The sequence below is a fragment of the Stomoxys calcitrans genome, chromosome 1, assembly GCF_963082655.1.
Source record: "Stomoxys calcitrans chromosome 1, idStoCalc2.1, whole genome shotgun sequence".
NCBI classification, from domain to species: domain Eukaryota; kingdom Metazoa; phylum Arthropoda; class Insecta; order Diptera; family Muscidae; genus Stomoxys; species Stomoxys calcitrans.
This window is the reverse complement of record NC_081552.1, coordinates 241,856,389-241,918,756: the sequence shown is the minus strand read 5'-3', so window position 1 is coordinate 241,918,756 and position 62,368 is coordinate 241,856,389. Positions and strand designations below refer to the sequence as shown.

Genomic DNA, 62,368 nt, shown 5'->3' with positions numbered 1-62,368 from the left:
ATATAGCTGCCATATATGTATATCGCCCGAATTTCCCTTCTGGAGCCACTATAACAAAATTTTGCATGACGCTTTCCTCGAGGACCACCACAATATCTAAGAAGTTTGCTAGAAATCGGTTCAGTTTTAGATAAAGCTCCCATGTATATGATCATCCTATTTTGAGAAATATTGCAATAAAGTGCTCATTTATTAACCGATTCTCTCGAAGTTCAGATTTTCTTATGACCCTTAGTACAACTGGTCCATTTTTTAAAAATCGGTTCAGATTTAGATATAGCTGGCATATATTTATAAATATCACCTGATTTTCAAATCAAATCATTTTCAATAAAAATCATAACAGAACACCGCATACAAAATTTCAGCCAAATCGGACAAAAATTGAGTCTTCTCGGGGGCTCAAGAAATCAAATCGGGAGATCGGTTTATATGGGAGCTATATCAGGTTATAAAACAATTTGAATTGTACCTGACGTAGTTGTTGAGAGTCATAACAGAACATCTTCTGCAAAAGTTTAGCCAATGGGACAAAAATGTAGGCTTCCAGGGGCTCAAGAAGACAAAGCGGGGGATCGGTTTATATGGGAGCTGTATCCAAAAATGAACCGATGTAGCCCATTTGGATTCTTCAGCGACCTACATAAATATAAAGTGTCTGTGCAAAATTCCGACAGACGGACGGACGGACATGGCTAGATCGACCCAGAGTGTCGAGACGATCAAGAATGTATATACTTCAATATGTCGAGATATTACAAACGGATTAGTATACCCCCATCCTATGGTGTTGGGTATAAAAAAGTTGGATATCATCTCACGATAGCGCTCACCATTTACAGTTACGTTACGATTCGCATCTTCTTTGCAGAAGTACGACCCAATGATGCCACCAGCCAATAAAACGCACCATACTGTGACTTTTTCTGGATGCATTTGTAGCTCCTGCAATGGTTCGGACTGATCTTCACTCTAAAATCGACAATTCTGCTTATTTACGTACCCATTGAGCAAACTATAAGCTTCGTCGTTAAAATGAAAGAAGCGCGCGATGAAATTACTTAACAGAGCACGCATCTTTAAAATAAAATTCAATAATTTGCAAGCGATGTTCGTTTGTAAGACAATTCATGGTCTAATTATTGATCAAACTGAAGATGTGTGGCTCAAGAAGTCAAGATCCCAGATCGATTTATATGGCAGCTATATCAGGTTACATACCGATTTACGCCATACTTAGCGTAGTTATTGGAAGTCATAACAAAACACCTCATGCAAAATTTCAGCCAAATCGGATGAGAATTGCGCGCTCTATTGGCTCAAGAAGTCAAGACCCAAGATGGGATTATATGGCAGCTACATCAAAACATGGACCGATTTGAGCCATACTTAGCGCAGTTGTTGAAAGTGATACCAAAACACTACAAACAAACCTCTAGAGACCCAAGAAGTCAAGACCCAGCTATATGAAAAGTTGGCCATTTACAATCCCAACCGACCTACACTCCTTCGAAAGTTTTCGTGCTTTCGACAGGCAGACGGACGGACGAACATGGCTAAATCGACTTAAAATGACATGACGATCAAGAATATATATAATTTATGGGGTCCTAGTCGAATATTTCGAGGAGTTACAAACAGAATGACCCCCATCCTATGGTGGAGGGTATAAAAATAAACATACCAAAAGTCGGGCGGTGCCGACTATATAATACCCTACACCATCTAGTGTATGTAGTATTTTTTATGTTGAACCTATCTCGAAAACTTGTCAGACTTTAACTTGGATACCAATTGAAATAGCAATTTAGAACCTTGTAAGATTTTCCTACCATAAGACAAAAGATTTGGATTTCCACATCTTTAAAGGGCCATATCGGATAAAAGATTATATGGGAGTTCTATCGAAACCTGTGCCAATTTTATTGACACATACTAGGACATGGAATAGATCATCTCACGCCCTATATTGTAGAGATGTGACCAAAATTGTGGATATTACTGCCTTTAAAGTCCATATCGGATGAAATATACACATTGGAACTATATCTAAATTAGGACCGATTTTAATGAAATTTTGCGCAAGTATTGGAACGTCACTTAAAACCTCTCATGCAAAATCGATGAAAATTGTGGATTCTACAGCCTTAAAAGGCATATGTTTATGAAATTTTGCACACATAAAAGAATGTTAAATAAAACACCCCATGCTTAATTTTGTAAAGATCGGACGAAAATTGTGGCTTCTACAGCCTCAAAAGGCCATATCGGATGAAAGATATGTAAGGGAGCTATATCTTAATCTGAACCGATTTTTATGAAATTTCGCACACATATGAGAACGTTAAATGAAACACCCCATGCTAAATTTTGTAAAGATCAGACGAAAATTGTGGCTTTTACAGCCTCAAAAGGCCATATCGGATGAAAGATATGTTAGGGAGCTATATCTTAATCTGAACCGTTTTTTATGAAATTTCGCACACATATGAGAACGTTAAATAAAACACCTCGCGCAAACTATATTAAAGATCAGACTAAAACTGTGGCTCTACAGCCTTTAAAGTCCATATCGGATGAAAGATATATATGGGAGCTATATCTAAATCTGAACCGATTTTTATGAACTTTCGCACACATACACATAGACCTTAATAACAATACCCAATGCCAAACTTTGTAAAGATCGGACCAAAATTGTGGCTTCTACAGCCTTAAAAAGACATATCGGATGAAAAATATATATGGGAGATATATCTAAATCTGAACCGATTTTTCAGCGTTTGTCCTTGGGCGAAAAAAGTGACATGTGCAAAATTTCGTGACAATCGGACAACCAAAAACGACCTGCACTTTGATTACAAGAATACATGGATTCACAGACGAACATGGCTAAATCGAATCAGGAAGTGATTCTGAGTTGATCGGTATACTTGCCAATGGGTCTAGCTCTTCTCCTTCTTAGCATTGCAAACAAATGCACAAATCTATAATACCCTGTACCACAGTGGGGGTGTAGGGTATAAAAAGGTTTCCTTTATTTTGTTTTGGCTTCAAACTTTTAGATGTCGCTCAATTTAGACACTAGACAAATTTGGAACAGGAGTGAGAGAGATGGTTATTGTTTTTGAGGTTATTGATGCAATGCTTTGTCTCGAATTTTTGTTTGATGAAAACCTGAAAACAGAAGTAATATTTTTTTAGTTTAGGACGCTCAAATATATTAAAATAGGATTGATTGGTGTTTGTTACCAGTATAGGAATACACTTACAGATTTTTGATAGCCACATACACTTCTCGCTTGAGAACGAATAGTGCGAAAATTATGACACCCTGCATAGCATTGCAAAAGTCAGCCAACATTAATATATTATTAGCCATTTTACTATTTCGAAGAGAAAAAGATATAATGTCTATAACCCAGGATATGCCCAACACAGTGAAAAGTCTTAAAATAACTAAGCCACTGCAAATGAAGAAAAATGCAAAAAAAAAAAATATTTTAAAGTTTTTAGTTGGTTAGAAGCACTTTCATGAAACTAGGTATATTATCCGGTTTTAAGTAAAACTAGACCGAATTTTCTTTTCGCTTCACCATGGATGTCAATTATTACTACAGAGCACAGAGAAGTTCTATGTGCTATGGGCCCTTATTTCGGACTGTATCTGTAACGTGTATGGTGCTAATGAGATCATGAAGAAAGAAATAATCCAGTACATTTGCCAAACACGACCCAAGTTGTTTAGTACAGAAAATTCGGCCCAGTCTTATGTATATTTTGACTTACTACTCGTTGAAAAATGTCACCTTTTGCCTCATTCCATCTGCAAGATTTCTATATGTTTGGTAGATACCTAAAGACACTTTTGCAAATGTTGCTATATTGAATATAATTATTATCAAATTTGGCCAAAAGAAATATATGCCCGCTGACCATCGTTCAGCTATAAATAAAAAAAGGAAACTGTTTTAGTATTTGCTTGCAAATATAGCTTTCGAGGTCTTACTATTAAGCCAACAATATTCACGACCAATGCCAGGTTTGAATTCTTCTGGAATCACATCCGACCATTGAGACCAAAATGCTGTCATAGTCATAAGCAAAGCGGTGCCCCAAGCATATAGCGAATTCCAAAGGAAACGGGATAGATTTTGAGATGGTCCCTCGGGAGCCTTGAAATCTTTGAAATTAAGCCACATATCAATGCATAGAACATTTAACCACAAAAAGGCCGCCATAAAGGAAAAATAACAAGTAAAACCTAGAAAGTTAAAAAAAAAAAACACCAAATAGATTATTAAAATTCCTGTATCAAATTTCAAGCAAAGTTAATGTGTTCAAAATGTAATAATAAAATGACCACAAATTATCCAAGATCTGACAAACATATACATGGGAGCTATATCTAAATTTGAGCCGATTTCGACCAAACTTCATGGACATTGCAGAAGTCGTCGAGAAAAGCGTTGTACAATTTTTGGGAAGATAGGTCAATAAATGCGCTTGCAGTGGGTCTAGAGTGAAAATCGGGCGATATATACATATGAGCGAAACCGATTTCTATGAAATTCAGCAGTAATATCGATAGTCATAAAAAAATCCTTCCTGTCAAATTTCGAGAGAATCGGATAACAAATGACCATTTTATTTCTATATTACTGTAAATCGGACGAACATATATATGGGAGTTATATCCAAATCTAAACCGATTTTTATGAAATTCATTAGTGATATCGAGAGTCATAAGAAAATCCTTCCTGCCAAATTTCGAGAATAATATTGAGAGTCAAGAGGAAATCATTGCTACCAAATTTCAAGAGAATCGGTCAACAAAAGTCCTTTTAATTGTTGCATTGCTGGAAATCGGACGAGCATATATATGGGAGCTATATCAACATCTAAACCGATTTCTGTGAAATTTAGCAGTAATATTGAGAGTCACAAGAAATTTTTTTTCTGCGCAATATCAAAAAAATCGGTTAACGAATGACCATTTTATTGCATTATTACTGCAAATCGGACGAATATATATATGGAAACTATATCCAAATCTGAACCGATTTTTTCCAATTTCAATAGGCTTCGTCTCTAGGCCGAAAAACATGTCCATAATAAATTTGAAGTCGATTGGATGAAAATTACGACCTGTAGTTTGTACACAAATTAACATGGACAGACGGACAGACAGACGGGCATAGCTAAATCGAATCAGAATGTAATTCTGAATCGCTCCGTATACTTATCAATGGGTCGATCTCTCTTCCTTTTGGATGTTTCAAACAAATGCACTAAGTTATAAGTTATAATGCCGGGTACGGTCCAAATTAGTCTATAACCTGACATAACTCCCTCATAATCCGTTCTCTCGATTATCCTTGTTCGGTTCCTAGAAGCTCTAAATTTTTGCTGGTTTGACAGAAGTTTGGAATGTAGAATAAAATTATGCCCTTCATCTTAACTTAGTTTGTGTACATTTTTAGCAAAAGTCATGGTGGTGGGTTGCACAGATTCGATATGGCCGAACTTAACACGCTTTTACTTGTTCAATTTGTCCCAGAGATCGGTCCAAATCTGAACCGATTTTTTCCAATTTCAATAGGCTTCGTCTCTAGGCCGAAAAACATGTCCATAATAAATTTGAAGTCGATTGGATGAAAATTACGACCTGTAGTTTGTACACAAATTAACATGGACAGACGGACAGACAGACGGGCATAGCTAAATCGAATCAGAATGTAATTCTGAATCGCTCCGTATACTTATCAATGGGTCGATCTCTCTTCCTTTTGGATGTTTCAAACAAATGCACTAAGTTATAAGTTATAATGCCGGGTACGGTCCAAATTAGTCTATAACCTGACATAACTCCCTCATAATCCGTTCTCTCGATTATCCTTGTTCGGTACCTAGAAGCTCTAAATTTTTGCTGGTTTGACAGAAGTTTGGAATGTAGAATAAAATTATGCCCTTCATCTTAACTTAGTTTGTGTACATTTTTAGCAAAAGTCATGGTGGTGGGTTGCACAGATTCGATATGGCCGAACTTAACACGCTTTTACTTGTTCAATTTGTCCCAGAGATCGGTCCAGATTTGAATATAGCTGCCATATAGACAAATCTCTCGATTTAAAGTCATGGCCCCATAAAAAAGGCGAGTTTTGACTATATGGCAGCTATATCCAAATTTGGACCGATCTGGCGAAATATGTGGATATATATCCAAATCTGAACCGATCTAGGCGAAATTAAAGCAGAGATGTCGAAGGGCTTAACACAATGCACTGTCCCAAATTTCAGCGAAATGGGATCTGGACCGATCTGGGCCTAAATCAATTTGGCCCAGATCGGTCCAGATTTGGGTATAGCAGCCATATAGGCCGATCCTCCGATTTAGGGTGTTAGGCCCATAAAAGCCACATTTATCATCCGATTGTGGAGAAATTTGGGACAGTGAGTTGTCTTAGGCCCTTCGACACCGTTCTTCAATTTGGCCCTGATCGGAATAGATTTGGATATAAATACCAGCCATATAGGCCGATCCTCCGATTTAGGGTCTTAGGCCCATAAAAGCCACATTTATCATCCGATTGTGGAGAAATTTGGGACAGTGAGTTAAGTTAAGCCCCTTGACATACTTCTGCAAAATGGCACAGATAGGTTCAGAGTTAGATATAGCTGCCATATATACTGATCTCTCGGTTTTAGGTTTTGGGGCCCTAAAAAGCGCATTTATTGTACGATATTGCCGATATTTGGGACAGAGAGTTACGTTAAGTCCCTTGACATACTTCTGCAATATGACATAGATCGGTCCAGATTTGGATATAGCTGCTATATAGACCGATCTGCGGATAAGGGGTCTGAAGCCCCTACAAGCTTTATTAATTACCCAATTTCTCTGAAATTTGAAACAGAGGGTAAGCTTAAGCCTCTTGATATCGGACCTAAATATGGATCAAATCGGACTATATATCGGTATAGCTGCCATATAGACCCATCTCCAGATAAAGGGTCTAAAGCCCATAAACGCTTTATTTTTTCCTCGGGTTTATTCGTAAACCACCTTTCGTCAAAATCCGGTGAAAATGCATTCCTTATGCCCAATGGCAGCTATATAGAAATATAATCCGATTTGGACCAAATATTGGGTTGCCCAAAAAGTAATTGCGGATTTTTTAAAAGAAAGTAAATGCATTTTTAATAAAACTTAGAATGAACTTTAATCAAACATACTTTTTTTACACTTTTGTCTAAAGCAAGCTAAAAGTCACAGCTGATAACTGACAGAAGAAAGAATGCAATTACAGAGTCACAAGCTGTGAAAAAATTTGTCAACGCCGACTATATGAAAAATCCGCAATTACTTTTTGGGCAACCCAATATATCTAAAAATAAAAATAAACCGATCTGAACCATATGCGACACGGATTTCGAAAAGCCTAACATAAGTCACTGTGTCAAATTTCAGTGAAATCGGACATTAAATGCGTCTTTTATGGGGCGAAGACTTTAAATCGATATATGGGTCTATATGGTAGCTATATCCAAATCTGGATCGATTTGTGCAAAGTTGCAGAAAAATGTCGAAGAGCCTTACACAACTCACTGTTCAAAATTTCGGTGAACTCGGACAATAAATGCGCCTTTTATGGAGCCAAAACCATAAATCGGAGGATCGGTCTATGTTGCAGCTATATCCAAATCTGGACCGATCTGAACCAAATTGAAGAAGAATGTTGAAGGGCCCAACACAACTCACTGTCCCAAATTTCGGCGACACCGGACAATAAATTCGCCTTTTATGGGTCCAAAACGCTGAATCGAAAGATGGGTCTATATGGCAGCTATATTCAAATCTGAACCGATCCGAAGGGCCAAACACAACTATCTGTCTCAAATTTCTGCAAAATCTGGTTATAGGTAATTCACCGAATACTTACCAATAATTGTACAATGGGTATCGTCAAATACCATATCGGAAAGATTGACGAAGCTCAATATTGAATAGCTTCCGGCCAAAGATATTAAGTAGCAAATTAAAAATTTAGCAGGCAAAGTTCGTCTCAGTTCCGCAACTAAACAATATGTAAGAACAGTGGGTACCAGGAACAAAACAGACATTGCCATGCCTAAATAGAAAAAAGATAAAATAAGACGATAAAAAAAAAAATTAAAAACAAGTAAAAGCTTGCTATGTTCGGTCGGGCCGAATCTTGGGAAACCACCACCATGGATTCTGCTAACAATTTTTTCAAAATCAATTTAGTTGAAGGGCATAATTTTATTCTACATGCCAAACTTCTGACAAACCAGCAAAAATTAAAATATCTAGGAACCGAACAAGGATGATCGAGAGACCGGTTTATATGGGAGCTATGTCAGGTTATGAACTGGTTTGGACCGTATTTGGCACAGTTGTTGAAAGTCGTAACACAACACCGCTTGGAAAATTTCAGCCAAATCGACTGGCTGAACAATTGGGGCATGTAAGGGTTCAAGAAGTCAAATCGGGAGATCCAATTCTGTTTATATGAAACCTATAACTATGTCTGAATCGATATGGCCCATTTTCAATTGCCAATGAGCTACATCAATACTAAGTATATGTGCAAAATTTCAATCGGCTAGCTTTACGCATTCGACCACTATCGGGACATGGCTAGATGGACTTGGCTGCAAAAATCGCTTTCTTATTCGGGGCAACTTTTAGTGGTTTAGGAGTCGTAGCTGATTTAAAATGTGTAAAATGTCATTGTGCCTGACAGTAAGGCAGAGGCACTAGGAGCACTTGATGAAGCAGCTGTGTTCGATGGAATCAATAGGCCAGAAGACGGCAGAGTATTAATTCTAGTGTAATCGGCGACTAAACTGGTTTATGGTTGCTGATCCATTGGAATTTCAATATTAGATGCGAACTGCGTTTATATTAGGATTCAATGGACTAAACTGGTTGATGGTTGCTGATCCATTGGAATTTCAATATCGGATGCGAACTGCGTTTATATTAGGATTCAATGGTTTTTTTCTTTTACGCATTGAATCAATGGGTGATTGCACAAAATTCTCCAGACATGATGCATTTTCAAAAACTGTTTGTATCTTGAACATTTTTTCATTAAGGCGACGAGTTCATTATTAATTGTTTCGAATTCACTGCGAGTACTCTTAAAAAATGCATAAAACTCAACATTGAATACTTTACACTTTGCACAACACCAACGAAGTCCTTTGTCTTCTCTTATGTTATCGGCAGTTCTTGCAGAAAGTTCGACGCACTTTGCGTGATGAGTCGTATAACATAACCAGCAAGATACCATAGGTTCTTGGTTTTTTTATTGGACATTTCGATTTCGCACAGATTATGTTGAGATAAATAGTGGACAAATAATCCTATTGGGATACACTTTTATTTCAATTAATGTTAAAAAGTGAAGTATAGTTTTAGGGATAGATGGTTAATTTAGTCGCAATTGTTTTGGGTCACAATAAGTGTTTACTGACAAGCTCTACTCATTAAAATTACAACAAGGAAACTCTCTATTTATTTGTGAGAGAATTACAGCAGTTTCACCAGACACTCTTTTATTAGTATTATTGTTTTGTTTGCAGTCTTCGTTTACAACTTTGCAAATACTTTATATCCACTTTTGGTTTCGATTTGTTATGTCCTCTAATGCACTTTTCAATATATTCAACGCAAGAAATGTCTCACCAGATCGATTCAAAATCGTGTTTTTATTTTTATTCATGAAACTATGAAAAAGTGCATTTTTAATGCGAGCTTTAAAAGAACACGTCCTATCTCAATGACAGCTTATAACTCGGGTTATTATAACCGGTCTCTCAGTTATCTTTGTCGGTCCCTACATGCTTTAATTTTTGCTGGTTTGACAGAAGTTTGGTATATAGAATAAAATTATGCCCTTCAGCTAAGTTTATTTTGTATACATTTTTAGCAGAATCCATGATGGTGGTTTACCAAGACTGGCCGGGTCAAATCTACCTTTCTACCTTTTGCTTGCATTCCTGTACACTCATAGGAACAAGTTCGCTGAAAATGGCAAACACTGTCTGCTGAGTACTAAGTTAAGATTGCTCTTTTATAGCACTAGTTCTGCTATTACAGCCGTAGTACTGCAATTTCAGAGTAGCAGGCTTACTGCTGAAAAGTCTGTTGTTTGCTGAATATGACTGCTGCTTACTTATGAAGGGGATGTTAGAAGAAACAAGTAAAAGCATGCTAAGTTCGGCCGGGACGAATCTTGGGAACCCAGATTGGTTTATGTGGGACCTATATCAGGTTGTAGACCGATTCGGACCGTACTTGGCACAGTTGTTGAAAGTCATAACGCAACACTACATGCAACTTTCCGGCCAAGTAGGACAAAAATTGCGGCTTGTAAGGGCTCATGAAGTCGAATCGGGAGATCGGTTTATATGGGATGGCTACATCAGGTTATAGACTGATTTGGACCGTGCTTGACAAAGTTTTTGGAAACCATAACGGTACACTATGTGCAAAATTTCAGCCAAATCGCCTGCGCCACTGCTTCCAGTGGCGCAGGAAGTCAAATCGGGAGATCGCTTTATATGGGAGCTTTAAACAAATCTGAAACGATATGGTCCATTTGCAATTCCCGACGACCTACGTCAATGTTATGTATTTGTGCTGAATTTCAAGCGACCTGCTTTACGCGTTGGACCGCTATCATGATTTCGACAGACGGACGGTCGGACCTACGGACGGACATGGGTATATCGACTTAGAACATCGAGAATATATATGCTTTAAGGGGTCCTAGACGAATATTTCGAGGTGTTACATACGGAATGACCAGATTAGTATTGGAAAATATTTTATTAATGCATTATAAAGCACAAAAATTATTATGAATGGATTTATTCAAAAGTGTACAAGTTTTAATTCAGTATCAGCAGACAATGTTTGCTCAAAGTCTTGGTGTTACATAAAAAATCACTTTTCATTTAATAAGGCTTGTGCAGACTTTAAGTGGGTTAAAAAAAAAATATTGCCATCATCTACTTACCATATGTATTAAAAAGAAGTGGCAAGTCTAGTCCATGTTGTATAGGGCAACTTAAAGTTGTCAGTTTAAACTTATTGACGTCTTCATACAAAAATGGCGATATGCAATAACTGACAGTTGGTAATAGGACACCTTCTGGTAGAATATACAATACCCCAACCTGCGGGAAATTACATATTGTTGATTAAGAAAATTAACCTAATTAAGGTGTATATAATAACATTAAGTTCTTCCATGGTTACTATAAAAACTGGATGGGATGGGAATGTGACTTGTGGCAATGTGGGCCTTATGTTTATATACAGCTGCCACATGAACGTATCTTCCAAATTGATTCATTGTGCTCTTGGATAGTGAAACTGAAATTCAGTCATTTATGTGAAGTTCTGTTTTGACTTTCAGCGGCCATGACAAATAATTTAAATACACGAATACTAATTTGCTGCAGGATTTGGGGTTAAATTCACCTCTATTAATACAAATTACCGGTCATACCATCAGTATTTAAGTCCATTGTGTGGCTGCTTTGACGTGTTTACACCCTACAGCACCACTATGGTACAGGGTATTAAAGATTTGTGCATTTGTTTGCAACGCTAAGAAGGAGAAGAGCTAGACCCATGATAAGTACACCGATCGACTTAGAATCACTTTCTGATTCGATTTAGCCATGTCCGTCTGTGAGTCCATGTATTCTTGTAATCAAAGTTCGTATTTGTTGTCCGATTGTCACGAAATGTTGTACTTGTCACTTTCTTGGCCCAAGGACAAACGCTATTGATTTGAAAAATCGGATCAGATTTAGATATAGCTCCCATATATATCTTTCATCCGATATGTCTTTTTAAGACTGTAGAAGCCACAATTTGTGTGCGATCTTTACAAAATTTGGCATTAGGTACTTTATTTAAGGTCTTTATATGTGGGCAAAATTTCACAAAATCGGTTCAGATTTAGATATAGCTTCCATATATATCTTTCTTCCGATATGGACTTTTAAGGCTGTATAAGCCACAGTTTTTGCCCTATCTTTAAAATTTTTTGCGCGTGGTGTTTTATTTGATGTCCTAATGTGTGTGGAAAATTTCATGAAAATCGGTCCAGATTTAGATATAGCTCCCATATATATCTTTCATCCGATATGGCCGTTTAAGGCTATAGAAGCCACAATTTTTTATCGATTTTTAAAAAATTTGGCATGGGGTGTTTTATTTGACGTCTCCATATGTGTGCAAAATTTCATAAAAATCGGTCCAGATTTAGATAAAGCTCCCATATATATGTATCGCCCGATTTGCACTTAAATGGCCGTAGTAGCTACAATTTTCAACCGACCTGCACAAAATGTGGCACGGACTGTTTTGTTACTGATCTTAACATATCTGGAAAATTTCATCAAAATCGGTTCAGATTTAGATATAGCTCCCATATATATCTTTCATCCGATTAGAACTATTAGGGCTGTAGAAGCCAGAATTTTGGTCCGATCTTCACCAAATTTGGCGTGGAGTAGTTTTTGTGAAGTCTCAATATATGTGCAAAATTTAATTAAAATCGAATTAGATTTAGATATAGTTGCCATATATATTTTGCCGCAATTTAGGTCCGATCATTACAAAATTTAGCATGGGTGTTTTATTTAATGTCCTCATATGTGTGCAAAATTTTATAAAAATCCATTCAGATTTAGATATAGCTCCCATATATATCTTTCATCCGATTTAGACTTCTAGGGCTGCTTTTGGTCCGATCTTTACAAAATTTGGCATGAGGTGCTTCACTTGACGTCTGATTTTTATGAAATTTTGCACACATATGACAAAATTTCATAGAAATCGGTTCAGATTAAAATTTAGCTCCCTTACATATCCTTTATCCGATATGACCTTCTAAGGCTGTAGAAGCCACAATTTTCGCCCAATCTTTACAAAATTTAGCATGGTGGTTTCATTTTACCTTAGCTGACCCGGGCCCGTTCCGCTGCGCCTTCTTTTACTTTATATGGAACAAAAGTTTCCTTGGAATAATTATTTTCAATAATTAAAGAGCTTTTAGTGAAATACCAAGCTACGAAAATAGTATTGGGTTGCCCAAAAAGTAATTGCGGATTTTTCATATAGGCGGCGTTGACAAATTTTTTCACAGCTTGTGACTCTGTAATTGCATTCTTTCTTCTGTCAGTTATCAGCTGTTACTTTTAGCTTGCTTTAGAAAAAAAGTGTAAAAAAAGTATATTTGATTAAAGTTCATTATAAGTTTTATTAAAAATGCATTTACTTTCTTTTAAAAAATCCGCAATTACTTTTTGGGCTACCCAATATATCGCTTGACTAACAATTTAACAATATAAGTGCCTTTGTCCGAATCCCATATGATCTTTATTGGTCTACGAATTTAAGTTTGGATCTAAGGTGTACTCCTTTCCTTAAATACTTTATTTCAGCCCGCTACTCTCATGATATCTGATTTAGGGGCGTTTTCGGGGGTGAAGTGGTCTCCCAGGCACTTGGCCCTGAAAAAATATCAGTATCGTGCTCTTCTTTTAAAAACCATTTATTTAAACCCCATATTGCCATTGGTTTAGGGGAGTTTACACGATGAGGCGTCCCCCAAACACATGGCCCAAAATAGGTTATCAAATTCGTTTTCTAATCTTAAATACCACATATTGGCATGGTCGAAAATTGTTTACCCTTTGCTGGGTGTTTTGGGGAAGGCGTGATTCCCTAAATACATGGTCCTAAGCGATTTTCACTAAAAAATTACTGCTTGTGGGGTATTTTGGGAAAGGGGAGGACCCCCAGAAACGTGGTCCCACATTTGGATATCAGATTTGTATTCTACTCGCAAATACCTTTCATTTGGGTCCCATTTTGCCATGGTCGGTAAATATGTCCGATTTATGGGTGTTTTGGGGCTTGGGGTGGTCCCCCTAGCAATTGGTTCGACAAGTGGATATCAGATACGTCTTCTTATCCTAAATACCTTTCATTTGAGTCTCATATTGTCGTGATTGGTCTTAATATATGTTTGGTAGGTTTTGGGGTGGGGCGACCCCATCCGAAATTTGGATACCAAATTTTTATTTTTAGGTTACTATATGAGAGCACACAAAATTTCGCTTAAATCGCACCACCCATCTCCGAGATCTCGCTAAGGGGGAGGGTCCGCCCCCCTTCAGATATCAAAAAATTTAGTACCCTATTTTCACCACGGGATCATTATGTGAAAACTTCAAGAAAATCGGTTCAGCCGTTTCTGAGTCTATAAGGAACACACAAACATACAAACAAACAAACATACAAACAAACAAACATACCTACAAACAAACCTACAAAGAAACACAAATTGATTTTTATATATAAGTTAGCTGCCGATAAAGGGTCTGCAGCTCATAATAGCTTTATTTATTACCCGATTTCGCTGAAATTTTAAACAGTGTGTAGCTTTGAGCCTCCCAATATAGGACCCAAATATGGTTCAGATCGGACTATATTTAGATATAACTGTCATTTTGGCCGATCTGCCTATAAAGGGTCTGACGCCCATGAAATTTGAAACAGTGGGTTATTTTAACCTCCGAACATCTGACCTTAATATGGATCAAATCGGACTACATTTAGATATAGCTGCCATATAGACCGATCTCCAGAAGCCTATAAAAGCTTTATCTCTTGATTGATTTCGCGAAAATTTTAAGAGTGAGTAATTTGACGCCTCCCAACGTAGGACCCAAATATGGTTCACATCGAACTACATTTAGATATAGCTGCCATATAGACCGATAACCCAATTAAGGGTCTGAAGCCCATAAAAGCTGTATTTATTACCCGATTTCGCTGAAATTTTAAACAGTGGGTAATTTTAGCTCTCCCGACATCTGCCCCAAATATGGTTGAGATATAGCTTGCATACAGACCGCCGATAAGGGTTCTGATGCCCATAAAATCTTTATTTTTTACCCGATTCCGCTGAAATGTGAAAAAGTGAGTGGTTTTACGCCTCCCAACATCCGACTTAAATATTGTTCAGATCGGGCTGTATTTAGATATTACTGTCATATAGTCCGATATGGCGGTTAAGGGTCTGACAGTGACTTATATTTATTAGACCACTCAATGTCCTTGCCGAATTTGGGTGCATAAGTTATCTAATTTTCACCGGATTGTGACGAAAGGGGGTTTACATATATGCACGAGGTGGTGCGTATCCAAAGTTCGGCCCGGCCGAACTTAATGCCTTTTTACTTGTTTATGTTATTTCACCGCAACATAGGACGGTGAGTCATTGGCTCTGATCAGTCCAGATTTGGATATAGCCAGATAGTCCGATCTTTCGATTTAAGTTCGTGACCCCATAAAAGGCGCATTTATTATCCGATTTCTCTAAAATTTAGCGCAATGCGTTAGGCATCGCACAGAGTATTGTTACGATCGATCTTTATGTGGATAAAGCTGCCATATACACCGATCCCCGATTTAAGCTGTTGGGTCCATAAAGGAGCATTTATGACCTGCTTTTTGCACTATTAAATCTGTGTTAAATCCTTCAACAACCGTACTCAATATAACTATCATCCGCCTATATTTCGGCATAGCTGCTATTTAGACCGATTTCCCTAGCTATGGTCTTGAGATCATAATAGGCGCATTTATTATCAGATTTCACTGAAATGAGGCATAGTGACCTATGTAAGGCTTTGTGACATCCGTTCCCTATATTGTTCAGATCGGTCTATAGTTGGATTTAGCTGATCTATATCAGATTATATACCGATCTTCCGATTTTACTCCTTCGGCCCATTAAGGCAGCGTTTATTACCCGATTTCGCCACTACTGAGGTACAGGGTATTATAACTTAGTGCATTTGTTTGTAACACCCAGAAGGAAGAGAGATAGGCCCATTGATATATATACTGATCGACTCAGAATCACTTTCTATATATATATATATATATATATATATATATATATATATATATATATATATATATATATATATATATATATATATATATATATATATATATATTGGGTTGCCCAAAAAGTAATTGCGGATTTTTTAAAAGAAAGTAAATGCATTTTTAATAAAACTTAGAATGAACTTTAATCAAATATACTTTTTTTACACTTTTTTCTAAAGCAAGCTAAAAGTAACAGCTGATAACTGACAGATGAAAGAATGCAATTACAGAGTCACAAGCTGTGAAAAAATTTGTCAACGCCGACTATATGAAAAATCCGCAATTACTTTTTGGGCAGCCCAATATATAAATACATATCGCTCGATTTTCACTCCTAGAAACACTGCAAGCTCATTTATTGACCAATCTTGCTGCAGATAGTGTTCTGTAATGACTTCCAATAACTGTTGAGTCCAAATTGGTCTATAATCTGATATAGATCCCATATAAACCAATCTCCCGATTTGACTTTTTGAGCAAGCCGCAATTTTTGTCTGATTTGGCTGAAATTTTGTATGCGGTGTTCTGTTACGACTTCCCACAACTGGGCCAAATGTGGTCCAAATCAGTCTATAACCTGAAATAGCTCCCATGTAAACCGGTGTGTTGGTGGTTTGACAGAATAAAATTATTCCCTTCAACTAAATTTATTTTGTATACATTTTTAGCAGAATCCATGGTGGTGGGTTTCCAAGATTCGGCCCGGCCGAACTTAGCACGCTTTTACTTGTTTTCTTTCAATATCTCACAATTTGTAAATTTCGGTGGCGAACCCTCAGCCATGAACCCTTGACCCCTTACAAGATTCATTTGTTAACCGATTTCACTGAAATTTAGATCATTCCCTGGGCATTCATGTTTAAATTGAATCCTATTTTTATATAACTGCCAATGAGACGGAATTCCTGACATACGATTTTTGTTCTATAAATGGCGCACAAATAGCCGATTACTGGCTTAGATATATGTCCATAGTGAAAGGGTCGGATTAATATCCGCACCCTCTGTCCAACCCTACCTAACCTTCTACCCGATTTTGCTAACATTTTAATCATATTCCTTACCCATTAAATAAAGCTAGCATTAAAACAAGTGGGAGCACTTGGCCATCTTAAGCCCATTAAAGGGTCTATTTTCATCCGATTTTGACGAAACTTAGATAACACATTTGTACGTTGGTGGTAGCGAATATATCATTTTTCGCCCAGCTGTACTAAACTTATAAGCTTTTACCATACCTCCGTTAAAATCCATTCATGATCATTCGATTCTAAAGTTTTAGGCTCTTCACACGGCTTGCCCACTTGGGGTATGAATGATTCGTAGATATCCACTTCTTTCTCTGTCAAATTCTCCGTTGTTATATTTATATTGAAAGACATTGTCAAATCCTCTGCTATTCTCTCACATTGATGAGACAAAGTGTTTAGAAACTCGCCGCGTTCACAGCAGAATTTAACACAATATCGAGTATCTCCACAAACACAGCCGCGCACATGTGAATCGACTTCCCACTCTTGATTTCGAAATCCTTGATTGTAATTATAGGTTGATAGTTTTGTTCTCGGTATAAGCTGATCGTAATAGACATATGAACCATTTTCCAAAGGCTCGTAGCCTGTCAGATTTACGGTGTCTTTAAAGGGGCATTTCTCATCACGTTTTAGTTTTGTATCGTCCCATGCCAGAACTAAAAACAGGCTCAGAAATATTGCGAAACAGAAAGGAAGAATCAAAAATACGCGTTCCATCCCGTACAAACACATTAAGACTACTGATTAAGAGCAACAGTTAAAACCACAAACTTTTGAATTTTTTTTGAAATGCTAATCCGAAATATTAGCTATTGAGATTGACGGCATGGAGAGAACAATCCAGTAGGAACAACATAAAGGAAGCTTAGCTAACTTAGCAACGAGTTTTGATAATTTAAAAAATTTCTTCATAAATTTGTATTACAAATATAATTTTAAGAATTGACATCGAAGCACATATGAACGTAGTTCATGACCCCCAAAAAAAGAATAAAATCGTTTGGGACAGTTTTACGACAAACAAAATACTTTTATTACGAAGTTTTTCTTTGATTGTAACTGTGTAACGTTGTGCTACAATATATCAAACACTAGCCATAAACGTTGCATTAATGGATGTAACTAACCTTGTTTGTTGTTAATCCTTTAGCACCTTCGCGTACAGTAAAAGGACCTTTCTTTCATAGTAAAACCAAAAACTCTTTAATGGCAAAAGTGATGCGAATGCCGCAAACGATTATTCGTTTACTTTGACTCTTGTGTACCCCGTACTAGAGAGAAATGGTGAATATTTGAGCGTGTTGACCATGATGTAGAGCTGGCTAACTATCGATAAACTATAGCAACATTCGAAATTTTCGAAACTCCTAATAATAATATCGTTAATTTTACATCGCCTATGTATATTTCAAACGAAAATAAGTAGTAACAAGTAAGAGCGTGGTAAGTTCGGCCGGGCCGAATCTTATATACCCTCCACCACGGATGGCATTTGTCGAGTTCTATGCGCGGTATCTTTTTTTAGGCAAACAAAGAATATTGAATAAGAACTGTTATGCCATTGTAGCTATATCAGGTTATAGTCCGATTCGGACCATAAATGAATGCTGAACATTGTAGAAGTCATGGTGTTTCAGTTCGTTCGGATAAAAATTGCGCCTTTTAAGGGCTCAAGAAGCAAAATCGGGAGGTAGGTTTATATTGGAGCTGTTTCAAGCTATTGATCGATTCAAACCATATATCAGACACGTACGTTGAAGGTCATGAGAGAAGCCGTTGTACAAAATTTGGCAGAAGAAGTCAAGATCCAAGATCGGTTGGTATGACAGCTATACCAGATTATGAACCAATTTGAATCATACTTAGCATAATTGTCGGAAGTAATACCAAACCACTACGTTCAAAATTTCAGTCAAATCGGACGAGAATTGCACCCTCTAGAGGCTCAAGAAGTCAAGATCCAAAATCGGCTTATATGACAGCCATATTAAACGGACAGACATATGGACATCGTTAAATCGTCTTAGAATTTTAGGACGATTCGAAATATATATACTTTGTAGGATCGGAAATTGATATTGCGATGTGTTGCAAACGGAATGACTAAATAATTGTACCCCCTATCCTACGGTGGTGGGTATAAAAATGTCTTCCAAGGGCTCAAGAAGTCAAATCGGGAGGTCGGTTTATATGGGAGCTATATCCGGTTATAGACCGATTTGGACCGTACTTGTCACAGTTTTTGGAAGTCATAACAGAACACTACGTGCAAAATTTCAGCCAAATCCGACAAAAAAATTGTGGCTTCCAGGGGTGCAAGAAGTTAAAACAGGAAATCGGTTTATATAGAAGCTATAACTAAATTTGACAATATGACCCATTTGCTATCCCCAACGACTTACATTAATATTATGTATCTGTGTAAAATTCGCGTTCGACCGCGATTTCGACAGACGGATGGACATGGCTTTTCGACTCTGAACGTCGAGACGATCAAGGATATATGCGTGATTTATGGGGTCCTAGACGAATATTTCAAGGGGTTACTAAAGAAATGACTAGATCAAAAATAGGGGTATCCTATGGTGGTGGGTATAAAAATATTTTTATGGCAATAATTCTACTTCATTACACAGCAAAATCGTTAAAAGCAGCTATGTTCGCTAAATGGTGAATATATAAAATGTCATCAAAATCGAAGAACGGAATCGAGGGTCAGCCGTATAGGCTAAAAGCTGTCTTCGAAAATATATATTAAAATTTGTCTATAGAAGAAATTGTAGCAAAATGTTGTTTGGTACAGATAGGCATAATAAACCCAGTAAGGAAAGGCAAAATTCGGGCGGTGTCGACTTTATAATACCCTACACCTATGCTACAGGTACAAAGTGGGAGCTCTATCTTATTCTGAACCAATTTTGATGGACCTTGGGCGATGTCTTCGGATGGGTTAATAAACAATCAAATTTCGAAAAAATATGGTCAAACTATAATAAATACGGTGGACAAATGAAAAAATTATTACAAATAAGCCAAAATCTGACGAACATATATATGGGAGCTACATCTAAATCTGAACCGATTTGGTCTAAACTTCTTAGATATTGGGGTTAGGTATCGAGGAAAGTGTTGTGTACAATTTTGGCAATATTGGCCAATAATGCGCTTGCAGTGATCCTTACAGAAACATTTTTTCTAGTGGTCTCGCCTGGATTCGAACCCAGGCGTTCAACGTCGGACATGCTAACCTCTGCGCTACGGTGGCCTTCTGTATTATTTGTATACATTTGTAATAGAATCCACCCAAGATTCGGCCCGCCCGAATTCAACACCCTTTTACTTGTTTCTTATCAACACGCGGATTACTTGCCCCATATACAGCTCATTGTGTTATCCAATAGGAAGTTTTATATGGGAATGGTGAAAGATTGTGACCTTTCTTATTAATTTTGTGTTTAAATTTGACAAATATTTTTGTGTATTTTGCATGATATTTGTTGGTTTCTTCAAATGTTTTTTCTTAACAATCTAATTCTCCAATCTACAACCCCATTGCGGTTGCTTCATTTTTGATAAATTTTTGCCATAGTATGGAGTTAGGGTGATTTTATGTTTGGTCTGTTTGTTCTCAGACACGATCACAATAGAAACATTTTGTCCACGTACTCCGCGTTTCGACAAATAGTGTTAGAAGGAAATCTTGTTTACTTCTTGGAATATACGTTTGTATACTCAAAAAATGGTGCCCATAAATACAAGGAAAACACTTATTCCAAATAGGTAAGCAAATTTTAATCTAATTCTGGTGAATTTTTGATAGGTTTTACTCATTTGTAATTAGTGGCACAAATCTATAAAAGTAAAACCGTGCTAAGGTCGGCCGGGCCTTATCTTATATACCCTCCACCATAGATCGCATTTGTCTAGTTCTTTTCCCGATATCTCTTTTTAGAAAAACAAAGGATAAAAGAAAATAATTGCTATAATATTAGAGCTATGTCAAGTTATGGTCCGGTCTGAACTGAATGTTGGAGAAGTCATTGTGTAAAATTTCAGCCAATTCGAATAAGAATTGCGCCATTTAGAATCTCTAGAAGTTATTTAGAGAGATCGGTTTATATGGGAGCTATATCAGGCTATGGACCGATTCGGACCATCTTTGAGACGTATTTTGAAGGTCATGGGAGAAGCCGTTATACTAAATTTCGGCCAAATCGAATAATTATTACGCCCTCTGGAGGCTCAAGAAGTCAAGACCCGAGATCGGTTCATTTGGCAGCTATATCAGGTTATGGACCGATTTGAAACATATTGAAACCTCATGAAAAATTTCAGCCAAATCGGATAATTATTACGCCCTCTGGAGGCTCAAGAAGTCAAGACCCGAGATCGGTTTATATGGCAGCTATATCAGGTTATGGACTAATTTCTGCCATACTCAGCGCAGTTGTTGCAAATCATAATAAAACACATCATGCAAAATTTCAACCAAATCGGACAACAATTGTGCACTCTAGTGGCTCAAGTAGTCAAGACTCGAGATCGGTTTATAGGCCATTTACAATCCCAATCGACCTACACTAATAAGAAGTATTTGTGCAAAATTTCAAGCAACTAGATTTACTGCTTCGAAAGGTAGCGTGTTTTCGACAGACGGACGGACATGGCTAGATCCACTTAAAGTGACATAACGATCTTTATGGGGCCTCAGACACATATTTCGAGGTGTTACAAACAGGATGACTAAATAAGTATACCTCCGTCCTATGGTGGAGGATATAAAAATGATTTTTGTTTGTTTGTGTGTCTGTCGATTTCTTTGTTTGCGTGTTCCATATAGGCTCAAAAACGGCAGAACCGATTTTTTTGATATTTTCACAGATGGTGCATTATGGACCCGTGGTGAAAATCGGATACTTAATTTTTTGATATGGGAAGGGGGACCTTCCTCCTTACCCTAATTTTCAAAAACACCAGATCACTTACAGCAACAAAAATTTGGTATCTGGGGTGGGGTTCCTAGGAGGGCCGCCCAACCCCAAAACCCGCCAAACGGATTTTTAGACCAATCACTGCAATATAGAAATCAAGTTAAAGGTATTTAAGAGTAGAAACAAATCTGATATTCAATTGTGTGTAAGTGTTCCGTGGGTCAGCCCACCTCCAAAAAAAAACCCTCAAATCGGACATATTTGCCGACCTTGGCAATATGGATCTTAAATGAAAGGTCTTTGGGAGTAGAGCACGAAATTGACTTTAGTTTTTGGGACCAAGTCTCTGGGGGTCCAAATTTTACTGACCATTGCAGTATGGGATTTAAATAAGAGGTACTTGAGAGTAGAAAAAACCACAGAAAAATTGGAATAAATTTTCATCTGAAATTAGCTCCCATATAAACCAATCTCCTGATTTGACTTCTTGAGCCCCTGGAAGCCGCAATTGTTGTCCGATTTGGATGAAATTTTGCATGAAGTGTTCTGTTATGACTTCCAACAATTGTGTCAACTACGATTCGTTGTTAGAAGTCATCAAATACCACCATGTGGAAAATTTCAACCAAATCGGACAAAAATTGCGGCATCAGCTGCTCAAGAAATCAAATCGGGAGATCGGTTTATATGGGAGCTATACCAGGTTATAGACCGATTCGGACCGCACTTGGCACAGTTATTGGAAGTCATAACAAAACACTATGTGCAAATTTTCAGCCAAATCGAACAAAAATTGTGCCTGTGTGTGAAAGTGTTGTGTACAATTTTGGCAATATTGGCCAATAATGCGCTTGCAGTGATCCTTACAGAAACATTTTTTCTAGTGGTCTCGCCTGGATTCGAACCCAGGCGTTCAACGTCGGACATGCTAACCTCTGCGCTACGGTGGCCTTCTGTATTATTTGTATACATTTGTAATAGAATCCACCCAAGATTCGGCCCGCCCGAATTCAACACCCTTTTACTTGTTTCTTATCAACACGCGGATTACTTGCCCCATATACAGCTCATTGTGTTATCCAATAGGAAGTTTTATATGGGAATGGTGAAAGATTGTGACCTTTCTTATTAATTTTGTGTTTAAATTTGACAAATATTTTTGTGTATTTTGCATGATATTTGTTGGTTTCTTCAAATGTTTTTTCTTAACAATCTAATTCTCCAATCTACAACCCCATTGCGGTTGCTTCATTTTTGATAAATTTTTGCCATAGTATGGAGTTAGGGTGATTTTATGTTTGGTCTGTTTGTTCTCAGACACGATCACAATAGAAACATTTTGTCCACGTACTCCGCGTTTCGACAAATAGTGTTAGAAGGAAATCTTGTTTACTTCTTGGAATATACGTTTGTATACTCAAAAAATGGTGCCCATAAATACAAGGAAAACACTTATTCCAAATAGGTAAGCAAATTTTAATCTAATTCTGGTGAATTTTTGATAGGTTTTACTCATTTGTAATTAGTGGCACAAATCTATAAAAGTAAAACCGTGCTAAGGTCGGCCGGGCCTTATCTTATATACCCTCCACCATAGATCGCATTTGTCTAGTTCTTTTCCCGATATCTCTTTTTAGAAAAACAAAGGATAAAAGAAAAGAATTGCTATAATATTAGAGCTATGTCAAGTTATGGTCCGGTCTGAACTGAATGTTGGAGAAGTCATTGTGTAAAATTTCAGCCAATTCGAATAAGAATTGCGCCATTTAGAATCTCTAGAAGTTATTTAGAGAGATCGGTTTATATGGGAGCTATATCAGGCTATGGACCGATTCGGACCATCTTTGAGACGTATTTTGAAGGTCATGGGAGAAGCCGTTATACTAAATTTCGGCCAAATCGAATAATTATTACGCCCTCTGGAGGCTCAAGAAGTCAAGACCCGAGATCGGTTCATTTGGCAGCTATATCAGGTTATGGACCGATTTGAAACATATTGAAACAGTTATTGAAAGTCATAATGAAACACCTCATGAAAAATTTCAGCCAAATCGGATAATTATTACGCCCTCTGGAGGCTCAAGAAGTCAAGACCCGAGATCGGTTTATATGGCAGCTATATCAGGTTATGGACTAATTTCTGCCATACTCAGCGCAGTTGTTGCAAATCATAATAAAACACATCATGCAAAATTTCAACCAAATCGGACAACAATTGTGCACTCTAGTGGCTCAAGTAGTCAAGACTCGAGATCGGTTTATAGGCCATTTACAATCCCAATCGACCTACACTAATAAGAAGTATTTGTGCAAAATTTCAAGCAACTAGATTTACTGCTTCGAAAGGTAGCGTGTTTTCGACAGACGGACGGACATGGCTAGATCCACTTAAAGTGACATAACGATCTTTATGGGGCCTCAGACACATATTTCGAGGTGTTACAAACAGGATGACTAAATAAGTATACCTCCGTCCTATGGTGGAGGATATAAAAATGATTTTTGTTTGTTTGTGTGTCTGTCGATTTCTTTGTTTGCGTGTTCCATATAGGCTCAAAAACGGCAGAACCGATTTTTTTGATATTTTCACAGATGGTGCATTATGGACCCGTGGTGAAAATCGGATACTTAATTTTTTGATATGTGAAGGGGGGACCTTCCTCCTTACCCTAATTTTCAAAAACACCAGATCACTTACAGCAACAAAAATTTGGTATCTGGGGTGGGGTTCCTAGGAGGGCCGCCCAACCCCAAAACCCGCCAAACGGATTTTTAGACCAATCACTGCAATATAGAAATCAAGTTAAAGGTATTTAAGAGTAGAAACAAATCTGATATCCAATTGTGTGTAAGTGTTCCGTGGGTCAGCCCACCTCCAAAAAAAAACCCTCAAATCGGACATATTTGCCGACCTTGGCAATATGGATCTTAAATGAAAGGTCTTTGGAAGTAGAGCACGAAATTGACTTTAATTTTTGGGACCAAGTCTCTGGGGGTCCAAATTTTACTGACCATTGCAGTATGGGTTTTAAATAAGAGGTACTTGAGAGTAGAAAAAACCACAGAAAAATTGGAATAAATTTTCAACTGAAATTAGCTCCCATATAAACCAATCTCCTGATTTGACTTCTTGAGCCCCTGGAAGCCGCAATTGTTGTCCGATTTGGATGAAATTTTGCATGAAGTGTTCTGTTATGACTTCCAACAATTGTGTCAACTACGATTCGTTGTTAGAAGTCATCAAATACCACCATGTGGAAAATTTCAACCAAATCGGACAAAAATTGCGGCATCAGCTGCTCAAGAAATCAAATCGGGAGATCGGTTTATATGGGAGCTATACCAGGTTATACAGGGTGGCTGATGAATATTGCTACAATGATGAATATTGCTACATTTTTTTTTCGGTGTATGGAATACATTTTTCTTTTATTCATGTTAAATTAAATTATTAAATTAATTATTAAATTATTATTAATTAAATTAATTAATTAATTAATTAAATTAATTATTAAATTATTATTATTAAATAGAAAAAAAGTTATTACATTTTTTTTTGGTAGCGGCTTTCATCAGCCACCCTGTAGATCGATTCGGACCGCACTTGGCACAGTTATTGGAAGTCATAACAAAACACTATGTGCAAATTTTCAGCCAAATCGAACAAAAATTGTGCCTTGTAGGAACTCAAGAAGCCAAATCGGGGGATCGGTTTATATGGTTGTTGTTATACAGTTGTTGAAAGTCACAAGAAAACTTTATGTGCAAAATTTCAGCTATATCGGACAAAAATTCCAGGGGCTCATGAAATCAAAACGGGAGATCGGTTTATATGGGAACTATATTAGGTAATAAACTGATTTGGACCGTACATGGCACGTTTTTTGGAAGTCATAACGGAACACAACGTGCCAAAATTTCAGCCAAATCAGACCACAATTAAGAAATCAAATCGGGAGATCACTTATCGGCAATCCCCAACGATCTACATCGACATTAAGTATCTGTGCAAATTTTCAAGCGGCTAACTTTACACGTTCGACCTTTTTCGTGATTTCGACAGACGGACGGACGGACATGGCTAGATCGATTTAGAACGACTTGACGATCAAGACTATATATTCTTTATGGGGTCGTAGACGAACATTTCGAGATGTTACATATATATTCAAACTGTAATAAAAATGGTTGACACATGACAACCTTATTGTAAGCTACCCAAAATCTGACAAACATATCTATGGAAGCTACGTCTAAATCTGAATAGATTTTGACCAAACTTCTTAGATATTGTGTCGAGATCGGAATCGAGAAAAGCATTGTGCACAATTTTGGCAAAATTAGCCAATAAATGCGCTTCCAGTTGCTCTAGAAGTGAAATTCGGGCGATCTAATATCATAGCTAAATCTAAATATGAACCGATTTCTATGAAATTCACCAGTTATATTAAAAGTCATAAGAAAATCCCTCTTGCCAAATTTCGAGAGAATCGGCTAACAAGCAAAAGCAGTATACAAAAGGTTGACAAGGTTGTCCAATAAATGCGCTTGCAGTGGCCATAGATGTGAAGATCGTTCGATATACATATGTGGCAGCTATAGCTTAATCTGGACAGATTTCTATGAAATTCACCAATACACCAAAATTGTGGTATAGAGTATTATAACTTAGTGCATTTGTTTGAAACACCCAGAAGGAAGAGAGATAGACACATTGATAATTATACCGATCGACTTAGAATCATTTTCTGATTCGATTTAGATATGTCCGTTTGTCTGTCCATGTTAATTTGTGTACAAACTACAGTTCGCAGTTTTCATCCGATCGTCTTCAAATTTGGTACAGGCATGTTTCTTGATGCGGATTGTCCTTCAAAATTGGTTCAGAATTAAATATAGCTCACAATTTGTACCTATATTGTAAGTGTAGGGCATTATAAAGTCGGCACCGCACGACTTTTGCCTTTCCTTAATGGTTTTTATACCCTCCACCATAAGATGGGGGGTATACTAATTTCGTCATTCTGTTTGTAACTACTCGAAATATTCGTCTGAGACCCCACAAAGTATATATATTCTTGATCGTCGCGACGTTTTATGTCCGTCCGTCTGTCCGTCCGTCTGTCTATTTTGCTTTTTGAGCCCCCAAAGGGCGCAATTCTTATTCGAATTGGCTGACATTTTACACAGGTCTCCAACATATAATTTATTTGTGGTCCAAACCGGACCATATATTGATATCGCTCTAATAGCAGATCAAATCTTTTCTCATATCCTTTTTTGCCTAAGAAGAGATGCCGGGAAAAGAACTCGACAAATGCGATCCAAGGTGGAGGGTATATAAGATTCGGCCCGGCCGAACTTGTTATTCTGTACTGCTTTGAAAATTTCAAGTAAATGCCCATATATGCAATAATTACTTCATAATCAGGTCATAGGTCCATTCCACTGTGGACATACACCTAATCAGGTCATAGTCACATTAATCGAAGAATTTAAACTTCATTCATAAAATGGGATTTCGAAAAACACGTATATGATCAGTAGGTATACCTAGTTAATATTTTACTTCCGTTACAACTTATCGAATGAAGTTACGATATCGAAATTTGATCCCAATAGACTTAAGATGGACAAAAAACTAACTAACAGTTACGTACTTGTTAGAAAGTACTTCATTTACAGACCAATACAAAAAGGAACCTGTAACGGAATACTATATAGTGCCATATAAACATAATCCATGGATTAGTTTTGAAGTGAAAGTTGGCGCTACAAGTACTGAAAACATGGATTTTAATAATTCAAAATTATTCGACCTGTTTAGAAAGTCATCCACGCAAAAAATGTTTGCCAAATCGAATGAGTGAAAGATTCAGCGCAAACTAACAGGACTGGCTTAAGGAGGGCACCATCTTGGATACATTGATAGAAGAGATACCCACTACATCAACCGGAAAAGCAAAAGGGAAGACCAAAACGAGTATGAAAGATTGTTCAGTTTACACAAGAAAGAGGTGACTTACCAATGCCACCAATAAATTGACTATGTCGCAATTATCGGAAGCGCTGTCTATCAAATATACAAAGGACAAATAAAAAGTTAGATCGCAGGTTACAAAAAGACAACGTTAATCCAACACGGGGTTGACATTTTACCCACATATAGGCATATTACGCAAGCCAAATTGGATTCACGATCACTGTATACGGAATTGACGGAAGTCTCTGCGAAAAACAGCCTGCAGCTTCTTATGGACCATACTTCCAAACGACTGCTGGAGAGTCTTCCTCAAAAAACGAGGTGGCGGGTCTTTCCAAAAAACTAACATTGATCAGTAAATGGGGTTGCGATGGCTCATCAGAACAAAGCATTTTTAAGCAAAGGATCTCTTCGGATGAAACAATATCGGACGCAAATATGTTTATGGCATTTGTTGTTCCTCTGTGGCTTGTATCTGACGTTTCTCTTCACTGGAAAAATACCCGTCCTTCATCAGTGCATTATTGCCGACCAATAATGTTTCAATGTGCAAAGGAATCGGGAAAACTCAAAAGTGCAACGGTGAAGGATATTGAACAACATAAAATAATGATTAAGTGTTGAACATTGGAGATGGGAAACATATTGAATGTACCTACGACTTCCATTTGAGCATGGTTGAGGAAAAAGTCGTAAACGAACTGGCAGGAACAACCTCAACATGTCATGTCCCATTTGTAAAAAGAGTCAGAAGAACCTCGGTAATTTGAACTATTCTACAAACAAGGAGAACTACGAATATGGAATGTCACCTTTGCATGCGAGGATGCGGTGCATGGAGTTCCTGCTAAATGATGAGAACACATCAACTAAGGATAAGGATTTTTTTTAATAACTTGGACCAAAAGTTGAATGTTTCAAGTACGGACAGTGAAACTCGAACAATGGAACACTTCTAGGAGATTTTTTGAAAATGATGAGGCAGTAACTAGAATTACTGGAATTGACAAAAAAAGATTAGGTTCTATTTTATTTTTTGTCTTAAACTGCATGAAAAGCATTAACTCTACAAAATATAGAGAATATGCAACTGCAACACATTTAGCTGAAAAGTATCCACAGAAGAAATTGACCCCAATAGTCCATAAAATCCCGGCCGACACGGGGTAACTATGAGCACCACACAGGCTGGAACTTTGAGCTCCGACTTGTGTGATGTCCATCGTTTCCACGGGAAGCTTGGATGAAAGCTACCGGGCGCGTCTACAGGTTGCGGATGGTGGAAAGCTCCGTTTTTATGCGGAGTAGCTGCAAATGCTGCCGCAGGCAGTCAGTGATTTTCGAGAGGAGAGTCTCAATGAGGAGTCAGGTGGCACTGGCTCTTAATTAAGTACTGAGCGCCAATGATAGTCGAGATGGCAAGGCGAGTTATTGGCACCTTCAAATAACTAATGGCCAACATCAGCGTCTGTTCCCAGGTTAGAGGCGGCTGGGGTCGAGCGTCGGATCTTGGAGCGAGCGGATCGCCACAACGAGGGATAACTGTGCAATCCCACAAAACTTATGCGGTTAGGGCGCTGGGCCAGTAACCCGTCCCGGAAAACTATGAGAACTACTATGAGAAACAAATGAATAGAAAAAACGTTCTGGGAGCTTTTAGTGCGAAATTGGGGAAGGAAGACATTTTTGGCCCAACAGTCCGAAAGTTTAGCCTCCACTAGATAACGTCCAGTAATGGGTTGAGGCTGATAGATTTCGCCGCGGCAAAAAACATGATAGTTAGTAGCACCAGATTTCAACATAAAAATAAAAATATTCACAAAGTCACATTGCTGTCACCAGATCAAAACACGAGAAACCAAATTGATTACGTTGTGATAGATGAAAGGCATTCATCCAGCGTGATGTACGATCGATCCGTGGAGCGAATATAGATTCGGATCATTACCATGTTGCAGCAAAGGTTCGCACCCGTTTGAACATGGCGAGGAAAGTACGATCTGACACTACACGGAAGCTGGACATTGAAAAGCTGCAAAAACAACAGATGGCAACGGCATACTCCACTCGACTGACCTAACTGCTTGATGAAAGCACTCCTTGTTCCGATGATATAATGGCGCAGTGTCAAACTATTGCCCACTCCATGGAAAATGCCGCGAAATCCGAAGCCTCCTCCAAGAAACCCATGGTACGACCAAGAGTGTCGAGATGCTACTGAATCCAAGAATGCGGCATATAGAGCAACTTTGCAATCAGTAGCAACGCGCCAGATGAAGGAGAGGTATCGAGAGTAAAGATGCGAGGAGAAATGTCTATTCCGCAAAAAGAAAAAAGAAAAGGAAAGACGTGAGTGTGAGAGAATTGAGATGTACAGGAGTCAGAATGAAGTCCGGAAATCCTACCAAAGAATTAAACATCAAACCGATGACTTTGGTGCATGCACATCCTCCTGCAGAGACAAAAAAGGAAATCTGGTAACTGACACAGATAACATGCTGAGAATGTGGAAAGAACATTTTACCCAACTGCTAGTGTCCGAAGTTGGCGGGGAAGAGGATACCGCAGCACCAATCAATGATGATGGCACAGAATGTTTACCTCATAGTCAGAATGAGGTCTAAGTAGCAGTGACCCAGTAAAGAACAACAAGACAGCAGGAGCCGACGGGTTACCCGCTGAACTATTTAAGATCGGAAGCCACACACTGATAAGGCGTATGAATCAGCTTATCCTCGCAATCTGGCTAGAAGAACGCATACCCGATGATTGGAAGCTCAGCATACTATGTCCCGTACACAAGAAAGGAGACAAGACGGAATGTGCCAAATGCAGAGGAATAAGTCTTCTACCCGTCGCATACATGGTACTCTCGAGCGTACTGTGTGAGAGATTAAAACCTAATGTCAATGAGATAATTGGGCCCTATCAATGCTTCTTTAGACCTGGTAAATCCACCCTAGACCAGATATTCACACTGCGCCAAATTCTGGAAAAGACCCGAGAAGGACAAATCAACACCTACCATCTATTTGTTGACTACTAAGCCGCTTTCGATACTCCTTTACGTTCAAAGGTATTTCAAGCCATGTCTGACACTTGCTGATACGCGTTCCTCAGTAAGAATAGGAAAGAATCTCTCCGAACCATTTAATACCAAACGAGGTTTCAGACAAGGGGACAGCCTATAATGTAATCTCTTAAATATTCTGCTGGAGAAGATTATACGAGATGTAGATGTGAATAGAAATGTCACACTAATCACGAGAGAACACATGCTACTCGCCTATGCCGACGACATCGACATCATAGGTCGGTCAATGGAAGTAGCAACTGCTGCTTTTGAAAGAATCGAAAGAGAGTCAGTGAAAATGGGTCTGGCAGTAAATGGAGATAAGACGAAATGGATGGCTTTAACTTCCAAAACACCCTGTACATCCGAGCAATAAAAGAAAATGGAGAAAGTTGGAAACCACAACTTTGAGATAGCCAGTAACTTTATCTACCGAAAACGAATGACACCAGTTTTGAGATAAAGCGAAGAATAATACTGGCAAACAGATACTGCTTTGGACTAAGTAAGCAGTTTAGAAACAAGGTCACCTCTCGACAGACGAAGACTTGGTGTCAGAGATTCTAAAATGAGCGTAGAAGATCGAGGCGCTTCCAACGAAAGTTCTGTCATAGCCAATCAAAGTAAGTTAAGTTAGTCGTTGCCAATTGGAGAGCTTTCTGAAGAAGCACAGGAGTCTTTTAACAAATTCTATAAATATATATATTACAGAATACATTTAAAACATCACGGGTGAGGCAAAATGAGGACTTATACAACATTTTGGCAACATCTTCCGGTCCACTTATTTCTTCAAAGATAAAAATTGCAGTTTAGAAATGATTTGTCTTTTAGACAGATTAAAATACGAATTCTGGAAAATTTTCTTTTTTTTAATGTTTATGTATTTTTTTATAATTTATTTAATAATTTTGGACGTTAAAGCTTTAAAAAAGGCGAAAAATATATTAAATTTACAAAAATATTTATTTTTATTCACTTATTTACCATTTTTCCACAAATTCTGACTTTGATGAGCTATAACTATGCACCTACAAGGCGTGGCACCCTTTTCAAATATGAACAGTTATCTTTCATCTGCCGTTTAAGTCATTCAGTTATCCTAAATGGTTCAAAAGATAGGATTTTTTCCACAAAAAAACTCCAATTGCGCCACGGTGCGCCGTTCGGACTCGGCTATAAAAGAGAGACCCTTAACCCTGAGCTTAAACTTGAGTCGGACAGCACTCATTGATATATGAGAAGATTACCCCTGTTCCTTAATGAAATGTTCATGGGCATATTTGCAGATATAACATTGGATATGGTAGTGGAGTTACAATAAAATAGGAAGATTGATATATCCATGGTTGTGGGCATCCAATGTTCTGCACGGCCAAACTTAACATGTTTTTAATTGTTTTATTTGATGATACATCCACGGTTCCAAGTAAACTGAATGTCTTATTGCAATGAGTAACCACAACATGTTATTCATGGATAAATTTAAAGTGAGAACGGACTAAAGTCGGACAAAGCCGACTTTTGTACCCTTCACCACATTGGGTCTACTGGCTAAACAGTCGAAATTACAATTTGCTTAAATTTGAAATGTAGAATTTGGAGTCATTAAAAAAAATAGTTGTGCAAAGATCCGTTGAAAAGTGCGTTTCCAATAGGCCTAAAAATGAAAATCTTGAGTAACATGTATATGGGAGCAATGTATATTTAAATCTGAACAGATTTCTTAGAAATCCACCAATGATCAAAATAGTTTTAGTGAAAGCTTCGTGCCTATTTTTGTATAGATCGATTAAAGTACGCTAGGTTAAAGTTAGCTGAAGACTTAAACAAAAGCAAGTAAAAGCGTGCTAAGTGCACCATGGAACGCATCTATCGAGTTCTTTGCGGAGTATTTTCTTTTTAGGTTCTTTTTAGGCAAACAATGAATAATGAATAAGGACGGAGTAAAAGGAGGAGGAGCTGCTTTATCAAGTTATAGTCCGATTCAGGGCTCAAGAAGCAAAATCGGGAGATCGTTTTATATGGGAACTATAGATCGATTCAGACCATATTGCACACGTAAGTTGAAGTCCATGGGAGAAGCCATTGTACAAAATTTGTGCCAAATCGGATGAAGATTGCGCTCTCTAGAGGCTCAAGAAGTCAAGATCCTAGATCAGTTTATATGGCAGTATGGTCCAGTTTATGGATCGACTTGGACCATACTTCGCACAAATGTTGGAAATGATACCAAAACACCACGTACAAAAATTTTAGGAATTGCGCCTTCTAAGAGCTCAAGAAGTCGAGACCCAAGATCGGTTTATATGACAGCTATATCAGGTTAAGAACCGATTTGAACCATATTTGGCACAGTTTTTGGAAGTGATATCAAAACACTACTTGCAAAATTTCAGCGCCCTCTAGAGGCTCAAGAATTCAAAACCCAAGATCGGGTTATATGGCAGTTATATCAAAACATGGACCGATATAGCCCATTTACAATCCCAACCGACCTACAATAATAAGAAGTATTTGTGCAAAATTTCAAGTTTCTAGTTTTACTCCTTCAAAAGTTAGCATGCTTTCGACAGACAGACGGACTTACATGGCTAGTTCGACTTAAAATAGCATGACGATCAAGAATATATATATATTTTATGGGGTCTAAGCCGAATATTTCGAGGAGTTAGAAACAGAATGACGAAATTAGTATACCCCCAGTCTATGGTGGAGGGTATAAAAATAAGCTCTCCTAGGCTTTAAATTCCGAACGCAAAATAAGCGGCCCAAACGCATTTAAAAGGCCCAAAAGAAGACCCACAACAATAAGTCTTAGCTCTCTGGGAGCTACTTCACTCAATTACTATAGGTTTAATAACTTGTCACACTTGGACGATATTGATGATATGGACGAGATTCAAGAAACCAATATAAGCCATCCGGTAAGTTTACACAAACCTCCACCAATTGTTGCTGATATGAATTGACCTCTTAGAGAGATTCAACATATATTGGGTGGCGATTGCTTCTACAAACGCACTTCAATTGGCACCGAGATATTTCACCATAGACAAGAAAAATATGATTTTTGCATTAAAGCTCTGTGTGAAAATAGCCCATGCAAAATGGTTGTCTAAACAACCATGGTGTATAACAAAATTTTAGCTGTATCTAAAAATAAACCGATCTGAACCATACACTACAAGGATGTCGAAAAGCTATATTAAGCTTTGACAAATTAGTCACTGGGTCAAATTTCAGTGAAATCGGATTATAAATGCGCCTTTTATGGACCCACGACTTTAAATCCAGATATCGGTCTGTATGGCAGCTTTATCCAAATCGGGACCGATTTGGGTCAAGTTGCAGAAAAATTTCGAATGGCCTAACACAACTCAGTGTCCCAAATTTCGGCGAAATCGAACAAATAATGCGCTTTTTATGGCCCCAAAAGCTTAGATCGAGAGATCGGTCTATATGACAGCTATATGCAAATCTTGATCGATCTGAGCCAAATTGCAGAAGTATGTCGAGGGGCTTAACTTAACTCACAGTCCAAAATTTCGGCGACATAGTACAATAATTGCGCCTTTTATGGGCCCAACGCTTTAAATCGACAGATCGGCCTATATGGCATCTATACTAAAATCTGGACCGATCTGAAACAAATTAAAGAAGGATGTCGAACTTCCTAACACAACTCACTGTCCCAAATTTCGGCGAAATCGGACAAATAATGCGCCTTTTATGGCCCCAAAATCTTAGATCGAGAGATCGGTGTATATGGTAGCTATATGCAAATCTTGATCGATCTGAGCCAAATTGCAGAAGTACGTCACTGTCCTAAATTTTGGCAAAATCGGACAATAAATGCGCCTTTTATGGCACCAAGACCCTAAATCGGCGAATCGGTCTATATGGCACCTATATCCAAATATGGACCGATCTGGCCCAAATTAAAGAAGGATGTCGAAGGGCCTAACGCAATTCACTGCCCCAAATTTCAGCAAAATCGGATAATAAATGTGGCTTCTATGGATCTAAGACCCTAAACCGGGGGATCGGCTATGTCAAGATATAGTCCGATATAGCCTTTCTTCGAACTTAACCTGCTAATGGACAAAAAAAGAATCTCTGCAAAATTTTAGCTCAATATCTCTATTTTTAAAGACTGTAGCGTGATTTCAACAGACAGACGGACGGACATGGCTAGAACGTCTTAGATTTTTACGCTGATCAAGAATATATATACTTTATAGGGTCGGAAATGGATATTTCGATGTGCTGCAAACGGAATGACAAAATGAATACACCCCCATCCTTCGGTAGTGGGTATAAAAAAAAGAAATTTTCAACAAATAATAATTGGACTGTCATCTATGAAGTTTAATAAGAATCAAAATTTGAAACGGTTGGTCATGTTCTTAAATAAAAAGAAAATTTATATTTAAAGATAGCATTTTTAATTTAAAGTTTTGGTTCTTTGGCTCGTTTTCTTTGCTAAAATCCTACGAACAAGGAAAAAATTTCAATTTTGGGCCAAATGCATCAAATGTCTTGGGGATATCTAGAGCCACGACTTTACTCTCACCAAACGGGTAGATGGAACGACCCCAACGTTCCGACAGAAATGCTATCAAGTCTCCCGTGGAGCGATTTCTGCGGAATATCGTTGGACGGTCGCTAAGAATATCATTAGACTCCAAGTAACTCACAAGATGGTGATTAACCATGTTCTCCAAAACCTTGAAAAGCGCGAAGCATATCGCAATTGGTTGGTAATTCACTGGATTGTTCGCCTCGCCCTTCTCGGGGATTGGCTGAACGTTTGCAACATTCCAATACGCTGGGAAAACACCCGCAGAGTAAGAAGGTTTGAAAAAGTTGCGTAATGGACGAGCAGGCGTCGAAGAACACTTAGACAGTATAAGTGTTGATGTACCATCGGGGACCAGGGATTTATTTATATCAAGATCGGCGAGAACCCTTTTAACCCCTCGTGTTCAAAAGAATATCATAATATTTGAGGCATCGAACCAGATACGCATTACATGATTTCTTTCCGGCAATGAAGAATTTCCATCAAACATTTCGGCCAGTACACTCAACCAAATTTGTTATTCAAAAGAGCAAAAACTACTGAAAATGGGAAGGCAGACATTCCCAGCAAATATTTGGTAAGCACATGTCATTATTTTTGGCATGTAAAATAATGGATAACTCATTATCCATAGATTTACTAGCTGCTAAACTATAACGAGTTATCAACAGGAATACCGTATGTGTTACCGGTGGTACAAATGTCATTACATACAACATTCGATGAATTCCAAGAATAAGCACTTATTTGAATTAATAGATTGTGGTGGAGAAAGGCGCGAACATGTTTGAGTCTAAATAGTTATTTTTTAGCAACGTTCAACTAAGATAAAATGTCATTCTTTTTTTACAACTTGTATGCTTACAAATAAGTATTTATTTTTGAACTATTGGTATGCTTGTGCGGAAGGACTTTCCTCCTAGAACATCGCCATGTGAAAGTAATTAGAAACGATGCCTAAAAATTAGTAGTTATTAGTTTTTTAATGAGCTTACCTTTCTGGTTATTTAGTAATGAGAGATTTTGCTGGGTTACTGCTGTTTCAGCAAACATAGGGCTGCTATATTACCAATGATTTCTTACTGCTATTTCAACTAACAAAATCTGCTGTTTTGAGTACACAAGCCTGCTGAAAAAAAAAAACATTTGCTACGTTTTATGGTATTTGTTATGCTATTGCTACTGTAATAGCAAAACTACTGCTACAATAGCAGCAAAATTAACCACTTATATTCAGCGGACAGTGTTTACTATGTTCAGCAAACTTTTTTCTATGAGTGTAGGTTATCAACCTTATCAACCGGGTCAGTAAATATCTGGTCATCTCTAACTAGAGTCGCGATAGTCGCCTAGTTGCCCGTCACTCTTTGTACAAAAAACCAAAAGCTCTTACTTCCCTTGCTTGCTTAGGAAAAGCAATGACTGGCACATAGACGTTGTTCGTACAGGAACTTCTGAGAGCTAATCGACTGGACCATTTCGTGAGATAACTTGTTTTGCTATAAATTGAATGATGTATTCGCGTGAGGATTGTGATGCCACCCTGTAGGAACCACATAGTACATATCATCCAATTGGGGTCAAAAATTATCTGTTATCATTGTACGGTAGCAATTCCCCGGAAGAAGTAAGTCCCAATGACGTCGCCGGCCTATAAACCGCACCAAACCGTAATTTTTTCGGTGCAATGATGACTTATGAAGTACATGTGGATTGCTGTCGTTTGCTGTCCCTATCGGTCTACTTTTGTAGCGTTCCTGTGGAAAAACCCTTTATATATATTCTTAATCGTTGCAAAAATCTAAGACGATCTAGCCATATCCATCCGTCTATCTGTTAAAATTGCGCTACAGCCTTTAAAAATATAGATATTTAGCTGAAACTTTGCACAGATTCTTTCTTCAGGTTAGGTTGGAAGATGAGCTATATCGAACTATATCTTGATATAGCCCCCATAAAGACCGATCTGCCAATTTAAGATCTTAGGCCCATTAAAGCCTCATTTAATATCCGATTTCGCTGAAATTTGAAACAGTGAGTTGTGTTAAGCTTCTCAAAATTCTTGCTCAAAACAACCAAGATCGGTGCAGACTTGGATATAGCTGCCACATAGACCGATCTCCCCATTCCCTCAACATTCGTACCGAGTATCGATAAGATTGGTTCATATTTCGACATAACTGCCACATAGACCGATCTCTCATTTTAAGGTCTTGGGCCCATGAAATGAGCATTTATTGTCCGTTTTCACTGAAATTTGTTATTGTGAGTTGCATTAGGCTCCTTCATCTATATCCCTGTTCAGTACGACCCAGATCGGTCCAGATTTGGATGTTGCTGTCATATATACCGATCTCCCGATTTAAGGTTTTAGGCACATAAAAGGTGAATTTATTAGCCGATTTCCCTGAAGTTTAGCATAATGAGTTCTGTAAGGCCCTTCGATATTCATACCGAGTATGGTCATTATAGGCCATTTCGACCAAACTTTACGGATATTGTGGAAGTCGTCGAGGAAACCGTTGTAAAATTTTGGGAAGATTGGTCAATAAATGCGCTTTCAGTGGGTCGAGGAGTGCAAATCGGGCGATATATATATGAGACCTATATCTAAATCAGAGCCGATTTCTATGAAATTACCCAGCAATATCATAAGAAAATCCTTCCTGCCAAATTTCCAGAGAATCGGTTTTTAGATGACCATTTTATTGCTGTATTACTGCAAATCGGACGAACATATCTATGGAAGCTATATCCAAATCCGAACCGATTTTTATGAAATTCACCAGTAATATCGAGAGTCGTAAGGAAATCCTTCCTGTTGAATTTCGAGAGAATCGGTTAACAGATGATTACTTTACTGATGTATTACTGCAAATCGGACGAACATATATATGGGAGCTATATCCAAATCTGAACCGATTTTTATGAAATTCACCAGTAACATCGAGAGTCAGGAAAAAAATTCTTCCTGCCAGATTTCGGCAGAATCGGTTAACAAATGACCTTTTTATTTCTATATTACTGCAAATCGGACGAACATAAGAGTGCTTTTGACAGACAGACGGACGGACGGACAGACGGAGAGATATGGCTAGATCGACTTAAAATGTCATGACGATCAAGAATATATGTATTTTATGGGGTCTTAGACCAATATTTCGAGGAGTTACAAGCAGAATGACGAAATTAGTATATCCCCATTTTATGGTGGAGGATATAGAAATATACGCTTCATTCTTGTAAAAAGCGTGCTAAGTTCGGCCGGGCCGAATCTTGAGAACCTACCACCATGGATTCTGCTAAAAATTTATACAAAATAAATTTAGTTGAAGGGCATAATTTTATTCTGCATACCAAACATCTGTCATAACAGCCGAAAATCAAGCTTCTAAGAACCGAACAAGGACGATCGAGAAACCGGTATATATGGGAGCTATACCAGGTTATAGACCAATTTGGACCTTACTTGGCACAGTTGTTGGAAGTTTTAACAGAACACCACATGCAAAAATTCTGCCAAATCGGCATTTCGGCTTCCTTGGGTTCAAGAATACACATCGGGAGAGCTTTTTATATGGGAGCTATATCTAAATTTGAACTGATATTGCCCATTTGCAACACCCTTCGATCTACATCAATATTCAGTATCTGTGCAAAATTTCAAGCGACCAGCTCGACTATTATCGTTATTTAGACAGACGGACGAACAGACATGGCAACATCCGCTCAGAACATCGAGACGATCAAGAATACATATATTTCGAGGTGTTACACACGGAATGACTAGACTAGTATACCCCCATCCTATGGTGGTGGGTATAAATTTTTTTTTAAATATTTGCGACAATTTTGGGCATTTTTTAAATTTTTGTAAAATTTTAAATGAGCAGAAAGTGTTTGCTGGTTAAGCAACAAATTACTGCTGTCCCATTTTCAGCAGACTCTTTGCTTTCACTGCAAACATTTTTGCTATTTTTGGCAACAAATTGATCTGAGTGTATTGGCTTGAAATTTTGCACAGAAACTCCTTGGCCTTTGGGGATTGCAAGTGGGACATTTTGGATCAGACTCGGCTATAGCCCCCATATAAATTGATCCATAGATTAACTTCGTGAAGCACTAGAAACCTGAATTTTTAACCGACTTGACTAAAATTGTTCCAAAATTTTTGGAATGGGGGTATACTAATTTCGTCATTCTGTTTGTATCTCCTCGAAATAGTCGTATAAGACACTATAAAGTACACATATTCTTGATCGTCATGACATTTTCCGTCGACCTAACCATGCCCGTTCGTCTGACCGTCCGTCCGCCCGTCTGTCTGTCGAAAGCACGCTAACTTTCAGCTAGCCGCTTGAAATTTTGCACAAATCCTTTTTATTAGTGTAGGTCGGTTGGGATTGTAAATAGGCAAAATCGGTCGATGTTTTGATATAGCTGCCATATAAATCGATCTTGGGTCTTGACTTCTTGAGCCTCTAGAGGGCGCAATTCTCGTCCGACTTGACTGAAATTTTGCACGTAGTGTTTTGGTATCACTTCAAATAACTGTAGTTAGTATGATTCAAATCGGTTAATAATCTGGTATAGCTGTCATATAAACCGATCTTGGATCTTGACTTCTTGAGCCAATAGAGCGCGTAATTCTCATCCGATTTGGCTGAAATTTCGCGTGCGGTGTTTTGTTATGACTTCCAACAACTGTGGTAAGTATGGCAGAAATCGGTACATAACCTGATATAGCTGCCATATAAACTGATCGGGGATCTTGACTTCTTGAGCCTCTAGAGAGCGCAATTCTCTTCCGATTTGGCAGAAATTTTGTACAACGGCTTCTCTTACGACCTTCTACATACGTGTCTAATATGATCTGAATCGTTAAATAGCTTGATGCAGCTCCAATATAAACCTATCAATTCTTATCCAAATGAACTGAAATATTACAGAATGACTTCTACAATGCTCAGCATTCAATTCGTTTATGGTCCGAATCAGACTATAACTAGATATAGCTTCAATAGCATAGCAGTTCTTATTCATTATTCTTTGTTTGCCTAAAAAGAGATGCAGCGCAAAAAACTCGACAAATGCGATCCATGGTGAAGGGTATATAAGATTCGGCCCGACCGAACTTAGCACGCTCTTACTTGTTACATGTTGCATTTTAATTTATACTGTTATTTTTTAACATATTTCACGTTTCAAAATAAGAACTCATTGATTATGCCAGTCACATAAAATTGAATTGAAAATTTTTCCAAATACAGAAACAACAACGAGGCATTACTTCCTGCATGAAATCATCTGGAATTTCTCACAAGCTGTCTGCCCAGAAGTGTACACACAAGCAAATGAAAGCGTTTATGTTCGTTAGACTTTTAATATTTTATACTCTTATAATCTTAAAAATTACATAAACAATTTCATTTTCACATAAACAAAAAATGTATACACCTCGAACACTAAATTCTCTTTGTACGAACTTGACATGCTGACCTCGCAAAGACGGCGAATTTGAAATTAGTTTTGACGAACACCAAAGACAAGCGAGACGAAGTCGTCTAGGATGAAAAACATAAATTTCATCCAGTAAGGAAGGGCGGTGCCGACTGTTTAATACCCTTCAACCACCCTATAAGTACAATGAGGGGTCTATATCCAATACTGAACCAATTTCGATGGACCTCGACGAGGAAATATGTTTAAACTGTAAAAACTACGGTTGACAGATGACAACATTATGGCAAACTACCCAAAATCTGACGAACAAATATATGGGGGATATATCTAATTCTGAAGCGATTTGGAGAAAACTTCTCAGATAATGTGGTAGTCGTCGAGGCAAGATTGATCAAATATTGCGCTTGCAGTGGCTCTTGGGGTAAAAATCTGGCGACATACATATATGACAACTATATCTAAATCTGGAGACCGATTTCTATGAAATTTGCCAGTAATATTGAGAGTCATAAGAAAATCATTCCAGCATAATTTCGACAGAATCGGTTAACAAATGAGCACTTTTCGGGCGAACATATTGGGTTGCCCAAAAAGTAATTGCGGATTTTTCATATAGTCGGCGATGACAAATTTTTTCACAGCTTGTGACTCTGTAATTACATTCTTTCTTCAGTCAGCTATCAGCTGTTACTTTTAGCTTGCTTTAGAAAAAAAGTGTAAAAAAAGTATATTTGATTAAAATTCATTCTAAGTTTTATTAAAAATGCATTTACTTTCTTTTAAAAAATCCGCAATTACTTTTTGGGCAACCCAATATATATGAGAGCTATACCAAAATCTGAACCGATATCGAGCAAACTCCTCAGATATTGTGGCAGTCGTCGAGTAAAGCGTTTTGCAAAATTTTGGCAAGATGGGTTAAAAAATGCGCTTGCTGTGACTCTAGAAGTTAAAATCGGGCGATTTATATGTATATATATGAGAGCTATATCTAAATCTGAACCGATTTCCATGAAATTCACCAGTAGTATTGTGTGTCAAGAGAAAATCCGCCGTGCCAAATTTCGAGAAAATGGGTTAACCAAAGACCATTTTATTGCATTATTACTGCAAATCGGACGAATATAGCTCCCTTATATATGTTCGTCCGTTTTGCAGTAATATTCCAATAAAATGGTTATTTGTTTTGCCATTCTCTCGAAATTTGGCAGGGGGGATATTCTCTTAACTCTGAACCGATTTTGAACAAACCCTATGTATATTGTGGTAGTCGTCGAGGAAAGTGTTGTTCAATATTTTGACAAAAAAAATCCTTCCCGCCAAATTTGGAGAGAATCGGTTTACAAAAGACCGACCATTCCATTGCATTATTACTCAAAATCGGATGAATATATATGTGGGAGTTATATCCTGATCTGAACCGATTTTTTTTCCAATTTCAAAAGGCTTCGTCTTTAGGCCGAAAAACATGCCTGTACCAAATTTGAAGACGATCGGATGAAAACTGCGAACTGTACTTTGTACACAAATTAACATGGACAGGCAGCCAGACAGATGGACGGACAGACAGACAAGCAGATGGACATAGCTAAATCGAATCAGAAAGTGTTTCCGAGTCGATAGGTATACTTATCAATGGGTCTATCTCTCTTTAGTTTGGGTTTTACAAACAAATTCACTAAGTTGTAATACCCTGTACCACAGTGGTGGTGTAGGGTATAAAAAATAGGGTGCCTTAAAGTCGACGACGCTATACGTTGAATTTTTATCAGTTATTTGTACGTCATATGGTTTTTTTTTTTTTGTAAACAAACATAAAAATAAATCGCTTGATCGCATGCTCTCGCGTTTGTATAAAATCAGTGTAGAAAATGAGTTTGCTCGGGAATCAACAGCCAAGTCGAAAGTTTCTTAGTAAATGGATTTTTTTTGCTATTTTATTCTAAGCATCGTGGTGCTATTTTCTTCGTCATCAGTATTAGCCGAAAAAACGGTTGAAAAATGTCAATTCAAAGATACCGTAGATCTAAGCGATCTATTGCCTTTGGACAATGGATCTTATATATATCACAATGTCACCATACCCAAGACTAAAGTTGCCACCTACAATTATACCTTGGGATTTGGCTATGTAAGACACCAGGCTAAATCGCATTTACGCGGCTGTGTATGTGGTATTTCTCAAAAATGTGTTAAACTGTGCTGCAAACATGGACAATATTACAATGAAGAAACTTTTGAGTGCGAAAAAGTGCCCCTGCATCTGAATAAGCCCGAAGATATAGACATCGCAATGGAGGGTGGTGGCAATATCAAAAATGTGAATATATTCAAATATTTTGTGCCGCAAGTGGGAAAACCATGTAAATATTTAGAGAGCCTTACAATGGAAGACGACATTTGGGAACTGCAAGAGGTATGTAGAAGAGTAGCGGAAATCCCATATGTGGTTTAAATTAAAAACAAAATTCCCCATTAATTTGCAAAATATGTTGATAAGGCTCAAGATTCAAATTGAATTGAATAAAACAATGGAAAATAATTTGCGGAAACCATTCATTACTGAATAGAGCAAGAGAATTATTTGAAAATAAAACACCAGATGACTAGCTTTAAAACTTTTATAAAACTATTAATTTTACGTTTAATGTAAACAATGCAGTGGATGTTTAATCGTTAAGATTTATCAGATACAGATATGCATGTGGGTTTTTATGTGAATGCAGAATTAATGTTGGGAGTATAGGCAAACGTGTACATTGGTATTCACTACCATAGGATGGGGTTGTACTTATCCAGTCATTTCGTTTGTAACACCTCGAGATATCGATCTGCGAGTCCATAAAGTATAAATATTCTGGATCGTCCCGACACTTTAAGTCGATCTAGCCATGCCCGTCCTTCTGTCAAAATCACGATAGTGGTCGAACGCGCAAAGCTAGCCGCTTTGCACAGATACTTCCTTTTGGTGTAGAACGTTGAGGATTGCAAATTGGACATTTCGGTTAACATTTGAATATAGCTCCCATATAAACTGATCCCCGGATTTGACTTCTTGAGCCGAAAGAAGCCGCAATTTTTATCCGATTTGTTATGACTTCCAACATCCCTTGCAAGTATGATTCGAATCGGTCTATAAACAGATATAGCCGATTACCGGACTTGATATCTTGAGCCCCTAGAAGCCTCAATTGCCATCCGATTTGGCTGCGATTTGTAACAAAGAAGTCTTTGCTATGACTTCCAATATATATGCCAAGTATAAGCCGAATCGGTCTATAAATAGATATAGCCCCCATATGGACCGATCTCTCGATTTGACTTCTTGAGCCCTTAGAAGCTTCAGTTTTCATCTGATTCGGCTGAAATTTGGAGCAAAGACTTAAATTATCATTTCCAACCTACATCTCAAGAGTGATGCGAATCGATCTATAAACAGATATGGCCCCATATAAACCATTCCCCGGATGTGACTTCTTGAGCCCTTAGAAACCTCTAGGTTCATCCCATGTGGCCAAAGTTTTTTAATATAGACTTGAGTTATCATTTCCAACATCCATGTCAAGTATGATCTGAATCGATCTATTAACAGATATAGCCCCCGTATAAACCGATACCCAGATATGATTTCTTGAGCCCTTAGAAGTCTCAATTTTCATCCGATATGTCTGAAATTTGGAAAAACAAGTAAAAGCGTGCTAAGTTCGGCCGGGCCGAATCTTATATACCCTCCACCATGGATCGCATTTGTCGAGTACTTTTCCCGGTGTCCTCTTTTTAGGCAAACAAAATAAAAGAAGGGATAAAAAAAAATAATTGCTATGCTATTGGAGCTATATCAAGTTATGGTCGGATTCGCACCATAATTGAATATTGAAGACCTATTCGAAGTCATTGTGTAAAATTTCAGCCAAATCTAATAAGAATTACGCACTTTAGGGGCTGAAGAAGTAAAATAGGGAGATCGATTTATAGGGCAGCTGTATAAGGCTTTAAACCGATTCAGACCATATTCGACACGTATGCTAGAGGTCATGGGAGAAGCCGTTGTACAAAATTTCAATTTCAGCCAAATCGGATAATAATTGCGCACTTTATAGGCTCAAGAAGTTAAGATCCCAGATCGGTTTATATGACAGCTATATCAGGTTATGTGCCGATTTGAACCATACTTAGCGGAGTTGTTGAAAGTCATAACAAAACACCTCATGCAAAATTTCAGCAAAATCGGATATGAATTGCTCCCTGTAGAGGCTCAAGATGCCAAGACCCCGGATCGGTTTATAAGGCAGCTATATCAGGTTATGAACCGATTTGAACCATACTTAGCAAAGTTCTTGGAAGTCATAATAAAACACCTCATGCAAAATTTCAACAAAATCGGATATGAATTGCTCCCTGTAGAGGCTCAAGAAGTCAAGACCCCGGATCGGTTAATATGGCAGCTATACCATATCTGAAGGATATAGACCGATTTCAACCATATTTGGCACATTTGTTGAAAGTCAAAACGAACAACCTCATGCAAAATGTCAGATAAATCGGATGCGAACTGCGCTCAAGAAGTCAAGACCCCAGATCGGTTTATATGGCAGCTATATCAGATTATGGACCGATTTGAAATATTCTTAGCAAAGTTGTTGGAAGTCATAACAAAACAAAATCTCAGCCAAATCGGATAAGAATTGCGCCTTTTAGTGACTCAAGAAGTCAAGATCCGCGATCGGTTTATATCGCAGCTATATGAAAAAATTGACCGATATGGCCCATTTACAATCCCAACCGACCTACACTAATGAGAAGTATTTGTGCAAAATTTGAAGCGGTTAGCTTTACTACTTCGATAGTTATCGTGCTTTCGACAGACAGGCGGACGGAGTTCGACTTAAAATGTCATGACGATCAAGAATATATTGGGTTGCCCAAAAAGTAATTGCGGATTTTTTAAAAGAAAGTAAATGCATTTTTAATAAAACTTAGAATGAACTTTAATCAAATATACTTTTTTATACCCACCACCGAAGGATGGGGGTATATTCATTTTGTCATTCCGTTTGCAACACATCGAAATATCCATTTCCGACCCTATAAAGTATATATATTCTTGATCAGCGTGAAAATCTAAGACGATCTAGACATGTCCGTCCGTCTGTCCGTCTGTCCGTCTGTCCGTCTGTCCGTCTGTCTGTTGAAATCACGCTACAGTCTTTAAAAATTGAGATATTGAGCTGAAATTTTGCACAGATTCTTTTTTTGTCCATAAGCAGGTTAAGTTCGAAGATGGGCTATATCGGACTATATCTTGATATAGCCCCCATATAGACCGATCCGCCGATTTAGGGTCTTAGGCCCATAAAAGCCACATTTATTATCCGATTTTGCTGAAATTTGGGACAGTGAGTTGCGTTAGGCCCATCGACATCCTTCGTCAATTTGGCTCAGATCGGTCCAAATTTGGATATAGCTGCCATATAGACCGATCCTCAGATTTAGGGTCTTAGGCCCATAAAAGCCACATTTTATATCCGATTTGGATGAAATTTGGCACAGTGAGTTGTGTTAGGCCCTTCAACATTCTTCGTCAATTTGGCCCAGATCGGTCCAGATTTGGATATAGCTGCCATATAGACCGATCCTCCGATTTATGGTCTTAGGCCCATAAAAGCCACATTTATTATCCGATTTTGCTGAAATTTGGGACAGTGAGTTGCGTTGAGCCCTTCGATATCCTTCGTCAATTTGGCCCAGATCGGTCCAAATTTGGATATAGCTGCCATATAGACCGATCCTCCGATTTATGGTCTTAGGCCCATAAAAGCCACATTTATTATCCGATTTTGCTGAAATTTGGGACAGTGAGTTGCGTTGAGCCCTTCGACATTCTTCGTCAATTTGGCCCAGATCGGTCTAAATTTGGATATAGCTGCCATATAGACCGATCCTCCGATTTATGGTCTTACGCCCATAAGAGCCACATTTATTATCCGATTTTGCTGAAATTTGGGACAGTGAGTTGCGTTAAGCCCTTCGACATCCTTCGTCAATTTGGTCCAGATCGGTCCAAATTTGGATATATCTGCCATATAGACCGATACTCCGATTTAAGGTCTTAGGCCCATAAAAGCCACATTTATTATCCGATTTTGCTGAAATTAGGGACAGTGAGTTGCGTTGAGCCCTTCGACATCCTTCGTCAATTTGGCCCAGATCGGTCCAAATTTGGATATAGCTGTCATATAGACCGATCCTCCGATTTATGGTCTTAGGCCCATAAAAGCCACATTTATTATCCGATTTTGCTGAAATTTGGGACAGTGATTTGCCTTAGGCCCTTCGATATCTTTCTTCTATTTGGCCCTGATCGGTTCAGATTTGGATATAGCTGCCATATAGACCGATCTCTCGATTTAAAGTTTTGGGCTCATAAAAAGCGCATTTATTGTCCGATGTCGCCGAAATTTGGGACAATGACTTGTGTTGGGCCCTTCGATATTTGTCTTCAATTTGGCTCAGATCGGTCCAGATTTGGATATAGCTGCCATATAGACCGATCTCTCGGTTGATCAATGACTTGTACTTATAAGCAATTGGTCTAAATCGGATGATATCTATAGAGCTGCTATGGGGCTTAAGGTATGCATTTTGCACTCGATTTTGACGAAATGTGGTTCACATATATACCCGAGGTGGTGGGTATCCAAAGTTCGGCCCGGCCGAACTTAACGCCTTCTTACTTGTTTACACTTTTTTTTCTAAAGCAAGCTAAAAGTAACAGCTGATAACTGACAGAAGAAAGAATGCAATTACAGAGTCACAAGCTGTGAAAAAATTTGTCAACGCCGACTATATGAAAAATCCGCAATTACTTTTTGGGCAACCCAATATATACTTTATGGGGTCTTAGACGAATATTTCGAGGAGTTACAAACAGAATGGCGAAATTTGTATCCCCTCATCCTAAGGTTGGAGCGTATAAAAACAACAACATCAGGCCCAAGTTTTATCCGAATCGGCCAATATATATATCCCGATATGACTTCTTGAGACCAAAACAAGCAAAAACGTGATATGTTCGGCCGGGCAGAATCTTATATACCCTATACCATGGATCGCATTTATAAAGTTTATTGAATCACTTTTTCAAATATACATAAGCTATGTCCTATATAAGCTATGACCTATATGGACTGTACTTGTCTTGGCTGTTAGAAGTCAGGCCAATCGAGTCAAAACAGCGCCCTCTAGAGGCTCAGAAAGTCTAATTAGGAGATCGGTTTATATGACAGCTAAATCAGGTTATCAACCGATTAGATTATGGAATGATTTGGAGCATACTTGGCACAATTATTGGAAGTGGCACCGAAACGATATGTGCAAAATGTCAGCCAAATCGGATAAGAATTGAGCCCTCTAGAAGCTCTAAAAGTCAATACCCAAGATCGGATAATATGGCAACTATATCAAAATACACTAATAAGAAATATTTGTGCAAAATTTCAAGTTCCCAGCTTTACTCCTTCGAAAGCTAGCGTGCTCTCGACCGACAGTCGGACGGACGAGCGGACAGGCAGACGGACGGATGGACGTGGCTAAATCGACTTAAAATTTTGTGATGGGATCTTAGACGCATATTTCGAGGTGTTACAAACGAAATGATGAAATTAGTATACCGCCATCCTATGGTGTAGGGTATAATAATTCAAATACCAACTCAGTTACAAAGCGTACATTTTTATCGGAATCCATGGTGATGTGTGCCCAAGATGTGACCCAGCCGAACATAGGGCACTTTTACTTGTTCACTTTGGGATGTCCAGAAGCTACCATTGGGGAGACCCACTAGCGGGAAAATTGTTAAAATTGGAAAATTCGAGAATTGCGTCTTCTAGAGGCTGAAGAAGTCAAGAGCCAAGATCGGTTTATATGGCAGCTATATCAAAACAATGACCGATTTGGCCCATTTTCAATACCAACCGACCTACACTCATAAAAAGTATTTGTGCAAGCGGCTAGCTTTACTCCTTCGAAAGTTAGCGCGCTTTCGACAGACACAATGTAAAATGTGTTGCAAAAGCAAAATGCATGTTGCAAAATGCAAAGAGCATGCGCAAACAGTTTTTAGTTGAAATTTTGGCTTTCGAAAACAATTTCGAGGTCGATGGGGCAAAAGTTTGTCTTTAGGAAATTTAGCACGGAAATATAGCCTTTAGAAAAAAAAAATAAATCATTAAAATGTAGTTTTTAGAAAATTTTTTATTGAAATTTTGTCTTTAGGAAAAATTTAAATGAAATTTTGGGTCCCGGGCTGATGAGAATGTTACGCAAAATTATAACAATTTTGTCTTAAGAGAAACTGTGATGAAGTTTTTTTTTTGTCTTTAAAAATATTACGACGAAATTTTGTCTTTAGAAAAAATTTCATTAAAATTTTTAACTTAAGAAAGATAATTTTGAGGTGGTAGCGGTCTGATAAAAATTTTCTCTCTGTAAAATATTATAAATATGAAATTTTGTCATTTTAAAAAGTTTTACTAAAATTGTGTGTTTTGAATAAATTTTATTTAATTATCTAATAAAAAAATTATTTTGGTTTGGGGGCGGTCCCGATGCCCACCCCCTCCCCCCCCCCCCCACACCCTGGCTACGTCCCTGCCTCCCATATATATTTTTCATCCGATTTTTGAACTTTTGAGGCTGTAGTAGGCACAATTTTGGTCCAATTTCCAAAAAATTTAACGTGAGTTGTTTTATTTAAAGCCCCAATGCGAGAACAAAATTTCATATAAACCGGTCCATCTTAGATATAACTCCCACATATATATTTTTATCCGATATGATATTTTAAGGCTGTAGCAGCCACAGTCCGATCTTAAGAAGATTTAGTACGAGGTGTTTGTTTCACAAAAATTGGTTTAGATTTTGATATAGGTTCCAGATATATCGTTCATCCGAAACAGACTTTAAGCCTGTAGAAGCCACAATTTCGTCCGATTTTGCATCGGACGCCTTATTTGACCATTCAATACGTGCACAAAATTTCGTTTAAATCAGTGCTGATTTAGATATGGCCCCCATATATTTATATATTTCATCCGATATGGCCATATGAGATATGATATGAGATGAGATATTCTATATGTGTGCAAAATTTCATCAAATTTGGCACAGGCTTAGATATAACTCCCATATTATCTTTAAACCGATATGGCCTTTTATGAATGTGAAAATCCAAATTGTTTGCCCTATCGCAAGGAAATCTTGCAAGGTCGAAATTTCTATAGGTATCCAAATTAAAGTCTGACAAGATGGTGTAGGGTTTTTTATAGTCGGCACCGCGCGACTTTCCCCTTGCCTTACAGGTTTTTTATTTTCAGAACGGGGAAATACGTGTTGATATTTCTGGAAGGCATGAATATCTGGATACACTAAACTATTGCTTGTCACCCTATCGCTATGAGGGTAGCAATGTGAATGTTCTCGTACCCCTGGTATGTCCTGAAAAATATGAAGAATCTATTGGTTTTACTGCAACTAATTATGGTAAGTACAGAGGCTAATGCCGTCTATATTGTGGCTATTTGAGATTGTGACATAATATGTGAAGAATTTTTCATTTGCAGCTATGGCAATATCGGTTTTATTTTTAATCCCAGTTGTGCTGATATACCTTTCAGTGCAGGAGTTGAGAGAAAATATGCAAGGCAAGATAATGATTTGCTATTTAGTGGCACTGATGGGTGGTTATTCAATACTAAGTATCATAAATATATCGGAGTTGGTATTTTCACCTGTAGAATGTGCGTTCCTTGGTAAGAATGTGGTATAGCCTTCACCCACTTATATATCCTCCACCATGAATTGCATTTCCAACAATCTTAATTTGGCAGCTATATCTGGTTATTAGTAGATGACTTAAGCCCTTGGAAGACACAATTCTTCCAATGTTACTGTAGTCTTGCATGTTGACTTCTTTTTTTTTTTGTTATCGTGTTGCGACCTTGGCATATGCGTTCCATAGTGGGGGGCATATAACATTACGCCCAACCGATCTTTACAACTTCCATGACAATCGATTTCTATGACATTTGGTTTTCATTTTGCAGGATTTTCGGCATATTTCTGTCTTATTGGAAGCTTTCTGTGGCTTGGGGTTCTTTATTTTGATATATGGAGAAATAGCTACGACTTTGCTGAGAAAATTTTAAGAAAGCGTTTCATTATCTACTCATTATATGCCTGGGGCATTGCAGCCCTTCTCACTGGACTAACAATGTGGGCTCAATGGACGAAAATAGTACCTAAAATTTATAAACCTGGAGTTGGCTATAATTTTTGCTGGATAGATAGTAAGTTCACAATGCAGGTAGTGTTGAATGAACAACGAGACGATAATTGTTTCATTTTAGCATTCAAATGGGCTGCGACCATATATTATTATGGACCATATGCTGCAATTACAATTTGGAACTTTGCCACCTTATTATTGTTATGTTTGCGACGAAAACAAAGCGAAACGTCTGGGTAAGTAGCAGAACTACAATGAAGGCTTAGTACGGTGTTAAGTACGAAGATTAGAAAAAATACAAGCAAGCTCAAAGTTCGGGAAGCAAAATAAAAATTATATCACAAGTCACAAAAATTATAAAGTTGCATGAAATACAAACTCCACCCTTTATAGTATTAATACATGCTTTTCTTTCTTTCCCTTACAGTCTGGCAGTTCCCATATTATTTTTCACTTTGGGCTTTCTTTGGACTCTGGATATTGTATCGTATTGCCTACGTGACTTACACTATGCTGATAATCTGTTCATGGTAACCGATGTTTGTTTTGCCCTTCAAGGAGTTTGGATGTTTATGATTCTAGTGTTAAGACCGCGTATACTTGCAGCCATAAAGAAAAGGTAATGTTGTTATGGCCACGTACATGCGCTAACTTGGGTCTTCAGGCTGCTCTTCGGCCTCAGGGAGATCCTCAACCCACCCAAAACTAGCCTATGGCCTGATATCATTCTTTTATAATGAACACACACACAACTTAACAACACAAACACTTACGAAATATACGGGGATACACTTTGGGATTCGGGTCCTTTGGTGTTCCAGACTCATCCATGGTCCATATGATCCTTGCATCACTTGGTATGGACCCCACTATCTCCCTCTACCACTTACTTCTCTCTTTCCCCTCCCAAACTTAAAAAAAACTCACTCTATTTCAATTCTGATAATACAGTACATAAAACATATTTTTTTATTTATACAATAAAAAAACAAAAACACAAAATTCCTGTCATATAGAATTATTTAAATATTTTTTCTTTAAAAATAAAGTTTCAACAAACGCAAAAAGTTTCAAATCAATCAAATCAAAAATCTTTGGATGGGGCTTTATGTCCTATGTGGATTGGATTACTCTATCCGGATCTTTCTTTTCCTACCTAATTGAGCTCAGTTAAGTAGACCTTTAATTCTTTGCAAAAATATTCAAGGCTTTAGCAATTATACAAACCCTCTCGCTGTTTTATATAATCCCTCACAATCACAAAATTAAAAAAAAAAAAAAAAAACAAGTAAAAGCGTGCTAAGTTCGGCCGGGCCGAATCTTATATACCCTCCACCATGGATCGCATTTGCCGAGTTCTTCTCCCGGCATCTCTTCTTAGGCAAAAAAGGATATAAGAAAAGATTTGTTCTGCTATTAGAGCGATATCAAGATATGGTCCGGTTTGGACCACAATTAATTTATATGTTGGAGACATGTATAAAATGTCAGCCAATTCGAATAAGAATTGCGCCCTTTGGGGGCTCAAGAAATAAAATAGGGAGATCGATTTATATGGGAGCTGTATCGGGCTATAGACCGATTCAGACCATAATAAGCACGTATGTTATTGGTCATAAGAGAATTCAGGCAAATCGGATAATAATTACGACCTCTAGAGGCTCAAGAAGTCAAGATCCCAGATCGGTTTATATGACAGCTATATCAGGTTATGAACCGATTTGAAACATACTTGGCACAGTTGTTGGATATCATAACAAAATACTACATGCCAAAATTCATTCAAATTGGATAAGAACTGCGCCCTCTATAGGCTCAAGAAGTCAAGACCCAAGATCGGTTTATATGACAGCTATATAAGGTTATGGACCGATTTGAACCATACTTGGCACAGTTGTTGGATATCGTAACAAAACACGTCATGCAAAATTCCATTCCAATCGGATAAGAATTGCGCACTCTAGAGGCTCAAGAAGTCAAGACCCAAGATCGGTTTATATGGCAACTATATCAGGTTATAAACCGATTTGAACCATACTTGGCACAGTTGTTGGATATAATTACAAAACACGTCGTGCAAAATTTCATTTCAATCGGATAAGAATTGTGCACTCTAGAGGCTCAAGAAGTCAAGACCCAAGATCGGTTTATATGGCAGCTATAACAGGTTATAACCCGATTTGAACCATACTTGGCACAGTTGTTGGATATTATAACAAAACACGTCGTGCAAAATTTCATTTCAATCGGATAAGAATTGTGCACTCTAGAGACTCAAGAAGTCAAGACCCAAGATCGGTTTATATGGCAGCTGTATCAAAACGTGGTCCGATACGGCCCATTTACAATACCAACCGACCTACACTAATAAAAAGTATTTGTGCATAATTTCAAGCGGCTAGCTTTACTCCTTCGGAAGTTAGCGTGCTTTCGACAGACAGACGGACGGACGGACAGACGGACGGACATGGCTAGATCGACATAAAATTTCACGACGATCAAGAATATATATACTTTATGGGGTCTCAGACGAATATTTCGAGTAGTTACAATCAGAATGACGAAATTAGTATACCCCCCATCTTATGGTGGAGGGTATAAAAAAAATAAAGGAAACTAGGTTATCTTGACCAAAGAGCGTAAGATAATCAAGAGAGAGTTTCTGCTTTGTCTTCCCCGTACCGTAAAATAACTCGCGTTAAAGACACAACATTTTTATTGTATTCCATTGAGGGCTGCAACATTTTCGGGTTATTCTGTTTTGATTCGAGCTTTCGTTCGAACATTTTTTCGTATTTTGCTTTGTTTCTTTGCAACCGTTGCAATAAAGGAAAAACGAAATATCGTGAGCAATTCAAATATGTTGTGTCTTTAAATTTTGTCACTCGTCATCACGTATTGCCCTCTAACGCCAGCTCTTATCTTTCTTACGCTCTTTGATCTCGACTACATTAATTCATGACAAAATAAATAGGAATGGGGAAAAAATCCAATCGAGACAAATTGCCTCTTTAAGTAAGCGCCTAAAAACGGGCTTCACTTCTGTATACGTATGCCAGGTTTGGTATTCTCGCCATGTGGACGATATGGAATGCAATTAATGTGGAACGCACAGTGCCTCCACTTAGGCACCATCTATTTCCAAACAGATCGCGGCCCAAACGTGTAATAGTCTTCTCTGGTTGTTGTCGGTGCTGCAAATGTTCAGCCACTATGTGTCCCAGCTTGGACAGGGTGTTGCGTAACCTGCACTTTTCTTGTTGGCAATTTGGTGATTACCCAAAACGTAACCCGGCGGAACACCATATGGACGGACGGACAGAACAAATTATGCACTCGCTTACCGAACAGCTAATTGGTGTGCATTTTCCTTTCTCAGCAGGGGGGAAATTCTCAAAGCTGAGAATTTCTTTCGCAATCACACGGCACCTATTTAGAGTTACACACATCAATTCGGTCACATTTTTCATAAATCTTTCGTCTATATGACTCACTTTATTTGTTGCCGTCTGCCTATTTATTTCTTCTTTCAATTGTATATTTTCCTTAAAAAAACTATAATGCACCACCCGAGAGCTTACTAGCCGCGAAAATTTGCCATAAATTCGTTGCCGCCGGGACTTTCTTTTAAAACCAATATGGACGATTTTGGCTATTATTCTCCTTTTTATACCCTCCACGATAGGATGGGGGTGTACTAATTTCATCATTCTGTTTGTAATGCCTCGAAATATTCGACTAAGACCCCATAAATTATATATATTCTTGTTCGTCGTGACATTTTAAGTCGATTTAGCCATGTCCGTCCGTCTGTCTGTCGAAAACACGCTATCTTTCGAAGGAGTAAAGTCAGAAATTTTGCACAAATACTTCTTATTTGTGTAGGTGGGTTGGGGTTGTAAATGGGCTATATCGGTCCATGTTTTGGTATAGCTGCCATATAAACCGGCAGCTATTGACTTCTTGAGCCACTATTGGTCACAATTCTTATCCGATTTGGCTAAAATTTTGCATGCGGTGTTTTGTTTTGACTTCCAACAACTATGCTGAGGTACATAACCTGATATGGCTGCCATATAAACCGATTTCGGGTCTTGACATCTTGAGCCACTGGGGGGCACAATTCTCATTCGATTTGGCTGAAATTTTGCATGAGGTGTTTTATTATGACATTCAACAATTGCGCTGAGTATGGTTGAAATCAGTCCTTAACAGGATATAGCTGCCATATAAACCGATCTCGGGTCTTGACTTCGTGAACCACTAGAGGGCACAATTCTTATCCCAATTTGGCTGAAATTTTGCACGAGGTGTTTTATTACGACTTCCAATAACTGTGCCAAATATGTTTTAAATCGGTCCATAACCTATTATAGCTGGCATTGAAACCGATCTGGGATCTTGACTTCTTGAGCCTCCAGAGGGCGTCATTATTATCCGATTTGGCAGAAATTTAATACAACGCCTTCTCCCATGACCTTTAATATGCGTGTCAAATATAGTACGAATCGGTCCATAGCTCGATATAGCTCCCATATAAACCGATCTCTTTATATTACTTCTCGAGACCCTAAAGGGCACAATTCTTACTCGAATTGGCTGAAATTTTACACAATGACTTCTACAATGGTCTCCCACATTCAGTTCAGACCGGACCATAACTTGACATAGCTCCAATATTATAACAATTCTTTTCTTTTATCCTTTGTTTGCCTAAAAAGAGATATCCGGAAAAGAACTTGACAAATGCGATCTATGGTGGAGGGTATGTAAGATTCGGCCTGGCCGAACTTAGCACGATTTTTCTTGTTATAAGCTCGGTTCTCCCATATTTTACATCTACTTTAAGTGTGTGGGTTAGTTTCCAAACTACTTTCTCTTTTACTGAAATGAAAGTTGTTATTACATTTAATTTCTCATTTTTTTAATTTCTTATTTTTGCCATTCCTCTACGTCCACCAGCATTCAGGGATGGCACACATACCAACCCTGTGCCAATTAGTTCTTTGTAGTGTAATAACGCCGGAACCAACATGACATCTGACACTTGCACATACACACAGCAGCGCAGCACCATTCCTTTTTCATTCCTGAAAAAAAAAAAAAAAAAAAAACAAACGTAAATCCGGCAAGAAGAGAAAAAAACCCTTGCCACATAAAAATAGGAGTCTACTAAGGTGGTCCGCAGCCCTACTAAGCTGTTCAGAAGCCCTCACGCAACAATGTGGCCTATTGAAATACAGCAATGCTAATTACAAAAAAAAATTCTCCTATACGAGGATAACATCAGATTTTTCAATAGCAGAACAACATGTCAAGTTTATGTAAATATAAAATTTACTTAAACAATTTTTTAAAATAAAAAAAAAACAATGTACAAATCTATAAAATAAGCTATCATTTCATGGCAGACGCTGCCTTTTGCCAGATCAAGTCTAAGAGCAATTGAGAAAAATTATAAAACGGACAGTAGCAAACAATTAAAAACAAGTACAAAGGCATTCAGCTCGGCCGGGCCGAACTTTTGATATCCAATATCTTGAAAATATACATAGAAAACACCTATCGCCATAATTCGGCGAAAAATGCATCATTTATGAACCCAAAGAAGCTATATCTAACTATAGTCCGATCCCCACCATATTCAGGAAGGTTATGTAAAGGGCCATTGTACCAATTTCATCGGTAAAAAATGCACAATTTCATGATCCTCAATCCCCTTTACACTTTTTAAAGCCAGGGTGCATAAAACAAATCGGGACAGCATTGTTCAATCGGTTGGTAAAATATCTAAAATGCCACGATTATCCGATTCACCTTTACGACAAGAAAATGCCTCAGTTGTAGCGGATTTACGTATAAATAGTGTACCGTCTAATGAAAATCCAAGCTCAAAGCGATTCACCGTCTGAAGAATAGAAATAATACTGTTTAAGTTCTTCGCAGTGTAGAACTTAAAAAAAAAAAAAAAACAAGTAAAAGCGTGATAAGTTCGGCCGAGCTGAATCTTATATACCCTCCACCATGGATCGCATTTGTCGAGTTCTTTGCGCGGTACCTCTTTTTAAGCAAACAAAGAATAAAGAAAATGAAATTTATGCTATTGGAGCTATTTCAAGATATAATCTGATTGGGACCATAAATGAATTGAATGTAGAAGTCATTGTGTAATATTTCAGTTAATTAGGATAATAATTGCGCCTAGTAGTGGCTCAAGAAGCAAAATCGGGAGACCGATGGATATGGGAGCTGTCTCAAGCTATAGATCGATTCAGACCATATTGTACAAGTATGTTGAAAGTCATGGGAGAAGACGTTGTACAAAATGTATGCCAAATCGGATGAGCATTGCGCCCTCTAGAGTCTCAAAAAGTCAAAATTAAACCGTTCTCTCTATCATCCTTGTTCGGTTCCTAGAAGCTTTAATTTTTGCTGGTTTGACAGTAGTTTGGTATGTAGAATTAAATTATGCTCTACAACTTAATTTAATTTGTATACATTTTTAGCAGAATCCATGGTGGTGGGTTCTCAAGATTCGGCTCGGCCGAACTTAGCACGCTTTTACTTGCTTGCTTTATTTTATGGTCAATGGACGGACATAATACAGATGAATGATTCATCAGATGACAGGTTGTCCTGGTCATGTCGTTGCCACCTACAGATGTTAAGATGTAGTTCGTATCACATCCTGCAGATGGCGTTGTAGAGAAAGCTGTGCTGTTGAAGAATAGATGTCGCTTGAACATACTTCCCGCCTTGTAAGACTGCAATGTAATTTTTAAACTCATTAATTTTGTTGTTGCATGGTGAAACGATGACAGACGAAGTATCATTTAATTTAAGTCAGGCTTTAGAGCTAACATTTCGTCATTGGCTCGTGAAGCCCAGTTTCAAGTGATGAAACATGAGATGACAATGTTATAATTAGGTAATGGCTCCTGAAGACTGAAGCACTTCCTCTAAGCACAAAACAGATCGCAATCCACAAAAAACTGCTCGCTGGGTCGTGTATCGCATCATTGTTACCGATTCGATTCGAAGGACTATGTTTAAGTTCGTCCCAGTGTGGGAGAAGCTTAAAAAACAAGAACAAACTCTTTTTTTTTAGAATTTAATTTTTTTTTACTTTATTTAAATGTAAATGGACGGCCGTAATACAGATGAATGATCCATCAGATGACAGGTTGTCCTAGTCGTATCGTTGCCACCTACTGCATTTAAGATGTAGTTCGCTATACATCCTGCAGATGGCGTTGTGGAGGACGTTTTGTTGTTGAAGTGTAGATGTCGCTTCAACATAATTTACCTGATGGCCGTCATTATTGCTCCGTTTATGCCTCCCTATGATAAAAACTTCTTCCTGACGTCGCTGTATGCTTTAAGAACAAAACGGCAATTCCTTTGCCCTGCAATTATTGGGTCTCGACTCGGATCGCCAATTTTACATAAGCCAGAATCTCTCGAACACCAACTACAGAGTACTGCAAGTTGCTCTATCGCACTCGGCATTTACATTCAAAGGACTCGTGTATGTTAAACTTGGCCCCAACGATGGTCCTGTTGTTATCGAACATGCCGACGCCTCAAATAGATTTCGCCATAACGAATTCACACCGCATTTTGCTAAAACCAACGAACAAATTTTTCAAACTTCACAATTATTTTTAAATCATTTTTTGTATTGTTTCCATTTTTTAACTTGTTCACTTACTTAATTTTAACATTTTATTTTTTACATCAATCTCTTCAACTTAAAATCATTTAGAACATTAATTGCGATCATTTATATCTCTGCAGTGATATTCCTAAAAAATTGTGGTCCTAGCTAACCATACCACAAGGGAATTGACGGAGAATATGATTAGAGTTCTGACAGGACAACGAGTGGTTTGAGGATTTGTCACATTAACGCCCAGAGCTTGAATATTAAGATTGATGAACTTCGATTTATTTTTGAGAATTCAGGTTTGAATGTTATTTCAGAGACGTGGTTGAAGAAGACAACTCCTAAATCGTCCATTAACCTTGAGGGGTATACGGTGTTTAGGGCGAGGGGTATACGCAGAAGAGGCGGCACAGCGATTTATGTCCATAGAAGTTTACGGACTCACATGTGTGCCAGATAAGAAACTAATAATAGCATTGAATATGTGTTCATTGAAATATCTGCTACGGAAAGGAAGCTGTTACTTGGCTGTGTCTATAGGCTAAACAACAACATTTAAATGCGACCATTCTTGGAAATAGTGGAACACCTCAACATGGGCTACTCGGATGTCGTTATAGCAGGTGATTTTAATTCCAACATCCTTTTGGACACAAGTTTCTCCGAGCAGAAGTCTTCATTGGGCTTATTACCGTCCAATACGTTCATGCTGACTCAGTTTTTGTCCAGTTCTAGTACCTTACTAGATTTGTTCTTTGTCTGTAAGATTTCTAATGTTTCCTTGTATGACCAATTGTCCGCATTGTGCTTCTCCAACCATGATTCGATCTTTCTGTACTACGACTTTGAGATCCTTAGGAGTCTTATTCATTTAGAGTTTTCCATAGTCTGGACTACGAAGCCTCGCCTTCTTTAATTTATAATATCGATTGGAGTTTGCTGTACCATATGAAATCGGTAGACGATTAGGTGAACTTTTTATTCAGAAATGTGTGAGTACTCCAGCATCTTATGCTCCCGGTCAGAATGGAACGAATCGGTTCGAAGACTAAATCTTGGTTTTCGGCAGATATTTGTTTTGTAATTGAGACGCCAAACACTGTATACCGTAGATGGAAGCGTTTTAGGACATCGCATCCACAAGAGGAATATCGCTCAAACAGAACTCGTATCAATACGTTGCTTTGAAGAAGACTTGGAAGACCATTCACGACATTGGCATCGGTCGCAGATCCTCTGATGATTTCACTGACGTAGATGTGGACGAGCTCAATGCTACCTTTTCAAATATCCCAGCACACCCCATAGCTCATAGTTTCTATGAATTTGATTTAACTCTTAAAGTTAGTCACAGTAAAGGTTTTGAATTCTCGGGTATAAAACATTTGGTTTCTCAATGGTGAAATCAAATCCAATTGGTTTCGATGGCATTGAACCGAAATTTCTTAAGGCCCTGTTACCATATATTTTTCCACACATTACCCACATTTTTAACAGAGTCTTGACTAGGGTGGCATGGAAATACACTAAGGTTATACCCTTACCCAAGAACTCCAGAGAGTTTCGCCCCATTTCCATTTTGTGTTGTCTGTCCAAAGTATTTTGAAAAAACCAGTAAGGAAGGGCAAAAGTTGGGCGATGCCGACTGTATAATACTCTACATCTACCCTATAAACACAATGTGGAAGCTATATCCGATTCCGAACCAATTTTGATGGACCTCGGCGGATGTTTTTAGATGGGTTATTAAACAATCCGTATCAAATTTCGAGCAAATATATTCATATTGTAATAACTACGGTTGACAATTGACAACATTATTGCAAATTACCCAAAATCTGACGTACATATATATGGGAGCTATATCTAAATATTGTAGCCATTGAGTTAAGCGGACGTGTTTTTATTGCTCCTGTTACGAAAAAAAAAATTAAAGCCTTTTGGAGTATGCTAGAAATAGAATTCAAAGACTAAACATCAGACTGTAGCGTGTTGTCCTCCTCTCCTATAGCTGTGGGTGCCTTGGCACCTGTAGTTGAGAGTAGTGCTTCAAGCGCACAACTAGTCGTCAGACTAATTATTGAGGAAGAGACGGATAAACCAGAGGGATGCACAGTTCGTCCCCAGCCTTTAAGTAAAGGTGGTGTTTCTGACTCGGATTCCAACAGCGACTGTGTCAATCAAACAGTCATCGCAGCCGAATCGAGTGATGAGGGCATTGGGATGGCAGCAGAAGTGAGCGATGGCTTAGCTAAGCTCACAAGCAGACCAAGAAAGCGATCCGGCGCACGACGAAGGAGACAGAGGAGTATGTACCGGCAGTGTAATCGGGCGAAAGTGCAGGATGCTGCAAGGGAAAGAACTGACATTCCAAGCACTTCTACGGAAGCTGGAAAAAGAATCAGATCTCCCGAAGAGCATAACACTACCACAATACTGAAGAAGAAAAAGAGCACCTCGCTTTCAAGGTCCCTGGGAAAACCAAGCCAGCCATCCCGCAATGGAGACTTCAGACAGTGTCCTGCGGAGGTAGACAAAGTGGGAACAGGAACAAAGGAAGCGCGCACTGCCCCTTAGTCTTCGTGGAGGACTGTGACTTCCAAAAGGAGGCCACAGCCATCACGGAAGGGGAAGATGGTCGCTGAGAATGGTAAGGAGCCGCCCTCCTACGCCAGAGTGGCAAGGAAGCACAACTGAGATGAGCTGACTTATGCAGTCATCGATATCGGCTGTGCATCCGGTAGGATTCCACCAGATCATCGGTCCCAAGTGGAGGATCTGGTTAACGATCGGATTTTTGAACATGTGTTGATCTCTGTAGAGGGTCCACCCATAAAAATGATTAGCTGCGAGTTTTTAGAGGTCATCTTTACGCTGCGTTTTGCGTCGGCGGAATGTATTGATACCGTCAAACAGCTCGTCAGAGGTATTCACGCTCCCTGGGAGGGCGCAAAGCTCGACCTGGTGAGAAAGATGGATATCCCCCAGCTCACAAAAGCTACGGTCTTCATCAAGGGATGGGGCAGTAAATTTGCAACGGAACACATGTTGGGATTCTTGGGCAAGCAAAACGAAGGTTTGGTCGCAGAGAAGCGGGAGGTTTTCCACAGGAAGGAAGGAAGGAGAAGCGGGAGGTTTTCAATCCTTGTGATTGGCATTGATCAAGTCTCCGTGACAAGTTTTGATAAGACAAAAGCCATAGCGCACTACAGGAGCAAAGCTGTCTTTTTCAAGATTGGGAAGACTAGGATAGGCAGAAATTTTCATTCTGCGACATCAGGCATTGCAGTGGCAGGTGACTTAACACCGCCCAACAAACAGGGGGCCAACAAG

At 38.2% G+C, this 62,368-nt stretch overlaps 2 protein-coding genes across 2 annotated transcripts; one reads left to right on the top strand and one right to left on the bottom strand.

Annotated features, from left to right (window-relative positions):
• Window positions 1-3,268: 3,268 nt before the first annotated feature.
• LOC131997702 (G-protein coupled receptor Mth2-like) lies at window positions 3,269-36,674 on the bottom strand. Its single transcript, XM_059369032.1, has 8 exons — window positions 36,617-36,674; window positions 35,613-35,867; window positions 17,254-17,705; window positions 11,052-11,211; window positions 7,944-8,132; window positions 4,010-4,264; window positions 3,790-3,946; window positions 3,269-3,467 (listed from the first exon to the last, which is right to left on the bottom strand). Exons 1-8 carry the CDS (start codon window positions 36,672-36,674, stop codon window positions 3,269-3,271), a joined length of 1,725 nt encoding a protein of 574 aa, XP_059225015.1.
• A 6,278-nt stretch (window positions 36,675-42,952) lies between these two features.
• Window positions 42,953-52,371, top strand: LOC106093650 (G-protein coupled receptor Mth2). Its single transcript, XM_013260759.2, has 6 exons — window positions 42,953-43,500; window positions 50,459-50,624; window positions 50,705-50,893; window positions 51,188-51,430; window positions 51,491-51,605; window positions 51,797-52,371. Exons 1-6 carry the CDS (start codon window positions 43,003-43,005, stop codon window positions 51,990-51,992), a joined length of 1,407 nt encoding a protein of 468 aa, XP_013116213.2. The 5' UTR covers window positions 42,953-43,002; the 3' UTR covers window positions 51,993-52,371.
• The last annotated feature ends 9,997 nt before the right edge of the window (window positions 52,372-62,368 follow it).

Coding starts and splice junctions, on each gene's coding strand:
- LOC131997702 (XM_059369032.1), bottom strand. CDS start 36,674: ATGTTTGCTGAAACAGCAGTAACCCAGCAAAATCTCTCATTACTAAAT. Junction 17,706..35,612: donor TCGTTCCATCTACCCGTTTG/GTGAGAGTAAAG, acceptor GCCTGTTTTTAG/TTCTGGCATGGGACGATACA. Junction 3,468..3,789: donor GTGACATTTTTCAACGAGTA/GTAAGTCAAAAT, acceptor CTTCATTTGCAG/TGGCTTAGTTATTTTAAGAC.
- LOC106093650 (XM_013260759.2), top strand. CDS start 43,003: ATGGATTTTTTTTGCTATTTTATTCTAAGCATCGTGGTGCTATTTTCT. Junction 51,431..51,490: donor TAATTTTTGCTGGATAGATA/GTAAGTTCACAA, acceptor GTTTCATTTTAG/CATTCAAATGGGCTGCGACC. Junction 51,606..51,796: donor AAACAAAGCGAAACGTCTGG/GTAAGTAGCAGA, acceptor TTTCCCTTACAG/TCTGGCAGTTCCCATATTAT.